The sequence below is a fragment of the Python bivittatus genome, unplaced genomic scaffold (assembly GCF_059951505.1).
Source record: "Python bivittatus isolate LINGU-HERP-01145 unplaced genomic scaffold, Pbiv_v1 ctg000340_np1212, whole genome shotgun sequence".
Taxonomy (NCBI): domain Eukaryota; kingdom Metazoa; phylum Chordata; class Lepidosauria; order Squamata; family Pythonidae; genus Python; species Python bivittatus.
Genome location: NW_028277056.1, coordinates 4,809,756 through 4,881,057, shown reverse-complemented (window position 1 = coordinate 4,881,057; position 71,302 = coordinate 4,809,756). Strand labels below are relative to the sequence as shown.

General features: G+C 44.7%; 1 protein-coding gene across 1 annotated transcript; it reads left to right on the top strand.

Annotated features, from left to right (window-relative positions):
* The first annotated feature begins 23,482 nt into the window (after positions 1 to 23,482).
* LOC103062751 (retinal guanylyl cyclase 2) lies at positions 23,483 to 62,678 on the top strand. The gene is made up of 18 exons (XM_088140886.1): positions 23,483 to 24,092; positions 25,687 to 25,988; positions 28,184 to 28,550; positions 30,000 to 30,084; positions 40,041 to 40,137; positions 41,155 to 41,286; positions 42,572 to 42,652; positions 44,318 to 44,494; positions 46,711 to 46,867; positions 47,562 to 47,711; positions 49,471 to 49,619; positions 50,391 to 50,554; positions 52,010 to 52,202; positions 53,967 to 54,141; positions 56,638 to 56,736; positions 57,479 to 57,573; positions 60,815 to 60,900; positions 62,585 to 62,678. Exons 1-18 carry the CDS (start codon positions 23,483 to 23,485, stop codon positions 62,676 to 62,678), a joined length of 3,213 nt encoding a protein of 1,070 aa, XP_087997012.1.
* Positions 62,679 to 71,302: the final 8,624 nt, after the last annotated feature.

Below are 71,302 nucleotides of genomic sequence, written 5' to 3'. Positions count from 1 at the left end.
TGCACCAGCCCTGGTGAGAGAATCATGTCTTCATTCGTGCTGGAATGGACGGATGTAACTGGATGTACGCCTGGCTGAATGATGCACGTGGCCCACCCATTTTACAGAATCATAGAACTGGAAGGGTCCTCAGAGGTCATCTAGCTCAACCCCCGGCTCAGTGTAGCTCCACTAGAACAATGTTTCTCAACCTCAGCAATTTAAGATGCTGGGATGGGTCTACACTAGCGCTTTTCAAACTTGGCAACTTTAAGATGGGTGGACTTCACCTCCCAGGATTCCCCATGGGGAATCCTGGGAGTTGAAGTCCACCCATCTTAAAGTTGCTGAGGTTGAGGAAGCCTGCTCTAAAACCCTGCAGGGCTCAAAGCATGGGGAGTGAGGAGGTAGCAAGAGTTTCCCCTCCCCTCTTCGTGTGTTGGACCTCATTGTCAACCCCTGAAACGAAATGTGGGGAGATTCAAGAGGGGCAGAGTGAAATGCTTTTTCACACTGTGTCAGCCTTACCAGGGAGACCAGACAGGAAACACAGCCAGATCAACTAATTCTACTTTATTGTAAAGCTAAATGAACAGAAAGTTGCAAGTCCGAAAGTACAAATCTCCCGCTGTCACCTTTACGCCCCGACAACTTAGAGAGGGTCCCTCCAGAAACTCTTGCGGGTCATGTTGGGGAACTTCCCAAATGCGTGCGGTTGGCCAAAAGCTAAATGAGACTTTCTGAGAGTCTGATCCAGCCTTCTGGTGGCCTCGGATCCGTATCTCTGGTCACTGGGTCTGGCAGGAATTCAAAAGCAAATTCAGGCGCGCCTGATGTTTGAGAAGCCCCACGCCTGCTCTGCTGGGGCTGTTTTCATTTCATTTCCTTCACTCATTTCTGGATCCCCGTGGCTGGATAAAGAGGAGATTGTGCCAAAGTGGTCTAGCTGCCTCCTGAATTTTTTACCCAGCAAATCCCCTCCCCCCCGCCACCATCACCCTCTAGTCCTGTTTTTCCAGCTGTGACCTTCTCCACGGTCAAAAAGTTCCCTGCAGGAAGCCGAACACAGCTGGGAGATGCCACGGAGGGAGGCATTTCCGAAGCAAACGGGACATCATCCAAGTTGCCCCCCATACAAGGCCCGGCAATTCTCTGGTGCAGACAGAATGTGACCTGCGGAGGTGGAGGACGCGTCGGCCTCCGTCCATGCCGAGTTCAGATCTTGCAGACAGTGCTGGCTTTGTTTTTCAAGCCGTGTCGGTTGTGCCAACTTGGGGCAACCCTGGAAAGAGGTGCGTCTTAGTCACAAGCACGAATCAGGTCTGCGTGGCCCTTACTGCTGGCATTCGATGCTTTGGGGTCGAAGGTGGGCTGATTGTAAGGCTGGAGCAAAACCCGGACGTGATTCTTTCCCCTTCAAAGCTGTTTCATAAAACAGCGCAATCGCTTTCTAAAAGCCGATGGAACTGGCCGCGCGTTTGCGCTTCGATGCCTCGCGTGGCCTTTGAGGAGCTGGGAGAGACCTCTGCGGTGGCACAAAATGCGCGTCCGTCTCCACCTCCGCACTGCCACACCGCACATCGGATCTCTTTGGCGATGCCTCGTGCCTCGTTGTGGGGAAACGTGACCCTCGATTCCTTAACCGAACCCCAATCGGCTGGTTTCCACCACGTCTTATTGATTGATTTAATTTATTCACGTTTTAAAAACGTCTTGGGTTAAATATGCCAGCTTTGTAATTGTTGTTGTTGTTTAGTCGTTAAGTCGTGTCCGACTCTTCGTGACCCCATGAACCATACTGCGCCAGGCCTTCCTGTCCTTCACTGCCTCCCTGAGTTTGCTCAGTTTCATGCTCATTGCTTCAGTGATGCTATCTAACCATCTCATCCTCTGCCGTCCTCTTCTCCTTTTGCCTTCAATCTTTCCCAGCATCAGGGTCTTCTCCAAAGAGATCTCTCTTCGCATTAGGTGGCCAAAATATCTGAGCTTGAGCTTCATTATCGATCCTTCCAATGAGCAATCAGGCACCCAAGGGACTTTGGGTGGCTTGCAAGGTTAACAACCCCCCCCCACACAGAACTCCCCGGTACCCAAGGACCCTGTTGACCCACTCAGCATCAATAGATGCTCATCTACCCCCTAACCCAGTGTTGTCCAAACTTGGCCACTTTAAGATGAGTGGACTTCAACTCCCAGAATTCCCCAGCCAGCATTCTGGGAGTTGAAGTCCACTCATCTTAAAGTGGCCAAGTTTGGACAACACTGCCCTAACCCAAATGCCTGGAGGAGCATCCAGGTCTTCAGTGCCTTGCAAAAGGCTAACAGGCTGGGGGTCCTCCAGGTCTCTGGGCAGATGCTGTTCCACCGGGCAGAAGCTGCCGCTGAGAAGGAACAACTCTGGGGTCCAACAAGATGGCATAGTTTAATAGAAGGGACCCGGAGCATGCCCACCATCGGGTGGGGTGGGCAGAAATAATAGGAGAACGGTGGTCCCCCGGGCAGCCTGGTCCTATGTCATGGAGGGCTTCACGAGTGATAACCAGCACCTTGAATGTTAAATCATCAGCTGGAGTTTGCAAATGTTCACATGTGAGTTCGTGCAACACTTCAAGCAGAAATCAAATCAATCACATTTTAGCTTTCTGGGTACCCAGCCAATATTGCAAAAATCAGCTGGGGTCTGTGAAGGACTAGAGCAGTGTTTCTCAGTTTCAGAGCCTTTAAGGTGGGTGGACTTCAACTCCCAGAATTCCCCAGTCAGCATGGGGAGCAGCGTTTCTCAATTTCAGAGCCTTTAAGATGGGTGGACTTCCACTCCCAGAAATCCCCCTTGGCTGGCTGGGGAATTCTGGGAATTGAAGTCCACCCATCTTAAAGTTGCTGAGGTTGAGAAACACTGGACTAGGGTCAGTACAGAATTATGCTTTTGTTGGGGGACATCTGTAGGCGAGGGGGTATAAAAAAAACCAAGATGGCAGCTGAAGCCCCACCCCCTTTTTTACGTGCATTTTTCAGGGGTGGGGCTCCAATCACAGGAGACAGCCACCATCTTGACTTTTTGACCCTCCCTGTGGACACCCCTCTTTTCTCAGCAGCATTCATGCCACTCTGTGCCCATGTATATCTTGTTCTGGATATATTTCAATGTTAATCATGATTGTGTTATATTTTTATGCCGATTGTATTCTAATTGTTGTTTTTATGCGATTGTTGTGCACTGCCCAGAGTCGCTTCTTGTGAAACGGGCAGCTGTACGCAAACAAGCAAACAAACAGAGACAGAACTCGGTTACCAAATGGACCCATTTCCCAGGTCTGCGCATTACACGGCCTCGCAAACGAACCAGCCAGGTTCCGTCAGCACGCCGCGCTCAGCCACAAAACCAGACCACGGTGAAAACCAGGCCTCGTGTGCCTGCAGCCCCTGGATAACCAAACGAAGGAAGCGGGTCGCTTTTTTCCTTGAGCTGGATAACCCCGAACTGTATTTTCAAGAGGCAGGAAAACTGATCATAAATAAACTTCGCTAGCTATCCGACACAGGACATTCCAGCGCGAGACTTTTGTAAGGAGAAGATAAGTCAGCTGAATACGTGGAAGGAAAAAGGCTCCTTACAGATTTGGCCTCTGCTGATAAAAAACCTGGGAAGAGGGATTCAGTTGAGCCAGGGTATAAGGGATGATTTTGGGAATAAGGCAGAGCGAGGGTTAGGGTTAGGGTTAGGGAATACAAGAGGTCGCATCACACAGAACCTACTGCGCTTTCAGAAAATTGTGGTAGCTGACCCACAACGCACAGGGCTCTTCTTGAAGCGGCTGTGTGTGTGTGTTGCAAACCATAACACAAAAGAAATAGAGATCCCTTGCAGTGTTTCTCCACCTTGGCGGCTTGAAGATGGGTGGACTTCAACTCCCAGAATTCCCCAGCCAGCCTTGCTGGCTGGGGAATTCTGGGAGTTGAAGTCCACCCATCTTCAAGCCGCCAAGGTGGAGAAACACTGCCTTGATGGAAAATCAGGAAGCCCATTTTTTCCATAATTTTGGCAAGGCTCCGTTGATGAGGCAGGCGGTCATGAGCACAGATGGTTGAAGATGGTTTGGGTTAGGAGAGCCCAGCTAAGGAAAAATGGAATACCTGATTAAATATATATTTTTCTTTTGTGCCTTCAAATCTGCCTTAATTCCTGGTGACTGCCTGGACAAGTCTCTGCAGTTTTCCTGGCAAGATTTTGGAAGTGTTTTTCCCTTAATGATCTCCTGAGGTTTTTGTTTTCGTGTAAGAGTGTTTTTCAAGTGTGTCAACTTTCAGATGCGTGGACTTCAACTCCCAGAATTCCCCAGCCAGCATACTGGCTGGGGAATTCTGGGAGCTGAAGTCCACGCATCTGAAAGTGCCCAAATTTGAAAAACACTGATTTTTTGGATAGTCTGCAGAGCCATCCTTGTTTCTAATCAAATCGGACAGTGAAGCATATACTGTAGATTGGACTCCCAGGCTGAATCAGTTTCAACTGAATATAACAGTTTCAAATCAAATTTAATCGGTTCCAAACCAAATTGCTGAAGTGGGATCCGGTTCACTCCCCCATACCTGCTCAGATTAAAGACAGGGCTGGTCAAGATGCCCTCTGGGGACCCCCTACTCACTTCTTATCTCATTGCCTTCCTTTTCCTCATTGTGGGGCAGGGAAGAAACTTTAAAACAGGGCAACTGAGTCTGGGGTCCTGAAAGAAAGTAAAGTAAAGTAAAGTAAAGTAAAGTAAAGTAAAGTAAAGTAAAGTAAAGTAAAGTAAAGTAAAGTAAAGTAAAGTAAAGTAAAGTATAGTAGTGAAGTGAAGTGAAGTGAAGTGAAGTGAAGTGAAGTGAAGTGAAGTGAAAGAAAAGAGAAAAGAAAAGAAAAGAAAAGAAAAGAAAAGAAAAGAAAAGAAAAGAAAAGAAAAGAAAAGAATCCCTCTGCATTTGCTCCCTTTCAGGGTCCATCTGGGCAGAGGAGCAACCTGAGAGTGCCCGCTGCATCTGTTGAGTTTCTGCCTGCCAGACAAAAACAAAAGCATTGTGCTAGGATCAGAAATGTTTGTGTACTTGAAATTTGAGTGCCCTGCTCCTACCTTCTCCTCAGTCCATACTCTCCTTCTCTCAGCTGAGAAAGGAGAGATAAGCAGCAGTAAACTGAGCACTAAATCAAGTTTCCAAAGCACAATGGAAAGATTTTTTTTCCACCGCTCACCCTCCTTGCTTAATAACACAACAATATATGCTCCTTCCGTATGCCAAGTTTTCTTCGACTTTAAGCTCTCGCCTCAGGACATGCTGAGTCAGGCTGAGCAATCCTTCAGGGGAAAAAAATCAATGGCTCCTGTTTTATTACGGTTCATCACTGCTAAAAGGTATGACTCTTTCATGATACCTGCAATCGCCTAGAGTCCATCCAAACAGAGGCGACAGGTATGTTTCATTAATAAATAATGAATAAATAGAAAAATAAAATCATACAGAGGGTTGCACGGGTGAAGGATGTCTACCTTTGGCAAGGGGAAAAGAGGACAAGATCTTGGATTGAGCGCCAGCTGAATATGAGTCAAGAGGGTGATGCAGCAGCGAAAAAGGCAAATACCAGTTTAGGCAGCATCTATCCAGTATACAGGTAGTCCTCGACTTATGGTATTCATTTAGCAACCGTTCAAAGTTACAACGGCGCTGAAAAAAGTGACTTATGACCGGTTCTCGCACTTATGACTGTTGCAGTGTCTCCATGGCCATGTGACTGTGATTTGGATGTTTGGCAACTGTCGCACATTTATGATGGTTGCAGTGTCCTGAAGTCATTGATCACTATTTGCTACTTTCCCAGCTGGCTTCCAACAAGCAAAGTCAATGGGGAAGCTGGCAGGGAAGGCCACAAGTTGCGGTCACGTGATGTCTCACTTAATGACCATGGCAAAAAAGGTTGTAAAATTGGGTGTGGTCATGTGATGCCTCAGTTAACGACCGCACCGCTTAACAACGAATTTTCTGGTCCCTATTGTGGTTGTAAGTTAAGGACTACCTGTACCTCTAAAATCATGGGGAGTCATAATCCCACTTTATTCTGTGTTGGTCAGAGCCACTTTGAGTCCTGCCCAGGTCTGGGCACTACACAAGTTTGAACACAAAATTCAGAGTAGTGGAAACAGGTTCAGAGAAGAGCAATGAGCATGATCAGGGGATTAGAAACTAACACCTGTGAAGAACGATTGGAGGAGCTGGGTTTGTTTAACTTCTGAGTGGAGACTTCTTTTTAGAGTGCTATTTTATGTTGGAGTACAGAAGAAGGTCAAATCCTGCCCTCCATCCTCCCACAATGCAGGCACAGAATGCTGGCTGGGGAATTCTGGGAGTTGAAGTCTACACATCTTCAGTTGCCACATTTGAAAAACACTGGTCTAGATGTTCTCACAACATGTCTGAATGTAGTTAACCCTGCGCATAACTGGGTCTGTTTGGGCTGAAGATTATTTGAGTGGGTCAGTTAAATCCTTTTTGAGGTTCCCATAACGCACCCACCTCCCCCTTAACCCAGTTAAGCATGTGGTAGAACAAGTCCACTTTGTAATTGCAGGTGAAGCTTTTTTGTCTCAAGGTGTTGTTAGCTGTACCTGTGAATGATCACCCATATGATACAAGGGGTGAAGAAAAAGTAGTAGTCCTTGACTTACGACCACAACTGGTACTGGAACTTCCATTGCTAAGTGATGTGGTCATTAAGTGAGTTGCACCTGATTTTATGACATTTTTTTGCCATGGTCATTAAGTGAATCCAGCTTCCCCCATTTGCTTGTGGGAAGTCCCCTGGGAAGGTTGCAAATGGAAATCATGTGACCCCGGCACGCTGCAACCATTGCAAATATATGCTGGTTGCCAAGTGCCCAAATTTTGATCACATGACTGCGGGGACACTGTGACGGTTGTAAGTGCAAGGACCAGTTGTAACTTACTTTTTTCAGCACTGTTGTAACTTTGAATGGCTGTTAAATGAATGGTCATAAGTCGAAGACTGATTGTAATTCTTTTCAGATCATGAAGTATTTAGACAAAGCAAAAATGGGTTCTTCCCTCCTTCAGTCTAGATACTGGTTGGAAATTCTGGGAACTGCACTCCCAACACTGAGTGAGAGTTGGAATCTAGCTGTGCAGATCCAATGGAGTTGACCAAGGTATGGTCTACCTGTATTATCTAGAAGAGTCTGAGTTTGTGGGTCCCAAGGAAGGAGACACAATATTTAGAGCTCTGTCACCTGTGTATTAGATTCATGTCTGTCCTGGCTGATCAAGCCCCCCCTGGGAGGTGATGTGTGATTCGATCCAGGCAGTGGTTGATTGAGTGATCCCATCATTCAAGGATCCTGCTTGCATTAAGGAGGTGGTGGTCTATCTCAGGAAACTATTCCTGGATCTGATAATATTAGACAAGCCCTTTTGGTAGATGAGTGGCTATATGAATTTGTTAAATAAATAAATAACCAATTAACAATTTTTTTGTCCAGTTTCCAACATCCCTTTGTTGGACTGCAGCTTCAGAGGGCTATGGACGATATGGATTATCTGGAGCCTTTTCAGCCAGGATTCAAGCCTGGGCAACGTATTGAGATGGTATTGACTGCACTTCTAGGTGATCTCAGAAGGGCTTGGGTAGGTGGTGGTGCACCTATCCTGGCCCTCCTTGATCTCACAAAGGCTTTTGATGCCATCAATCATGATATCCTTCTGGACTGGCTTGGCATGGAAGGTAGGATGCTGTAGTGGTTCTGGTTCTTCCTCCAAGTTTTGTTCCAGTTGGTATTGATAGTGGGTGAGAGACTGAGCACTGGGCCCCTAATTTGTGAGGTCCCTCAAAACTCTACTCTCTCCCCACACCTGTTTAACATCTACATGAAACCCCAGGAAAAAATCATCTGCTACCATGGGTTGAGATGTCATCAGTATGCTGACAATATTCAGTTACGTATCTCTGCCCCTGGTCAACCAAGTGATGCCCTCAAGATTCTGTCTTAGTTCTGGAGTTGGTGGAAGTCTGGATTGGGAGGAACAGCTTCAGCTCAGCCCTGGTAAGACCATGTGGCTGTGGGCTTTAGGTCCTCCTGAAGGTGGGATTTCCATTATTAGTTCTGGATGGAAGAGCCCTGCCCTAGGCAGAACTGGTGCAGAATTTGGGGGTCCTCCTTCCACCAGGAAGAGCAGGTGGTAGCTGGGGCCAGGAAAGCCTTTATACAACTTTATGTTGTGTTCCAATATTGGATCTATACCTGGACTGGGAGGCCCTGCCTTAGTCATCTCCTGCTTGGATTACTGCAAAGTGTAGTATAGGGGGCTACCCTTGAAGACCACTTGGAAGCTGCAACTGTTTGAAAGTGGTGGGGCAGGTGGTTAGAGGTGTGGCTTGTACACCAATACTACACTATTACTTTGTGAGTCCCACTGGTTACCAGATGGCTTCTGGGTATAATTCAGGTGCTGGTCATCACCTCTAAAGCCCGTCATGACATGGGGCCATACTATTTGTGGGACCGCTGTCTCATCCCACTAGATCTGACAAAATTGGCCTATTCTGAACCTCTTCCATCAAGCAGTGCCTCTTGATGGGATCCAGAAAGCCTACCTTCTCTTGGTGGAAAAGTTTGACTCCCCCCCCCAAGATTCAGATAGTCCCAACCCCATCGGCCTTCCGTAAAGCTCTTAAGACTCGGCTGGTCCCTTAGCATTGGGCCTGATTGTTGAGTGAACCTATCTCTGGGCAGTAATGTTGCATACTGATTAGCATCTTCAGTTGCCAATTTGTATTGTTATTCTAATATGTGTTGTTTTTTATGCTTGTTTTTAATTGCTGGTATGGCACCCAAAGTTACTGTGAGTTGGGTGCCCATAAGAGTTGAAGAAACAAAGAAACATAAAACTGGAGGGCACCAAATGGGGGGAACCGGCCTTACCTTTCATCTTCCCCTGTTGAGTTTATTGTTGGCAAAAATGAGTAGGTGATCCTACTTTAATCTCTTCTAATAAAGTTCACAATACCTATAGAAGGTGATCCTACCTTAATCTCTTCTAATAAAGTTCACAATACCTATAGAAATCTCTCCAGCTTAATTTCCCCTTCTTACATAAATAGTGTGTACTTTGCTAGACCCACCATTCAGAGTGTTAAGGTTTCATTGAGCTTTGCAATGCCAGAAGCCACAATTGCTCCCCCCACCCCCAGGACCATCATAGAAACTGGCAGAAAAAGCCTACAGACTTTGGAGGGGGGTTGGCAACTGACAGATGGGTTAGAGCAGTGTTGTCCAAACTTGGCCACTTTAAGATGAGTGGACTTCTCATCCACTCATCTTAAAGTGGCCAAGTTTGGACAACACTGGGTTAGAGTGTGTGTCCTGTGCTTTATGAACAAGGCAGTTGACACAGTGACACAAAATAATACCTCTTTAGATTTCCCCTGGAAGGGAATGGAGCTTTATGGTGACTGGTCCCAGCTGAGCTAACAGGGGACCCTCAATCCAGCAAGAATGGGTGGGATGAAAGGCACAGATCTCTATCAAGAAAGAATAAAATTAAGGTTGCACCTCTAGTGAACCCTAATCATTTGCTGTTCTATCATCATTGCAGCTCTTTTTTGTGAAAAAAATACAACATTGCATGCATGAAACATGGACCCCACTCCCAAAAAACCTCAAGGAACTGATGTGATGCCCTCAAGCCCTTGATGACAGATATTTCTGCCAAATGAAGAGAATATCTGTAGCTCAGGGTTGAACTTTGGAGTCCTTGGTGCTCTCTGAGCTTGGTTGTTTCATTGCAGGTGTTTCATTACCCAACTAGGTAACACCATCAGTGCTCTGGTGATGAGGCTGATGCTGGTGATGACCAGTGCTCTGGCACTGATGATGTTATCTAGTCGGATAATGAAACATCTGCAATCAAACAACCAAGCTCAGAGAGCACCAAGGACTCCATGGATATTTCTGCATCAGCCTGAGAAATAGAAATTCCCTCTCATTCCCCTTTGCTGGCTATTCTGATATCTGAAGACTCATATCAATATGGAGAGCTAATTGGATTCGCTCACAGCAGTGCTTTGCTTCATATTCTCTCCAAGAAGTTAGCAGCAGAGAAGATTTTAGGCCACTAAAAGTGACCAGGTAGGTGTAGCATGGGGCATTTATTCCTAGCCTTGTGTTTGTGCCTTTAAGAGGTGCCCAAGATAACATTTCAGTGCCCCTTTTGTTCACAAAACCTGCTGATCGAATTAACAGTTTTCAGAGTTTGCAATAATAACCCTGAAGCACAAACTAACCACGTGGGTTGGATTCCCACAAGCCATGAAGCCACTGAAACACACCAAGGTTAAAACACAGCCAAGTATCTCACGTCTGAGGAATACTTACAACTCATACAATTCATGGATTGTGGAAGGAATCACAAGAATCATCAAGTGTGGTGCTTCTCATCTCAGCATCTTTAAGATGTGTGGACTTCAGGTCCCAGAATTCCCCATGGGAATTCTGGGACTTTAAGTCCACACATCTTAAGGTGGCTGAGACTGAGAAACACTGATCAGGTGCAACCCTCTAACTAGTAAAACCAATGAGGTGGACATCCAACTTCTAAAAACCTACAGAGATTGAGAACCTACAACCGTTGTAAGTAGACTGTCCTACTGTTGTAGGGATCTTATGAACAGAAAGTTTTCCTTATCCTGAAGGGAAATCTAGTCGGCTGCCATTTTTATCTGTTTTTTCTGGTCCTAATTTCTGTGGCCGAGGGAAGAGAAAACAGAGGAAATAAGTTCGCATGTTGGGTGAACGTAGCTGGAATATTTTTTGAGCAAAGTGATCTCAAGCTGTACTTCAAAGAACTGGGTGGAAAAATCACAAAGTTAGGGCGTGGATATATGAGCGAATCTCCTGTCTTTCATTGTGCAGACATATTACCCTTAATTTTGGCTAAATCAATATGAGAAATTAATGGTTGATGCCTCTGAAGGATTTGGAGAGAAAACAGCAGAATGTTGACAACATCTGGGACCAGCAGAGGCAGGACACTCTGTTCACATTTTTTAATGATGCTGAACGGTCAAATTAAATGTGCCTCCAAAATTGATAATAGTGTTATAAGAAACGATAAATGTTCATTTAAAAAAAGGAAAAGAGAGAGAATAATATAATAACCCTCATATTAGCAGCTCAAGCAACAGGAGACCTTTCAAAGAAGTAGCAAAATCAAAATTACATTGTTAAAAAGGCAAACATTAATTTAAAAAATCCTGGCTTTTAAATCATCATCATCATCTTCATCCTTATCCTCATCATCTCTATTCAAAATGGGCCCCGAGTAAAACATTGCAAACTCCATCGGTTTAGATCATTGTTTCTCAACTTTTGCAACTTTAAGACATATGGACTTCAACTCCCAGAATTCCCTAGCCAGTTCTGGCTAGGGAATTCTGGGAGTTGAAGTCCATATGTCTCAAAGTTGGAAAGATTGTGAAACGCTGCTTTAGATGATGGGGAACATCTCAGGAGAGGAGAAATTTGAAGCAAGTGAAGGAAGGACATCTGCTCAACGGTGGTGTCCCAAAAGTCAAGATATAGCCATGTGATTGAAGCTCCACCTTATTTTATATGCACCACCCTAAAAAAGGGGTAGGGTTGATTGCACAGTTGTGAACACCACGTTGACTTTTTTGACACCCCCTGCAGACACCTCAGATAAAATCACTGCTCACCCCCCGTTTTCCCTAGATATGAACGGAATCTGGGCCCTCAGAGAACATCCAGATTCTATCAAGATTCCCTACAGAAGGGATTCCAGCTTGGAAGTGGTTTTCCAAGCCAACATTTCTCCCACAACTTCCCTCCCCGTTAATGTTGTGGCTAATGAGTGGCAAACCGAAGGTCATCTTCCTAAGCTGGTGAGCATTGTCACCTAGACCTGCTGTTTGCCTTGCGGTCCAGACAATTGTCCCCTTCTGATATTTTAAGTCTTTTCAGCTGCAGCTGAACAACAACAGCAGCAAAGCCGTGAGTTACATAAAAGGGGGTGGGGATGGATGGAGCAAGGCTCGTGTTACCCTTATTCAAATTCTGCCTCCCTTTTCTGCTCCTCTTTCCATCCCACAGGGTCTGTTTTAAGATGTTTGCAGCTGGAGTTCCCGGAATCAGCCACTTGACTCATGATTAGGTTGGGTAATGCATAAGGCATCTTAAACCAAAAGAAGATGTGTGCAGACTGTCCTTGGCCACACACCACGGGCACTTCTGGAAAAGTTCCTGAGGCTCTGCCATCCTTGCATGGAGGACCACACAGTTCCTGAATGTGGTCAGGACTGCCACATTCAGAGAAGCAAGTTGCACTCCAATACCCGTTGACTTTCTTTCTTTCTTTCTTTCTTTCTTTCTTTCTTTCTTTCTTTCTTTCTTTCTTTCTTTCTTTCTTCCTTCCTTCCTTCCTTCCTTCCTTCCTTCCTTCCTTCCTTCCTTCCTTCCTTCCTTCCTTCCTATTTCCATTCCTCCTCCTTTCCTCCCTCCCTCCCTCCATCTCCTTCTCCCTCCTTCTTTCTCCCTCCCTCCCTCCCTCCTTCCCTCTCTCTTTCTCTTCTTTCTCTCTCTCTTCTCCTTCCTCCCTCCCTCCCTCCCTTCCCTCCTTTTTTCTTTTTCTTTTTTCTTTTCACCCAAACTTTCTACCTAATCTATATCTCTCCCTCTCTCCCTCCCATCTATTGTTTCTTCCATCTCTCGCTAAAACTCTTTCCCTTCCTTCCTTCCTTCCTTCCTTCCTTCCTTCCTTCCTTCCTTCCTTCCTTCCTTCCTTCCTTCTCCCCCTCCCTCCCTTTCGCGCACACACACACACACACACACCTACTGACTTATTTGTTGCATCATCAGGGCTACCCATGTTATGGGAGGTGTCAAAAAAGTCAAGGCATGGCTGCCAAGAAAGGACCCTCATGTGCCTTCGTAGGGTAGACTCACCCGAAATCGAGTTCCACTGGAGGGAGACTTCATTTACTGCTTCTCTCCACACTGTTTTTTCAGGGCATCAGAACCCAGATGCCCATCCATGCGCTACCAAGCCGATGGGCTAACTTGGCACCCGACCCCTTTCTGTTATGTGTTGGTGGAAAGAAGAGAGCTAGCATTATTGAAACTTTATCGTAGCTGAGAGGCTAAGATGTCCCCTTAGATTTGCTCTTATGCCACTTAGTGAAAGTGCAGACCGCCATCGCTGTGGGCCACAGCTCTGGAAAAGCGCACGATGCCTAAGTGCATTGTAGTTGCGCAAAGAGGGGCGAAGCGCATTTCTCTCTAGCCATTGCCCCCGCACTGGGCATGATTTGGGAGGCCTCCCTTGGGGAACCAGGCCTGGGAAAAGGGAAGGCCACGGGGCTGGATCTTGCGACATTACCCGAAGGCAAACGGGGCCCCTGCCCGCTTCCGCCCCCCTCCGAAAAACACGATGCCTCTTCTCCGAGGCGCGGCTTCCCAAGGATTAGCCAGCTCCCTTCCGGGCCGTGGGATAGGTAAACAAATCCTTTGAGAGGATTCATTTACGCTTGGGCAGTAAAGGAAACCCGTGAGATGCTGGTTTGGATAAGCCACAGGTTGTTTTTTGCAACCTGAGAAAGGGAGATGGGCGTGATGGAGTGGCCATTTTGATCCCAGGGAGAAGCAAAATTGATTCTGAGCCACTGGAGAAGCCTGAAGGCCAGACTTGCCCTCAATCCTTTTTTGGCAAAGGGTTGCATTAAGGCAGTGTTTCTCAACCTTGGCAACTTGACGCTGTATGGACTTCAATTCCCAGAATTCCCCAGCCAGCATGGCTGGCTGGGGAATTCTGGGAGTTGAAGTCCATATAGCATCAAGTTGCCAAGGTTGAGAAACACTGCATGAAGGGGTTGACCTTCAACAGGGAGATCCGAGTTCCAGTTTATCCTCAGCCAGGGAGATCCGAGTTCCAGTTTATCCTCAGCCAGGGAATTCTGGGAGTTGAAGTCCATACGGCGTCAAGTTGCCAAGGCTGAGAAACACTGCATGAAGGGGTTGAACTTCAACAGGGAGATCCGAGTTCCAGTTTATCCTCAGCCAAGGACCCCCCCTGTTCCCAGCAAGGCCGCTGTTGGGGTTCAAACTGGAGGGGGTTACATGCATTGCCTTGAGGTTTTCACCCCCTGCAATAAGTCACAATGATTTCTTTCTCTGGGACCATTGCTCTCCCCAAGAATTCTGCTTTTCTTTGCCGCTGTACCCATGTCACTGAAATAATATCATTTTCCCCACCTTTTTCTCCCAGCAAAGCCCAGCCTTTGAAACATGCCTGTGTGTTTTTCATGTCTGCGTCCTCATCCTTCCCATTCAAGCCAGATCTTGTTTTCCAGAGAAACTAGAAGAGAAACGGGTGATTCTCTTAAGAAGAGATTCCTCTTATCCCCAGCGATGGGATCTTCCCTTATCCCTTACGCAAACAGCAGCTCTCTTCTGGATAATCCTCCCTCTGCTTGGAACGGGCGAAACTAAAAACTTAACAAGCTCCAACTTGTGGTGGTCCAAATGCACCTAGTTTAGCGCTGGTGAAATCCGTCCCTTGGCTAGTTGACAGTTCAAACATGTCCCTGAAAAAGGACTTTAAAAAAAAATCACAAATCAAACATTTCCTACAATTCACCCTGTCACTTTTTCCTCATTCGTTTCTCTCCTGAAAGGCAAGCATAATCCACCCAAAACTTGAATGCATATTTTGCACTGGGAAAACCACCTTTTGGATCCAGGTATGTGCGAATTCAACAGCATATCCCCAAGGTTTTTTTTTTGTTTCGGTGAAGGAAACTACCTGGGAAGAATGGTAGGTTGAAAAAACCCTTTCAGCACAGAGAACAATCCTGCATAGACTTGTTTTTTCCCAATTATAACATGACCTTTCAGTCGTGCCACAGCTACACTCTTTATCTTCCAATATGATGTTCCTTTTCCCCTTTTTCTATTATTTTCCTATAGAAGCACGATTTCTAAAATGCAACCATGGATATTCTGTTTCCTGGAGAGCAATGGTTGGTGGTAAAAAAAAAAAAAAAAAAAGGAACTTATTTCCAGGTCTGATTATTTTAACTTAATAGAATACTTTCCAAAGGATGCTGTTGGAATGAAAAAATGAGCTACGTGCCTTTTGGTCCATATTTGCACGTTCCAAACAAACTCCAACCTCCCTGCTTTGAAGGCACAGAATAAGTGCATTCTTGGCATTTATGGCCTGCAGAGAGGACAAGAATTAGTCCTGATAAACTTGTGCCTTGTCTTTGAACAAGATAGGAGGGCATGATTTAAGCAAAATAAATTACCGAGAGAAACTGGAGCCCGGGACAATGATTTAGCGCTGGGACTGGGTTTTTCTTCTTTTAGCAGTCTTGACTCCTCCTGATCAGTGTTATCAGCTGCTCAGTGGGAACAAGAGCTTGGAGGCTCTCAAAGGACAACAAAGGGCATCATCAATCAACCCAACTTTTGGAAAGGGCACCCAGGATGTCAGGAGATGAACCAATGGCTACTTAAGGCCGGTGTTCTCTTTGAAGTCGGGCAAGGAATCCCTATCTGTGAATTTGCCTTTCCTGAAAGAAGTTACAGCTTCTGCCATCCTACCAGTAACCTCTCCTTCCCTTACGGATTTTATTTCTCTTGCAACGGCAGAGGAATTCAGAAACTTTAATCTTAATTTTCATGAAAAGAACACCCCTCTCAGGCCTGCTAATGTTTTCCTCTCCCTGTATTTTTGCAGACCAAAACTGCAGCTCTGTTGATGAGGGGGGAAGGGGTTTATTTTATTTTTGCTAACAGAAGGCTACAGGTCTACGAGAGCAAAAGGAAGTTTAAGGTCTAGCCAGACAGAGATCTTGAGTCAAGCTGAGACATGCATGTTTTTCCTTTAATGACTTCAGTATCAAGTGATGAAGGACATTTGCAGATGAGGTCAGCACCCTTCCAACACGCCAACTAGGACATTTAAGGATGATTGGAGGGCCATGCTTTTCCATAGCGGCTGATCATGCAACCTTCCCAGAACAGTTGAGGGGTTATCACAGTGTTTCTCAACCTCAGCAACTTTAAGATGTGTGGACTTCAACTCCCAGAATTCCCCAGCCAGCATGGGTGGACTTCAACTCCCAGAATTCCCCAGCCAGCATGGGTGGACTTCAACTCCCAGAATTCCCCAGCCAGCATGCTGGCTGGGGAATTCTGGGAGTTGAAATCCACACAGCTTAAAGTTGCTAAGGCTGAGAAATACTGGACTAGTCCAATGTAAAGTTCTAATTAGCCTGTCCAAAATATGGGATGTGGTAGGGAATGAAGCTGGAAAGTTCAAATAGTTGAGGTGAGCAGAAAAGCTTGTAGAAGCAATATAACTCATTATGATCTGCCTACTGCTCTGAACAGGATCAAGTAGATCATAGAGTCCTAAGGTTGGAAGGGACTTTGGAGGTCTTCTAGTCCAACCCTTGCCCAGGGCAGGAATCTCAGACCATCCCAGACAAACAGATGTCCATCCTTTGACGACCTCCAGCGATGGAGCATCCATGACTTCAGGAGGGAGGCTGTTCCACTGCTTAACAGCTCTCGTGGTCAGGAAATGCCTCTTTATTTCAAGTTTGGAGCTCTCCCCGTAAAGCGTCCACCCTCTGGCAACTACAAATCTCTTTGGTCTTTCGGCACAACTCTCCCCACCGAGCATCCTTGAGATTGTCCACCAAGACCATCCTGGTCTGCATCTTGCTGTGTTTCCTCTGCACTTTTAATTGGTGAAGAGCCGACCCATCCCCAAACTCACTTTCTTTGCCCTTCCCTTGCAGGTCCTCCTCCACTTTAAACTGGATTTCTTCACCTGGCAGAAGGCTAGACTTTGTGGCGCCCGGACCCCTTTCCATTCTAGGAGTGCGTTCACACCACAGACGTGTGTCACTCGATTAACATGATTGCTACATTCCTGCAGTACGTTGAACCATAGACTAAACCAAAGGGTGTGAGTTCATGTGACACACTAAGACACACACACACACACAGAGTCACACACACAAACTAAGCAAAGTCAAAATTCACCAAGCTGTTGCCTTTATTAAATTGAGTTTCTGGGAGATCCACCATGGATTATAACATTCAGTCCTCAATCTCTAGTGACTGAGAGTGACTTGGATGCTCAGCCAAAGAAAATGACGGGGTGTGTGTCTTTGGGCTAGTCACACCCTCTCTGACTGGCCTACCTCACTGGGTTGTTGTGGGGGAAATGGGAGGAGGGAGAACTGTGTCTGCCGCCTTGAGTTCCTGGGGGAAAGGCAGGCTATAAGCATAATAAACAAACAAGCCAATCTCCAGATCTCATTGCTTAATTCTGGACCTTTTTTCAAAATTCAGATTCATCTGGAGAAGTGGCGAGTTCATAAGAAGTTATTTCCTTCTTTCATTTCTAGCCCATCTTTCCACTGAGAGCTCAAGATGGTGTCCGTATCGTTCCCTCCTCCCCCTTTCTCCCACCACAACAACCCTGCGAGGCAGGCCAGGCTCAAAGTCCCCCTGTGCCTGAGGGTCTTTCTGGTGCCAATCAATACTTCCACCGCTACTCCACGCAGGCTGCCGTGACATTTTGGTTGATCTGCATAAAGGTGTCGCCCTGTTGCCAAATGATAGATTCTGGACTTTACAAGAATGACAAGAAGTTGTACAGAAATAAAATACTCAGAATCCCATCGTCAGAAGGGTCCCCCGAGGCCAACAAGACCAGCCTCTGTTTACTGCAGGGATCCAGATGAAGGGATCCCGAGCAGATGGCTCCAAGGTCTCCAGCAAAGGGGATCCCGCTCCGGTCAAACTGCTCTTACACTTGGCTTGACGCTGAATCCCACAACTAGAAAAGGGAAAAATTCTGCAAGTGACTGCTTTTGCATGCAGCTTCAAAACTTCTGGGTAAGTCCCCCCTTTAAGGTAAATTCTCTCGTCTTACCTTGCTCCCACACATCCTTTTCTGTTAACATTGACAAAAACAATTGCTTTGGGCAATTATGGAGCATAAGGTCTTCCTGGGGGAGCCGTAGGAGAAACACGTTCAGTGTATTAAGCCAATTTGAGAGACACTCTGTTTCCCAACGCTAAAGCACAAACTCTCCGTGAAACAATTCCCACTAAAATTACCTTCCTGCTGTGCCCCTTGGCTGATAAGAATTCCCTTTTTTTCTCTGCAAATTAGGCCAAAACTTTACACTGGGGATACAGCGCCTTCTCCTGGCCTCGACCAGAAATAAAGCTGGGTGGAAAAAGGATTCACGATAAAGATTTTTTTTTTTTAAAGCTATGTCTATAAAGATAAAATAATTATGAAGAATACTAACACTGATTTAAAAAAAAGAATTCTACACTTACGAGTTGACTTCTAACAGCCGTTCTCAGGGCAAAGTACCATAAACTAGCACCAAAGGCTTAAGAAATGAGCAAAAGGCATTTTGCATACAGGCACCCTTTGGGAGATGTCGAAAATGGATGTGTGTGCCTGATTTTCAGGCTGTGTTCAGGATTTTGAAAACACATGAAAGCTGAAACCGCAAGTTGTGATTTCCTGGTGGTCTCCTGTCCCTTCCTTACAGCTGGGTAATATCCTGGTGGTCTCCCCTCCAACTCTTCCAACCCTGTTTAGCTTGACAAGATCAGCTGAGGATCCTGAGGGCCCTTTAAAAGCCGCATACCTGTTCTGAAATGTTTGCAAAACCTTCAAGAAATAAATGGCATTTTTTTCACCCAACTGTGGCGGAGAATTAGAGCGGACTATACTCTGGGGCATGGGCTTGGGCTTGGAAGCTAAGTGAGTTGGGCAGGGTTTATCCTTGGATGGGAAGTCCATGCCCACCTGCTCAGCTTGACTCAGTATCTCTACCCATAGCCAGGGGGCAGCACTTAACTGGGCTTGGTGATTTTGAAAACACCCCATCCTCTTGAATTGTATATCAGCTTTTTATAGAAAATTGTTACTTGCTCTTTTAATTGGGGATATTCATATTTTTATTGTTTTTATTGTCTCAGATTTTAGTCGTAAGCTGCCCAGAGTCACCCTCTGGGGGATATGGCCGGCCTATACGTTTAATAATAAATAAAAATAAAAATAAATAAATACGAAGTCAGACTTTGGGGTACTTGGATAGGACACCCCCAGGAAAGTCGCTTAGGCTGGAAAACAACGACCCACCCCAGCGGTAGGGCTGCCAAGAAACCCACAAGGAGGTGAGGGCAAGCTGGGCTCAAGGGAATCTTGATCTTTTTGTACTCAAGAAATTGTCTGTGCTCCTCGGCCAGTTTTAACACGATGCAAAGATCACGAGAACGCCTCGTTCTGCTTCGTGCTCCTGGTGCAAAAGGCTTTCGCGATTTTGGAAATCCTTGGCCCCAGCTGTGGATGACCAAGAACGCAAGCAGGTGCTTTAGGGGGTCCTAAAAACCACATGGCTCATTTGCCAGCTGCTTAGGAGTTTTGCTAATGAGTCCCTGTATAGTGGGTGCCAAGCGCTTAAAAAAAAAACTTTTAAAAATATTTCCCTTGGTTCTGATTTGCCAGTTTCCGTGCTCAGCAGTTTGTTCATCACGGTGGATGATCAAAGCAGAAACAAGCCCTGACTTGCACTCTTGCTCGCAGATAATGCCTTTCACTGGTGTGTTAGTCACCTTTGTCATTTGCAAAGGGACACAGTCCAGCAGAGGGCTAAGTTTTAAAAAAAAGATATTGAAAAGTTCTGAAGGGCACCTTCTCTTTAGCATCTTCTGGTTTCTCCCCTTTCTGTCTAAACCCTGCCTGGAAATTATGGATGGGATTTCAGTTTGTTGAGGCAGAGAGAGTCTACAAAGACAGTGCAGAAGATTCTGACGATCAGGTTTTAAATGGGTGATTTTGAGCGTCAGCATTCAGGGGTGTCTACGAGGTTTGGTAAAGAAGTCAATGGTGCAATTGGAATTTTGCACCTTTCTTAAATCTCAACCCTACGATTAGACTGGTCAGGTGAAAATTGAGGGCAGGGCATGGCTTTTCCTATTTTTATTATTTTTATTTTTATTATTGTGGTGGGCTGCACAGTCAGCCAGAAGTTTAGACTGGATTTGGCATTTTTGTCCACCTACTGAGTCCTTCCCAAGGACCCCGGCAGATGTGGTTGTCTGATGGAAGCTCTTCCAAGTAAAGCTGCCTTTTGATGATGATGATGATGATGATGATGAAGATGATGATGATGATGATGATTTTATCCCACGTTTTTTATATATAGGTCAACTCAAGGTGACGAACATACCTAATCCTTCTGCCTCCTATTTTCCCCACAACGACAACCCTGTGAGGTAGATTGGGCCGAGAGAGAGGGACTAGCCCAAAGACACCCAACCAGTTTGCATGCCTAAGGCAGGATTAGAACTCACAGTCTCCAGGTTTCTAGGCCAACACCTTAACCACTGCATCAGCGTTTCTCAACCTTGACCACTTGAAGATGTGTGGACTTCAACTCCTAGAATTCCCCAGCCAGCAGGGCTGGCTGGGGAATTCTGGGAGTTGAAGTCCACACATCTTCAAGCGGCCAAGGTTGAGAAACACTGGTTTAAGGGAAGGACCTGGAGCATGGGAAAGGTGGTCCCACAAATAACTTGGCCTTGTGCCATGTAGACATTTAAAGGTGATAACCAGCCCCTTGAATTGCACCTGGAAGAAGACCAGGAGCCAGAGCAGAGCAACAGGATTGTAACATGGGTGCCCCAAACTGTGCGAGCTGCCTGACGTTGATGATGGGATGGTGGGTGGATTGCAAGAAAATATACAGAGTGAAGAGGAAAAAACGTTGTAGCTTAGCTGGCAAGGCAAGTGTTGATCTTCTGATCCCAGCGCCAGGATGTTAGGTAGAAGGGAGCTTGGAGATCTCTTTGGGTCCTTCTAGGCTTGTCTGAGTGGCAGGAGATTTTGGGATTCAAGTTGCTGAGGTGTGAATTGGTCACAGCCTTGGCAACTTTAAGATGGGTGGACTTCAACTCCCAGAATTCCCCAGCCAGCTATGACCCTACTCATGTTTTTCTGAATCCAGCCAGACATTGTCACCTGCTGAAGATTGCCTTTAAGAGTTCAAAAGCATTGCTTTAGTGGCTGAAGCATGGCTTCGAAATGTGGAACATCTGAGACCGGACTGGGGCCTCTCAGCTCCTGTGTCCTTTTCAGAAGGGGGATAAAAACTGAAGACCCAGAGGGACGGCACAGCTCTCCTGCATCCCATAATACAACTGCCAAGAAAATGCACGCTCTTCCAATGAAGCGTTAATCCAGGATCTCAAGGGGAAATTCTCCTTGGTGCTGAGCCCTCAATCTGCTTCGTATCTCCAATCGCGGTTGGGGAAAGGGCCAGCTCTTCAGATACAGAGGTGACTTGTAAAATTATTTTTCCAGAATTATTTTCTTTAAGTTATTATTTTTTTAAAAAAAACTGGAGGCACCCATTGAGCTGGTGCTAGGAAGCATTTTCCTCAAACACCATGCTCTTTGCATCGTGGTGATCACTAACATTGGACAATTCTACCCGAGAATTTGGTAAGTGGGTTTTGGCTCCTCTGTCATGTCAGTTGAGACTATCTTCATTTGCTTTCTGCATCAGACTTTGGAAAGAGAGATCCAACTATTTCCCTGTTTTTTAAACACCCAAATCTTTGCAAACTCCCCACTTGACTTGAGAAAACTGCTTGATTTTAAATATTTGAAAATCAAGAGATCCTTCTTTATCTTGATAGCAGGCCAGAGAGATAATGTTAAATTCTAAAGGCTCTGATGTATTTGAGTAAAACTACTTTTCCTTCTTGTTCGGTTCTGCAACTGTCTTCCTCTCCACACATCTCCGTACAAAAATCTCTGGAAGAACAGCAAAGGATCATTCACAATGTTTGATATTTATAACCAGAGAATCAAAGAACGTAAGGGTTGGAGGGGGCCTTGAAGATCAACCAGTCCACCCTCCGGCCTGTGCAGGAATCTACCCTAATCCTGTAATTTGGGCTAGCATCAATATATTCTTATATACCTGCATGGATTTATTTATTTGTTAGATTTATACCTTCCCTTCCCTCCAGGAATTCGTGACTATGTATGTATGATCTCCTCCTCCAAGTCCTACCCCACCACAACAACCCTGTAAGGTAGACTGGGCTGATTGAAAGAGAGTAAGAGAGCGACTGGCCCCAGATGAATCAGTCAGCGTCTGTGGGGGAGGATGGTTTTGAAACTGGGTCCCTCCAATGTAGTCCTACCCCTTCACCCCCCATGTCAACTTTTATTACTTGTTTTATGGTATCCTGTTTTGGAATGGCTTAGTTAACATTGTGTTAAACTAATCAGTCATTTGTTGCCTGTAAATAGCCTTCTCTTCCCAGACAGAAATATGCACTGTAGTTGTCAGCTACGATGGCTTTTCAATGTGCTGTAGATGGTGAAGGTAGTGAGAATATGTAGCTCAGGGTTGGCATCTCAGAAAAGGTTGCAATGTGCTGTAGACCAGTGTTTCTCAGCCTTGGCAACTTTAAGACCTGTGGACTTCAACTCCCAGAATTCCCCAGCCAGCAAGGCTGGCTGGGGAATTCTGGGAGTTGAAGTCCACATATCTTCCAATGGCCAAGGTTGAGAAACACTGCCCTAGATTTTACAGGGGAAGGCTGAAAACAAAGTCTTAATGCCCTTCTCCCTAGAAAGTCTAATTTAAAATAGTTTCATGGAAGACCCTGACAATCTATACAGTCATCAGCCATGGTGGAATAACTTTCCTCAGAGGCAAAATTTTGGGAAGTCATCAGGTCCAAATTTTAAGAAGTGTAAAGTATTCTTAGATCTGAGGATGAAGTTAATTCATAAGAAAATCTTGTTCTGCGTTCATTATACTCCTCAACAAATTTAAAATTTAAAAGGTTTGGATATCAGATTCCTTGTGTTAGCACTGCACTCATATGATTTGGTCATGTCCCTTGTGATTTTTTTTTTTTTTTTTTTAGCTTCAAGTCATTATATGTACTAACATAACATAACTCTGGGGTAAAACAGCAGATAAAGATGCAAATGTGAGGTTGAATTATACCTTAATAATGGGTTGGATTTAATTGGAATAAATGCTTGGTTTTGTCCTAGTCTTACCTCCTCTTGTAGGGGCAGCCTTTGGCAAGCCAGTCAAAGGCCAAGGCTGTTCCTTGGCATGAGAAATGGTGCATGTTAACTTAAGGAAAGGTAAATGTCTCTGCTTAAAACAGACCCACCAAGGCTCATCTTTAAAGCTCTTCTTCCCTTCCCCAGGTTGGTCATCCTTATAGACGGTTGTCTTGGCCTCGTCAGTTGGGACACAATGGCACTTTTCCAGCCGTGCTTAAGCTGTTGCCCCCTTATCTTCTCTTCATATGCCAGATGGTGCTCTTTGATCTTTTTGACCCTTTGCAGGGGTGTCATCTTAGGGATGGTCCTGATCCTTTCCCCAGTCTGTTGCAAGGTCTTTAAGATCGGTCTGGTGGGGCCTTGGTCCTGCAACTCCTTCTTTTCCAACACCTTTCCCCAAGTGGCTGCTCAGTTAGCCATGGAGAGAATCAGGAAAGATCTCTCTATCACTGCTGTCCATCAAATGGATTACGTAGTGTTCGAGGAAGATTGCCAGACTTGGAAAGCAATTGCTAGATTTGCTGGCTCCACCGAGCATCTGTCAGCATTCATAGGACCTCTGAATCCTGGCTACTGTGACACTGCTTCATCGCTAACCAGAGGCTGGAATAAAACCATGTTATCTTGGGTTTGCCTAAATGACGAACTGGATAATCCAATTCACCACCCAACATTTGCAAGAACTTTGCCTTCTTCAGCTACTGTCCTCCTCACCGTGTTGAGATATTTTAGCTGGGCTCAGGTCGGCATCGTCTCTTCCAAAGAAGACCTTTGGGTGGACACAGCCAATAAGCTAGCAAGTGCTCTCAGAAGCCATGGGCTACTTGTGGCTATTGTTGCCTCCACAGGGACGGAAGCAGGAATTGTAGAAGAGACTTGGACAAAGATTCAAGCTGCTGGAAACGTCAAAGGTAAGTGGGGAAGCGTTCTGGATGGAAAGCAAGAGAAATGTGGATTGATCAGGCTCTGTCTACATCTGAACCGCTTGGAAAAACTTAAGCTTAAAACCCATCCATTCTCAAGTGGGCTGGTTTTTCCCATTTTGTGAGGATTTTTAAGGACACAAGCAGTGTTTCTCAACATTGGCAACTTTAAGGCATGTGGACTTCAACTCCCAGAATTCCCCAGCCAGCCTTGCTGGCTGGGGAATTCTGGGAGTTGAAGTCCACATGCCTTAAAGTTGTCAATGTTGAGAAACACTGGTTTTAAGCCTTATCATGGCCCACCAAATAAGTTGTAAACTTCAGTGTTGGTCATTCCTTTGCCATCTAATCAGCAGTTGGGCTCCTGGATGCTCTCAGACCAGAAGAACGTCATGCTGAAGCCCTCTAAGCCAAAAACGTTTGCCCAGTTGAGGAAAGTCAGCTTGTAGAAGGAATTACGGAGCAAAGATCCCATAATTTTCTAACAATTCCATTGCAATTACTGCTGGCTGGGCGGTACTTGGAGGTCTAGGACTGAGTCAGGTTGCTGAACGTGCGAAGGGAAATGGAAAAATGGGGCAGGTTCAGAGGAGGGCTATCAGGACAATAAAGGACAATTTAGAGCTCTCTCCGGAACAAGAAAAGATGGTGGGAAGTAGATTGACAATTCCCTAAGAGGCTCTCGTGCATAAGAGGGGAAGGGTCTCCTTACTGTTGAAACTGAGAGCAGGGCAAAGACTCATAGACTTAAAAGAATGAATGTAGAAGGAGTTTTCTCCATTCAGCAGCACAACAGTCCACTTAGAACTGAGACAGGCTGCCCTTGCTCTACGTTTTCAAATGAGTCTGGATGGCTGCCTGTCTGGCATGTTTTAGTTTTCCATCCGTTCCTGACCTGAGCAGGGGGTTGGATTAGATGGCCTCTAAGGGACCTCCCAACAGACATTCCAGGATTTTTTCTGGAGGCTCAAGATGATCCACTGTATTCCTGGTTGCTGCAGACCAGCCCTCCCCAATGTGGTGTCCTCTAGAGGGGCTGGACTCCTAAAATTCCTTGTCAGGATAGTTATCAGAAGGTAGGACCCAGGCCAGATTACTAGGCAGGGGATTTCAAATCTAAAGATTAGGATTAGGAGAAGACCCGGATGACCTAATTTGTTCAGTACTAGTCCAGAGATGGTTGATTCCCCTTTGTGAGAGGTTCTGAAGAAGAAATCATAGAGTCACTTGTAGAGATCCTGCATTAGTGATTTTCCTGAACTGGCATGGGTTAGATTTGGTTGTGTTTGAGCTTCCTTCTTCCCGTCTTTCCTTCTTCCCTTCCCTCCCTTCTCCATTCCTGTGAATGTGCTAAAAGCTAAGCAGGCAAGATGCTGGAGGACTGCTTGCGTGTCTCTGGCACACTTACGCTTAGTGGAAAAGTGGCAAGAAACTTAGAAGCAAGTTAGAAAGGGAGCAACAAATTAAAATCTCCAACTGACCTTTCAAGTTCAGGTGTGAATTGGACCTTCATGCTGTTTTTCTCCCCCCTCCTCTCCTGTGTAAGTGGAAAGTTTTAACTCCTTGCTTTTCCTTCTTGCAGTCCTGGTTCTCTGCATGCCTTCTGCTCTCATTGGAGGGGAAGATCAAGCTACTTTCCTAAGCAAAGCCCAGGAACTGGGGCTGACCAACGGCAGATACGTCTTTGTGCCCTACGATACTCTGTTCTACAGCCTGCCATACGGGAACCATTCATATTTTCTTCTTGAAAATGATGACACCTTCCGGGAGGCTTATGACGCTGTGCTGACAATTACTTTGCAGTCTGGAGAAAGGACTTTTTACGAAGCCTTCCGGGCAGCCAAGAAAAAGGGTGAAATAACAGTGGATTTGGAACCAGAACAGGTCAGCCTCATCGACCTTGAAGTCTTTCATTCCTGTGGGCTGTACAGCCGTAATATGTTCAGGTCACATCACAGTCCTACCCAGTTTTCAAGCTGGCTGCATTCAGACAATACACTTAACCTAGTTATAGAACTCATTCTTTTTCTGGATTCATGCAAGATCTCAAGGCACACACTCACCTATCTAGATGGATTGGTACCATGGTCCAAGCGACACTCCTTCATGCACACACACTGAAACTAAGCAAGGTTAAATCTAATCGTCAGGCCCGATCCAAGAACAACAGGGAAACAGTTCATTCAAATTCAGTTCTTTTATTGTTTACACCATATAGATAGAATCTTGCCAGACTAAATCTATACTACTCTAACCTAGCGGATATACCCTGGGAGATTCTAGGGAGTGGCTATCCTAAATCAATTCCTGCGCTCCTGCTCTGGACTGTGTTGTCTCTTGTCTCACCCCCTTCCTGGAATGCGCCCCCTCCTTCCTGAGAAACTAATCCATGGTCCTTCTACCATGACTTTTTCGGTAAGCTGATCATTAGGCACATAGTAACTATCATTAAATATGTTGAGGAAGGTCGTTTCTGCTCAGACATGGACTCGCTCTTGGGTTTGGTCAAACTCTGTGGGTCTTTCCCTATTTTGTCTCATGATTATCCAGGTACCATTCCAAGCTACACCTTAAATCATCTTAACTGGTGTTAACGTGGTGTTTCGCCACCATTTTCAAGACCTACCGACTTGGATAGGCAATGCAGTCAGGTCACCATAATGGGTGGGATCAGCCTGATGATACATGGGAATTTACAAGGAGACACACCTTGGTTTTCTCATACAACCAGGTCAAGAGTTTGCACTTTGCCAACGTCGTGGGGTGGTTGCCTGTCGCAAGAGAGGTAGCCTAATCCAATGTAGTCAGCGATGCAAGACCCTGAGATTGAGCAACAAAAAGTTTTTATTGAGTTCCAAGTTTATAAAAAAAAAGAAAGAAAATTTCAAACACATTCACTCACTCGTACTCACCTATATACTAGCCCAGGGCTGAATTGGCCAAGCTCAACCTGGGTTGTTGAAGAAGAGAGCTGCCTAGCATGGTGGAGGGTCCAGATTAGCATTTCTCCATCTTGGCAGTTTGAAGATGTGGGACTTCAACTCCCAGAATTCCGCAGCCAGCATGGCTGGCTGGGGAATTCTGGGAGTTGAAGTCCCACATCTTCAAGCTGCCAAGGTGGAGAAACGCTGGTCCAGATAATGGAGTCTTCTAACCGAGATCTGTACAGCTTGTTCTTTTATAATTTGCCAGTGGCGTCCATCATACATCCCTTTCCAGATCCCTGAATCACACTGACCTGTTAAATTGCTAAGTCAAATGTGATTTTTGCATGACATCTGTATTTCTGGTGGCTGTCCTCCAGTTTCCATTTTGTTCGATCTTGGTGAATTGCTTCCTGATTCCATGCATACGTGCACACCTTTAGCATATACCTCGCTGAAGACCCCATTCTTCCATTCCCAACTGCTGATAAAGTTGTTCTCTTTTCACTTTCCACTTTATCTCTCACTGGGGCCAGGTTGCTTACTAACTCCTAAAGTTTAGGAAGTTAATGTTGCTTTGGCCAAAACACCAACACCTACTGACCGTGCCAGGTTGATGCAAACATACCTTCCCTCCCACCGCTGGTCCCTGGGCACTCTCCCAAAGGACCATCCTGGTTTGCAAAGTCAGAATCTCTGCCTCTTTCACCCCTGGCTTTCCAGCTGAACCTGTCGTATCTTGGGTTCCATGGATCAGCTGTCCAGTGGGCTCCAACAGGTAAAGAGTGCTAAATCTGCCCTGAAAACATGCTTGACAGATCATCTCTTGCTTTAACTGGCAGTGCTTCCACCCTGTGGATTGGCTGTCCAAGGCCCTGGGACAAGTGCCATCTTTCCAAACCCGCCCAATTGCAGAGTCCTGTGATTGGTGAATGGTTTCTTGCCAGCTGGTGATGTCCAGAAAGGAGAGGACACCAAAGGCAGAGGAAATAAGCTTTGTTTAACATGCCCTGCACACTATAAATCTGACCACCATCGTGTGGCACAAATCTAAATATAAGGAAAGGAGGGTTGAGACCAGCAATGAAAAACAGCTATTTTTCTGTCTTTGGCCAATATCTAAAACCTGTTGTCTTGGCTGGTTTTCTTCTGCAGGTCACTCCACTTTTTGGGACAATCTACAATGCCATTTACCTGGTCGCCAAAGCTTTAGCCAAGGTAGCCCAGCCCGAGACTTCTGAACTCTCTGGAGCAACGTTGATTCAACATGTCAGAAATTTCGACTTTGCCGGCTTCAGCCACAGGATACAGGTCGACAGCAAAGGAAGGCCACTGGCCAGATACGTTATTCTGGACACAGATGGCAAGAAAAGTCACCTCTTCCCCACTTACGTGCTGGCTGCATCTTCTGGCGTGATACAGCCCCTGGGGAGGGCAATACATTTCCCTGGAGGGAGGTCACCCCCAGCTGATTCGGCCTGCTGGTTTAACCCAGATGTCCTCTGCAAGAGAGATGACCTATGTTAGTATCACCCTTTGGGGAGAGCCAAAGCTTTCATTTGCACCATTCTCATCCATGCCAAGAACCTTCCCTGGCTTGCTTTTGTGCTTAGGGACCACAACTCCCAATTTCCTTGGGTTCTGGGAATTGTCCCTCCCATACATTTGGAGGGTCCAAAGTTGTCCTCCAAGCTCCTGAAAACAAACCGATGGTTGCAACATCTTGAAAGGGGGTTTCATCCCTACCTGCTGTCCTCTGCTTCATGCAAACTATCACAGCCTGACTGGAAGGGTCAAGGCTGCACAGGGTTTGTTTCCACCTGTTGTGTCTTAAGGTGGGTTTGTGCCCTTCAGAAAACCCCCAGGGAAGGTTCAGAATTTTTCTTAGCAATTGCTCAACAAAAGGTGAGTAGCAGGGAGAGAGAAGAGGTGACAGCTGAGAACCTTCCTGTGGTGGGTTCGGCTTTTCTGCAGGGAATTAAGAACTCAGAAACAGTTGGCTTTGAAGGAGCTTGTGGCAAAAGTCAACATCCCATTAACTTCCAAGAGTTACAGAGGTGCAAGGAAACCAGAAGGCCTTCTGGTGGGGAAATGGTCTTAGGCACCAGGAATACGACTGCCAGTTGAGGAAAGATCAGCCAGACCAAGGAAGAAATGCTTTGGGTGTTTATCTCCCCAAAAACCCCTGTTTTAAATGTCCAGGAGGCATTTAAAAGCACAGTCACAGGATCACAAACAAGATGCACAAGCCTGCTGCTGAGCCAGGCTTTAATTAACCATTTTGATTAAATCACAGTTGGTTGGGCTTGTGCATCAGGTTAAGCTCTGAACCACAGCTTGCACACCACATCTGGGTTCACACTACACACTAAACTATCATCAACACTATAGAACAGGGTTTCTCAGCCTTGGCAGCTTTCAGATGGGTGGACTACAACTCCCAGAATTCTCCAGCCAGCATTGGTAGACTTCAACTCCCAGAATTCTCCAGCCAGCATTGGTAGACTTCAACTCCCAGAATTCTCCAGCCAGCATTGGTGGACTTCAACTCCCAGAATTCTCCAGCCAGCATTGTGCCTAGAACCCTATTGGGAGCCAGTGAAGCTTGCCACATAGTGGTGTTACACGGGCATATCAAGGTATACCCATAACTACCCGCACCACAGCATTCTATATCAATTGTAACTTCCAGACGGTCTTCAAAGGTAGCCCCATGTAGAGTTTCCCTGCCTGGTAGTGCGGGGGGACTTCAAACTACCTTCCTTCAGTAAGAAGTTTGGAGTAGCCTAGGAATTCATGGCTGTCATGAAAACCATGGACCTGACTCAACTGATTGGCTACCCCAAAATGCATGAAGTTAGATGTGTTGTAGGAATCCCTATTTGGATAGCGTTCAAGCTCCTTGCACTCAAATCGATCAACTCTAGTGCAGGACTTCAGCTTCACTGCTTGATCTCTGTTTCTTGCCTAGATCCAGGGCCGCTGATTGTGATTTTACTACTGTTACCTCCCGTCTTCCTGCTCCTCTTCGGCTTGTACCTGGCGTACCTCATCAGGTCAGAATTTTATTATTTTTGTTTAATTCTTTCTGGCTTTTTCTCCCAACCATTGCAAGGAGCAGATCCGTGATCGGAGCTCTTAGCAACAAGATCATTAGAGCATCGGCCCAACATTTTACGCAGAGAAGAGGCTGCCTGTCTGCCAGATTAACGGCCTGCATTCAGTTCCAGCTTCCTGTGGGCAAGTGTTTTTCAAACTTGGCAACTTTAAGATGTGGGGTCCTAGGAGCTGAAGACCACACATCTTAAAGTTGCCAAGTCTGAAAAACACCGCTGTAGGCAGACACAATTCTGTGTCATCCCTGATTCACTCCCGGAATGGAGAAGCTGTGATGGAGATCTGAGTGCTGGCATCTGGGCCAGGATGTCCACGAGGTGCGGTCAAAAAAGTCCAGATGGTTTATTTTGTTTGGTCTCTTTTTCTTTTCTATAATATGTACCAACACTAATAAGTAACAATACAGTGGAGACCAGTCTTAAGCTTAAGATAGAAACCTTTATGGCAGTGTTGTCCAAACTTGGCCACTTTAAGATGAGTGGACTTCAACTCCCAGAATTCCCCAGCCAGCCATGCTGGCTGGGGAATTCTGGGAGTTGAAGTCCACTCATCTTAAAGTGGCCAAGTTTGGACAACACTGCTTTATGGTATAACAAATAGTGTGATGTACTTTGCAGTTGCTTATTAATGCCATGTTGAACTTTGGATGCAAAATTTAAACAATTTTATGGTGATCAACATTGACATTTTAGACAGTTAATATTGATATAAACTTTTTTCTTTTTTTTAAAGGTTTAAGTTATCTAAACATTACAGTATTAATAATCTCTAGTGAAAACTGTATAAATACACTGTACCCAAATAATACAATGTACTGTTTATGTTTTATAAGAATACAATAAAACAATATAAAAAGTCAAGATGGCAGCTACAAGAGCGTGGTTGAAACTCCACCTGTTTGCATTGTGCATAAAAAATGGGCAGAGCTTCCATCGCCCTGCTGTGGCCACCATCTTGACTTTTTTGACCCCACCCTGCAGACACTAACCTCAACAGTAACCAGTGTGAGAAGGCAGGGAGAAGTGAGGGCCTCAAACGAACCATGTTTGCTAGGGGAGAGCGCTGTGCACCATGGGGCAGCCTTGGGGGGGTGGCAGGAGGGAGGATGGGCAGAAGGCACACTCGCACCAGAGTGGAGAGGGGCGGCAGGAGGGAGGAAAGACTGCAGGCAAGAGGCACGTTCGCACCAGAGTGAAGAGAAACGGCAGGGGGCGGCTGTCGGGTCAAGTGGGGATTGGAATGTGTATTGCGCTGATTGGATTCGGAAGTGGAATGTCTGCGGTTTTGCGGTTAATTAGCGGCGCTTCGGGGCGGTAAAAAAGGTGAGATTGTGAGCCAAGCCCTCGTAGGAGGGGAGGACAGATGGGTATAAAAACCTGTCAGACCTTGCTTCGGGGTTCCTCCATTGCTGCGGGAGGGACCCACCTTTGCAAACGTGCCCAATAAAAACTTCTGTCTACTGGATAACCGAACCCGTGTCTGTCGTTTTCTGACAAAATTGGCGAGCCAGCCAGGAGTCCTCGACGTGGACCGGACTGTGGGGAACCGGTGAGTAATCGGCCGTAACACCCCGTTGAGGTGTCTCCCGTTTTCCCCGGAGTCGGGTCCAGGACGGGACTCCAATCGCCAGTCAGACAGAAGTAAAGAGGAAGTCGGCCGACGAGGAGACCTCCGGGAGGTCTGGTGAGTACAGCCTACCCATAATCTCGGGGAGATTAGCGTGGTTACGAGGCGTTGGACGCCGCAAGGGGACAGAAGAGTCCGGGACCTTCTGTAAGGTGGGAAACGTAGTCAGGAAGGATGGGTAAGGCGCAGAGTAAGAGTGTAAGGCCAGGGGCCAGTGGGAAAAATGCAGTAGGGGGAATCCCCACGGATTCTCCATTAGGACAATTGTTGCAACAATGGGAGACACCCTGGTTGTGTCCATTCACCAGGGGTCTGGAAAAACCAACCATGATAACTTTGTGCACTAAAGAATGGCCAAAATATCCACTAGTGGACCCCGAATTCCCCTACCATTGGGATACTCTTGGAATCCCCAGTAATTACTGGGTGACCCAACTAAAAAACTACATTGTGGAGCATAAAATGTTAACACAGGAACCCTATGTGGAAGTCTGGTTCCATGTTCATTGGGAGGGGCCTCGACCCAAGTTAGCCAAAATTTTTGTCCAAAAAGAACAGGAGGATGAGGAGGACCTCTGGCTGACTAGACCTCAATGGGGGCCGCTACCTCCTCCTCCTCCTCCTCTTCCTATCGCTCCCCCTCCGGCGCCCCCACCCTATCCCGGGCTGCGGAAAGAGCTGGACCAGCTGAACCAAGACATTCAGAACTTGCCCTTTAGTCTAAGGTCGGCCAGTGCCTTCCCCGTCCGGGAAGTCCCGAACGGAACGAACGCACAGGGGGTGGCCGTCACCAGTTACGTAACGATTCCCATCAAACCCAGTGAGTTGAGGGAATTAAAAGGACCCTCCCTCGTATGCAAGAGAACGCCCATACCGCCGCCGAACAATTGGAACTTTTTCTCGGCCCGGTGGAATACTCCTGGGGGAACTGAATTACATTTTAGCCCACCTCTATACGCCAGAAGAGAGGGGCCAGATTTGGCGAGCTGCGCTCGGGGCTTGGGAGCAAAGGAATGCAAATGTCCCAAATGCCCTGGCCGCAGATACTAAATTCCCTCTGGCAGACCCAAATTGGGATCCCAATAATGCTGAACATCGGGAGAACATGAGAGGAGTTTCCCCCTGTACGACTAGGGGGGTCATGGTTCCCCAACCGGGACCCACGGGGAACCCTTGGTAAACATCACGGTGGGTCCCACTGGCGAGGAACGGCAGTTCCTCGTGGACACCAGAGCCTCTCGAACATCCCAGGGATTGCGAAATCCCGGGGCGCATCGGTATCGGTGATGGGGGTGGGAGGCTCTCTGGTCAAGGCAGACGTACTGGAGGAAGTGAGACTGGAGTGGAATGGGAAGGAGGTAACTGCAGATGTGTTACTGATCCCACAGGCGAGAGTGAACTTGCTGGGAAGGGATCTCATGGGTAGTCTAGGAGTGGAGTTGTGGAATGTGGAACAGGCAGAAAGGATGTGTTTGTTGCGGGAGGCGGACGTGGAGGTTGTGAACCCTGAGGTATGGGCAGGAGAAGGGGGCGGGGCGGTTTCGCATAGCCCCAATTAGCATCCCCTTGAAACCAGGGGTGACGGGTTTGCGGCAAGCCCAATACCCGCTGTCCCGGGATGGGAGGCGCGGGCTGAAGCAACAACTGAGATGGACGGTGCTGCCCCAGAGGTACACCGAGAGCCCCCTCTTGTTTGGACAGGCATTGGAAGAGAAACTCCAGGGGTTCCGGGCCCCTGGGGGTTCTCGGGTGCTGCAGTATGTGGATGATTTGTTGGTGTCTGGAGAGAAGGAAGTAAAGGTGAGAGAAGACTCAGTGGCTTTATTGAACTGGTTGGCTGAAGAAGGATTGAAGGTGTCAAAAGGGAAGGTCCAATTTGTGGAAAGGGAGGTCAAGTATTTAGGACATGTACTCCGGAAGGGCGAGAAGTTGATTGATCCTTCTCGGATACAGGGGATAATGCAGTTGAAGCCCCTCATACTAAAACGGAGGTGCGGCGGTTTCTGGGTTTAGTAGGATATTGCAGGCTATGGATAGATGAGTACATGAGCAAGGCTCAGTTTCTGTATGAGAAGTTGAAAGGATCATCTGACAGGGTAGAATGGACAGACAGGGACACAGAGAAGTGGGGGGAATTACGAAGGAGCCTGGTGACGGCCCCGGCTCTACCGAACTTGCCCCCCCCCATTCACCTATACGTTACAGCCCATGGGGGAACTGCCATTGGAGTGCTGACTCAGAGACAGGCTGGGAAATATCAACCAGTGGCCTTCCTGAGCAAAGCCCTAGAACCGGTGGTGAGGGGATGGCCGACTTGTGTGCAGGCAGTGGCTGCCGCTGCTGTACTAGTGACAGAAGGGAAAAAACTCACTTTTGGGAGCCCCGTGATTGTCCATTCACCCCATCAGATCTTAAGTGTGCTTAGTCAGCAGGCGGCTGCTTGGATGACAGAAGGGAGGATGTTGAAATATGAGACAGTTCTCCGGATAAGTCCTGATGTGGTGGTAGGAACAGACAGGAATTTGAACCCAGCGGAGTTTCTTGCGGGGGAGTGGAAAGAATGGGAGCCGGCAGAGCACGAGTGCTCCACCCTGTTGCAGCTGCAAACAAAGACCCGGGAGGACCTGCAGGAGGTCCCGCTGGAGGAGGGTGAGGTCTGGTTTGTGGATGGGTCTAGTCGAGTAGAGCAGGGACAAAGGAAGTCAGGATATGCGATAGTGACGGCGGAGGGAGAGACAATAGAGAAGGGGGCACTACCAGCGGACTGGTCGGCTCAGCTGTGTGAAGTGCACGCTTTGAAACGGGCACTAGAGTTAGGAAAGGGAGTGTCCCTCACCGTCTACACAGACTCGCGATACGCCTGGGGAGTAGTGCACACTTTCGGGAAAATTTGGCTGGAACGGGGTTTACTCACAACTGCTGGGAAGGAGGTGAAAGCTCGGCAACTGATAGAGGGGATGATGGAAGCTCTTCAAGAACCCGACAGGATTGCAGTGGTGCATATAATGGGACATCAGAAGGGGACTCGATGGAGGCAAGAGGGAACCGACTTGCTGATCGAGTAGCAAAGGAGGCAGCGGAGGGTGTCCCCATTGCCATCATGATTGCAATCCCCCAGATAGAAGAACCTCCGGCTTGGACGCCGGGGAAGTTGGATGAGGTGCTGCTGGAAAGGGAAGGTTGCAGGGAGGAAGCAGGTCGTTGGGTTACAACTGAGGGGACCCCAGTAGTGAGCCGTGCTGACATGAGGGGGATGGTGGAGAAACTGCACGAAGGGTCTCACGGGGGGTGCAGGCTTTGGTAGACACTGTAAAGCTGTGGGAAGGGCCAACGGGGTGTTGAAGCAACATCTCACCAAACTGGGATTGGAAACAGGGCTACCTTGGACAAAGACACTTCCGGTTGCCCTGCTTCGAATGCGGACAGCCCCTCGCAAGGATGTGGGGGTCTCCCCATTCAAGCTGATGATGGGAAGACCTTTCCTGGCTCCAATGGGAGAGCCTATCCCCGAGCTAAAGGATGCCTTCCTGAGAAAGTATCTCTTGGTACTGTCACAATCTCTCTTGTCTCTAAGAAAACAGGGACTCCTCGCTCAACGGCCCCCCTTGCTGAAAGACCAACACCCCCACAAGCCAGAGGATTGGGTCCTGATAAAGACGTGGAAGGATGAGAAGCTGAAATCATCTTGGGAGGGACCATACCAAGTTCTCCTGACAACTGAATCAGCGGTTCGGACCTGACAGGGGGGTTGGACCCACTACCATCGGGTTAAGCAAGCTCCCGACCCCCGACCATGGACTGCCCAACCGGGAGACAGACTCAAAGTAAAACTTAAAAGGAACTGAACTAAGGCAGGGAGGAGATGACCAACATAAAGGCGTAGAATTGGCACAGACAGCTTTGATCACTGGGGATGATCCCCGTGGGAGGGGGGGGATGTTCTATCATTTTGGGTCTTCTCCCATACCAAGACCCTGGACTAATCAAAGGCAAATGGCTCTAAATCTCTTGGGGATAACCAATGCAACTCAATGTGTATATTTCAACAATACCCAGAACCGTACCCCCATTGCCCTCAAAAGGTCCTGCTTTCACTTGTGGAGGGGTCTATAATATCCCTTACGCCTCAACCCCTCTATACCTACCTAAAGGTTTCTTTTTGTTATGTGGACATGAAGCTTACACCTATGTTCCAGCCTATAGTTCAGGGGCCCTTGTGCCATAGGGCGCCTGACCTCTCTATATGCCCTGCCTCCAATACAAGCGCACCCATCAAAAGAAAAAAGAAAAAGGGAGCTGCCATCTGATTGTGAGAGTGATGTGACACTCTTGTCCGAAACAGAAGCCATGGCTCTGGCCCTCTCCTTAGTAGGGGTTCCTGCACTAAGCGGAAGAACTTACCTGGACCTAAGGAAGGTGGCCTGCCTCCTGGCTAAAAGTGTCAACCTTACATCCTCTCTCATTGCAGCCCTCACTGAAGAAGTCACTGAGATCAGGAGGGTGGTCATTCAAAATCGGATAGCTATAGACTATCTCCTATTAAGGGCAGGACAAGGCTGTGAATCTTTTCAAGGTCTTTGTTGCTTTAACCTAACCAACAATAAGAATTATGTTGAAGCAAAACTAGCCAAGTTGAAGACCTTAGCCTCTCGCATATCCGAGGATCCAGAGGGATGGAATTGGTCGTGGCTCACTAGTTGGTTACCTAACTTTGCTTGGTTAAAACAACTTTTTGTACTAGCCATTGGTTTCATTGCCTTACTGGTCCTAGTATGTTGCTTAATGCAATGTCTCCCTGCTTGTGGGAATTACCTGTCCCAGTGTGTGAAGCCCCGGGTCCGGGACGAGGGAGCAATCCTGTTAGCCAGGTTTGAGGCCCAACAGAGGCGTGAAAAGAAAAAGGGGGGATTGTGAGAAGGCAGGGAGAAGTGAGGGCCTCAAACGAACCATGTTTGCTAGGGGAGAGCGCTGTGCACCATGGGGCAGCCTTGGGGGGGTGGCAGGAGGGAGGATGGGCAGAAGGCACACTCGCACCAGAGTGGAGAGGGGCGGCAGGAGGGAGGAAAGACTGCAGGCAAGAGGCACGTTCGCACCAGAGTGAAGAGAAACGGCAGGGGGCGGCTGTCGGGTCAAGTGGGGATTGGAATGTGTATTGCGCTGATTGGATTCGGAAGTGGAATGTCTGCGGTTTTGCGGTTAATTAGCGGCGCTTCGGGGCGGTAAAAAAGGTGAGATTGTGAGCCAAGCCCTCGTAGGAGGGGGAGGACAGATAGGGGGTATAAAAACCTGTCAGACCTTGCTTCGGGGTTCCTCCATTGCTGCGGGAGGGACCCACCTTTGCAAACGTGCCCAATAAAAACTTCTGTCTACTGGATAACCGAACCCGTGTCTGTCGTTTTCTGACACCAGCTTCACAATGTATGGCCCATCCTCAGCCAAGAATCCATTCCAGATTTTGTACACAGCCCAGCCCGAGCATCATTTACCTCTCAGGAGCCTTTCTGGGTGGCCCAATTAGCTAATGATTGCAGGAAATAAATTGTGCTAAGTAAGGAATCCTTAAAGGGCAATTATTCCAAGCCAGGTGCTTGGACTCCTCTGACAATTTGGGCAGGGAGAGGAAATTCCTGGCTTCCTGCCTCACCACTGGAAAAAAAAAAATAACGCAAAATTATTAATGGGAGCCAAAAAGAGCCCAATGCAGCTGGCCTCTTCCTATTGTTGACTGCATCCCTCAGTTTTCTCTGGAATGGACTCAAGGCATTGTGCAGAAAATGGGCTGACTGAGCAACCCAGTCAAACGTGTGTGGCAACCCTGCCTTGGAGTTGGAAGGAATGTCAGCAAGCCAATCTACCCAGCTCCTATGTTGGTTTTGTTACCCACAAGGCCTTTGGGCCCCAGAACCCTGGGAATTTTGATCTTTGTAGGTGTGGACCAGTGTTTTTCAACCTTGACCACTTTAAGATGTGTGGACTTCAACTCCCAGAATTCCACAGCCAGCATGCTGGTGTAGACACATCCCAACATCTGAGCATCTTCTCCAAGGCCTTCATGGCTGCTCTACCAAGTGCTTTCTTGACTGCTGATTCATTCTGAAGTTTTCTCGTAGTAGTAGACATTTATTAAGTCTTCACCTCTGATGGTTCCTCTGTTTAATCTTACAGTTATTTAGTTATGGTCTACATACATAAGAGCTGCAAATTCCACAACTATGAGGTGGGATAGCAAATGTAGAGATCTAGTGTATGTCTACTCTTGAGTAAGTTTTACGAACAATAGGATATTTGTACCCATGCATCAAAAAGAGATAGAAATGACATACAATCTAAGACATTTTGAGGGTGGCTACCCGAATTCCTTTTAGACAAAGCAGGTTCACCCAAGTTTGGAAGGAAAAAAAGCCCATTCAAATCTCTGAGGATCAATATCTCCCTCTACAATTTCAAGATTGAAAAAAATATTTTGTAACATTTCATTTGCTGTTCATTGGAAGCAATTCTTATTTTCCCAAAGTCAGTCTGAAAACAGTATTATACATCTCCCTTCTTCATCTTGGATTTGTTTTTCCAAATTCCACAGTAAATTTTTCACAAATGGAGGTAGTCCATTTTCTCTCATCAGCTCAAGATAGCTGCATTCCCACCAATGTACGTTGCTTTTTAAAAAAATTTTAAATGTGTGGCTCTAATATGTGCATTACCCTCTTTTAGCTTCTGAAGGGCATTATTTTAGTACACAATTTTATATTCTATATATATATTTTATAGAGATATAGATATGTTTCACATAATGTATAACTATACCTGTAAGAGTGCACTCTATTCTAAAGGGTTAACTTACTTTATAAAGAGCACACCATTCTCCTACCCCATCTCCCTTAAAAGCAATTAACCAGAGGCCTGTAGCCATAAATTAATTCTGTACCAGGCTGGTGTTAGGCCGATGTCCGGAGAGAAAGGTTTGGGATTCCAAAGGATAGATAAGAAGGAAAAAAGTTAAACTTAGATTCAACTTTCAGGGACCACCTCAACCCCTCCTTAGACCATCCCCCAAACCCCATGTATGGATATAGGGGAATGTATCACCTGCATACATTAATGGATGTCTATAAAACTCTGATGTTTGCTTTGTGAGGTGTGATTCCCTCAACATTCCTTTCTAATGGGTGTTGATGGGGGTCACCCAGCTGTGTCTTGATCAATATACATCTGTTATCTTAAAGAAGCCTCGTCTCAAGTCTCTTTATTTGGCTTTATTGAAACTTGGGAAATAAAAGGTGCCATACACTTCAAAAAAGTTTCCCCCCTTTTAAATGGGCTATTCAGCCATTAGTATTAGTTGGGAATATTTTAATTTGATCCATGATGTCAGTTCTCAGGTTAATTTATGAAGAAATAATAGCTAGGTGTTCCAATTTTGGGACTTCTGTCTCTTCTTCGTCCTTCATCCCCTACTCTGTCATGGCCAATGACCCAAGCTTGAATTTTTTCTTGCAGCAGAAGGCTTCCTTGAGGTCCCATCACTTTCCTGACTTTTTTGCACCTGGAACTAAATTGCTGAGTGGGTTTTGGCTGAAAACAACCTCAGCTGAAAGGAGACAAGCTGATTTAACAACACTATTTGTAGCATTCAGAAGATCTTAGGAGATGTTCATTGCATTCGCAGCATGAGGCTTAGCTCTGATTGGGTTGTGCATCTGATCTGATCTGATCTGATCTGATCTGTATTATCTGTTCTGACTTTCCTTTCAGCTTCCACTGGATTGGGCCACCCATGCTGTAGACCAGAACCCCTTCCTTTGCTAAAATCTCTGATCCATGATATCTCTGATGATGTCTAATGAAATCTCTGATCCATGCATGTAAAACCCCAATGAAATGCTTCCGTGATTCCTTATTCTCCGCATTTAAAACAACCACACACTTTCCTGCATTAGAACAGCATCTTGCCCAGCTGGAATTAAGCCATGAAGCTTTTCCAAGGCCAGGAGAAGCAGAACTGCTCAGTCTCCGGTGCTTTTCAACGCATAGAAGCAAAGCTCCTAAAAGCAGTTGGCAACCCTTTTAGACCATCCACTCTGCTATGGCACCCCTAGGGTGCTCTGCGTTCAACAGTTTTTCCCCCCAAAGGTGACCATGGGTGCAGCGGTTCCATGATACGTTGGGTTTTTAAAATGAGAAGTGCTAAACGATTGTTTTCAGTAAGTAAAAATGAAAGCAGTTGGGATTGTGGCCAAAGATCTATGCATGTTTTTGATCCCTTTTTCAGGAACAGTAACCCCAGTCGCCAAGTTGTCAAAGGATCGCAGAAGCTATTACTGACTTTAGATGATCTGACTTTTGTGAACACCAAAATCAGTAGAATGGTAGGTAATATGAGACCGTCTCACATTGACACACTGAAGGGGTGTCTGCACAGGGGTCAAGAAAGTCAAGAGAATGGCCCTGACTGTGCCTTCAAAGCCAGCTGCATCTTTAAAAAGAGGCGGGCCTTCGATCATGGGGTCACCCTTGCCATCCTGGCTTTCTTGACCTCCTCTGCAGGTGCTCCTGTTGCATATGGTGTGGGAATTTAATCTAAAACAAAATTGGAAGCATAAATTTAAGACCTTTGTGCAAGTACATGAAACATTGAGAAATTTCAAAGGATGTTAATAGAATAAATGGCTTTTATGAAGAAAGCAACTTAAGCTAGAAAATCATATTGAGACTGGTTCTAAGTAGTCCTTCAAGTCTGATCTCTCTTCTCCTTCTCCTCCTTCTTTCAAAGGTCGTCATTTCAAGGGAGCAGTTCTCCAAAGTCCTTGATATTTTGTCTTAAGCATCTATTCTCAGCCATGTTTTTTATATTCTGCTACTGCTTTGATGGGGTTTTCCCCTCTGTTACATTCCTTTTCAAGTGATCCCTGGCTGTCCGCAATCATGTACGAGATATTATGATGTCACAAAGTGGTATAACCAATTCGAGTCGTTTGCGTGCTAAGCTTATTACAGACAATAACAAAGATGCTAAATGGATAAAAATTCACCATTATGCGCAGTACTAATGTCATTTTACTTTAAACATTCTTATTCAGTTTTATACAGCTTGTAAATCTCTTTTCTATTTCTTTTTTGACCCTTTATTCATTTTCCTTCTTTTTCTTGGTTGAGATAGATAGGTAGATAGGTAGATAGATATAAAATAACAAATGAAGCCCACTGGGCTGAGAAAAAGCTTTTCTTCCTTAACCCTGTCTATAGTTGATGCTAACCAGTCAGGGACTGTGCTAATAATAAAAGAGCTTCTCAACGTATTTGCAGTGAAAAAATGATGAAAGATGGAAGGTTGGTAAAAGGAATATTTTTCGTTGGTTACTTTTTGGCTGTAATTGCTTTCACAGAGGTTAACTCTCGACAACCTCAGTGAGACCAGGAGCGGCTCAGAAGTACACAGCCTGAGATCTGTGACCCGTTCGTTGTCGGTGAAAAGCACAACTCTTACCTATGAAACCTCTAATGTGGCTGTGTATGAGGTAATGGAACTTTTGATTAAATATGGGCAATGAGTATTTCTGGAGATCCTTCTTCATCTACATGGATAAAGCCCAGACTAGTGCTACAGACAAAAATGGGGGAGTGGTAGCCCAACAAGGTAGACCAGACCAAGGAACCAATCCCATGTAGTCCAGGATTACTTTTATTGTAAAGCTATAGTAACAGAATCTTGCAAGTCTGAATGTGCTTCCCTCTCCCTCCCTTTATCTTTGTGTGACCTAGGGAGGTGCCTGTCTAAGACATTTTTCTCAAGTTACATTCTTGGTCTGGGCTCAGTCCTTGTTTATCTGGCCATTGCCTTGGTAGCAGCTCTTCCTTCTGTCCTTCAAGGCCATTCCCTCTTCCCTTGTCAGCCCTTTGAGGTAGACCAGACTAGGAAACCAAAGTCATGCAGGCTAATATTATTCTTATTGTAAAGCTATAGTAACAGAAACCTGCAAGTCTGAATGTGCTCCTTCCCTTTGTGTGAACTAGGGAGAGACCTGTCTAAGACATTTTTCAAGTTATATTCTTGCTCTGGGCTCAATCCTCGTTTATCTGGCCATTGCCTTGGTAGCAGCTCTTCCTTCTGTCCTTCAAGGCCATTCCCTCTGTTCTCTACAGGGATTGATTTCTATATCCTCCAACCCAACTTATGGGAGAGCTTCACTTTTTAAAAAGAGGCATTCACGCATGCCACCACCAGACCAAGTTGTATCAGTCATAAGGACAAGAAATTATTCTGGATAAACGAAAGGATTCATCTGGACTTACCTGTTCCCATAGTTGCTTTGGGGCTTATCCCTGCAAGTAGGTCATGAATGCAATCACACCCCCTTGCTTGTATTTTCTAGAAAATGGCCATCCTTTATGGCCATCATGACTAGAGGCTACTGCTAATTGTTCCTTCCATGAACTTCTCAAATCCCCTTTTAAAGTTGTTAAATTTGGTGGCTTCTCCTCCACCTTCTGGTGATCCTCTTGAAGCATATAGGAAGGTGTGCCGGTCTGGAAGGTGACAGCCTCAATCCAAAATAGTTTGGCTTCCTTGATGGTACCACTCAGGCCAAATAAGACACCTTTAGAATACAGGTGAACCTTCCTATTTGCTTCAAGGGGATCAAACTCAGGGACTGAAGAATCAGCATTTGTACACTAACAAGGTTAGTCCCCTCCAAGGGGAAAACCTGAAACTTTCAAAAATCAAAAGGTGAATTGTGGAATTACATAAAACCAGGTCGTGATGTGTACTTTGGTTTAAAAACCCTTGCTCTCTTTGGGCAGGGAGACTGGGTATGGCTGAAGAAACTGGAGACTAGAGTGACCGGTGATCGGAGGCACCCTGCTACCTGTGTGCTCACCAAGGTAAGGAGGGAGGGAGAGAGCGATCCCCCCCATGCACACATATTAACCTATATATGTGTCAGGCCTAGCCCAAGGAACTCCAAGAGACCATGCCAATTCAGCCCAGTTATGTTTATTAGCTACAACCTCTAGCAAGAATCTTCCCAGACTGAAACCCCATCTCCCAAAGTCCTCCAGCCACAACAGTGTGAATTCCTCAGGGAGGTGCCAGTCTCATCCTCTTGTTCCTCCCACGCGGTTCTGGCGAGCTAAGAAAATGTTTATCTCCCTGAGCTTGGCCTTCATAATTCCATTCCATCACAATATGTGTGATTCTGCAAATGTCTTCTCCATGCTCCCACCCTGTTGCCCTCTCACATGCTCACCTAGTGAGCTGCCTTTTTGCACCCTAAAAAAACACACACCAGACGCTCAACCCTTCAGAGCAACAGAAGGTCCAGAAATGTTCTGAAACGTTGCCGCAGCAGCTCTGACGGTGCTGCTTTCCTTTGGATTCCTGCCCTGAGCTGGGAGGCTGGAATCGGAGCCCTCAACAGCCCCCTTCAGAGGCACCTGCAGAATCAGAGGCCTTCACCAAAAGGACAAAAGCGGGTTTATGCTGTCGCATCACAAGCACAGCCGCTTTCATAGGTGCCTGTAGCACCCTGATGCACCTTGAAAGGATTTTGGTTTCCATTTTGATGGCCCAGGGCTGCTTTTTCAATTTCCCCCTTGATCCCCCCCGTGGATGCCTCTGGCCCCAACTGTGTGACCCCACTGCCTTTTGACCATTTGAGGCTGGATTTCGCTGGCATTTTCAGTCTATCGAGTCATGATTTCCTATTGATTTAGCCTTCTCCAGGTAGATGGCAGCACCAAAACCTTGACCAATCTCAAAGGCCTAACCAGGGTTAAACTTGGTTAATGCTTGGGTGGGAGATGACTAGGAAATCCCAGGGCTGTAGGTTAGACCAAAATGGTTTAGAAGAAGACAGTGGCATACCACTTCTGTATCATTGACCCTAAAATTACCATAGACGCATTCATGAAGTCACCAAGAGTTACTTTAGGCTGGCCCCCATCAGATTGGTAATCCAGTATCAGCATTCAAAGAAGGCATGGTGACTTTGAGTCCTTTCCTTATGCATTATTGAATTTCTTTCTAGTTTTGAGCCTGCAGTCCCCTAAACGGAAAGGGGAGAGACTGACTGAACATGGAAGGACATCCAATCAACAAATCTCGCATGCATTTTAAATCCTAGGCTCATACATTTGCAAAATAATTCAGCTCCTTGGCCACCACTGCCTATTCTAATATTTAGATGCTCTTCATAGATGGCCAGACTGATACCTCCTACGCCATCTCCCAAACAGAAGAACATAAACATGGAAGAAGATCAGGCCAAGACCCATCTTCTTCCAGCCTTGTTTCTTACGTTGGCCAACCAAATGCCTCCAGGAGGCAGAAATAGATTGGTTTCCCAACCTTCTTCTTCTGCAACTGGTACTTGAAAGCCTCCTGAGACATCTTTAATGTACACCGTGCTCCCTAATTTATCCATTCCTCCTGGAAAGGCATCCCTTAGTGGCCATCCCCCCATCTTGTAGTTCCACAGGTGATGTACATGCTTTCTTATATCTCCTTGTTCTCTTCCTTTTTATGTATCCTTGTGGATTTGTCTCCAGATGAGGGACCTACGCCATGAAAATGTGAACCCGTTCCTAGGTCTTTTATCCGACACGGGTCTTTCTGCAGTTGTGATGGAATTCTGCTCCAGGGGAAGTCTAGAGGACTTGCTGCAAAACATTGACATAAAGTTAGACTGGATGTTTAAATCATCTCTTTTGATGGATTTAATTAAAGTAAGTCTCTTCCTTGTCTCTTACTTTGCTGTCACAAAAGAGGATTGAACGTCTCTTTCATCCAGATGCAAAATTTGGTGCTGTGTGTCCTGCAGATGAGATAGTGTTTCTCAACCTTGGGAACTTTAAGATGTATGGACTTCAACTCCCAGAATTCCCCAGCCAGCCTTGCTGGCTGGGGAATTCTGGGAGTTGAAGTCTACACATCTTAAAGTTCTCAAGGTTGAGAAACACTGAGATAGGTTATCCAGAAGAGAACTAGATGTCGTTCTGAAACCAGAAAAATCCCAGATGAGTATTAAGAGTCCCCTTTGGTGCTACAACTCTCAGGTTAGGATTTTAACCAGAGGTGGGCACCAATGACATTTGAAATTCTCTGCCCAATTTGTGAGTAGAGTTTTGCTAACCATTTCTTCAGGAAAGGCCTTTCCCTTGTTGGTGACTGTAGCATTGCTAGGCAAAATATCCAGTGGGACAAATTTCATCCTAAATCTTACCATCGGATTCAGCGGGAGTGTGGGAAGGCTGCCGAGTGAATTGCACAAAGGAAATCTGGATGTTCACACGTACTCTTTCCCCCCTTTGTACCTAAATAAGAATAAGAACACCTCGCTTTGCATCTAAAGAATTCTCTGCAATTTCCCTTTCCTCTCCTCTGAAGGCAGTTTCAAAAACCATTTCTCTGTGGGTGGGAATTGATAGAAGGAAATTCTGTACCCAGGACTAGTTTTGACTTCTGCTTGCAAACCATTCTGAAAATTTTGCACCAAATTGACATATATAGTTAAAACAAACAATAGTTTGTTTGTTTTAACTATACATATTGACATATATATAGTTTGTAGTTTTAACTTTTTAGTTTCAATTTGAACCTTTTGTCGTTTTTAACTTGTATACATTTTTAAAGATTTTATCGTTTTTTACTTTATATACACCGCCTGGAGTCACTTGTACCGTGAGATGGGCGGCATATATAAATTTGAAAATAAATTACAAAAAATAAAAGAAACAAAACTAAAAATGCAGCGTTCGTTCTTCTCTGTTAGGTTAAGCCAGGAAATCTCAAGAAGCAGGCTTCCTGGGGCAACGGGGAAAGGGGGATTTTTTTTTTAAAAAAAGAAGAATTAGCAGCAGGCATGTTTGATTGGCATCATCCTGCAGGAATTGATGGTTTTTTTGGGTGAGAAGTGAATGCCTTTGCCCCCTCTCTTGCGGCTAAGGTTTTAAAGGGCCATGGCTGGAGAAATATTTGAGACCTGGATCTGAAGGCCAAAAAGTGCTTTGCAGAACATAGGGGCATTTACACAACATTTGTTGCGTGCAACTCCTTAAACGGGTTGTGTCTTTTGCTGAATTTCTGCAGTTTCCCCTTCTGCCATCCAAAAAGGCACGTTTGGTTTGCCTACATACCGTGAAGCTCCTACCTCTTTGAATCCAAAGCTTGATCCGAAGCGATCTGCTGTCTTGTCCTGTCTGCATGATACTTTAACACTGAAGTTCTTTTGTTATTTCTTGGTTCTGAATGATTTGCTTTCCTCTAAAAAGGGAAGTAGTTTACTATTTAAAAATCCTGCTTTACGGTGAAGGCTTTGAGCCTAGAAAAAAATGATCTATAGAAATAAAGCAGTTCCAAGGAGTTAAAGATGCTCAAGTAGCTTACGGATAGCCAACAGTCCTGCTTAAGGCAGCTTTCAGACTTGCAAACGGACCCTGAAATTTTTGGATGTGGCTCCAGTTTCTTTCAGCAGAGGAAACAACGATATATGTAAGAATTCATCATATTAACCAAATTTAATACATCAAATGCAAATTTGACTCCGTTTGAATTTAAATGAAAGGAGTCACAGGAGGTGTCAATGCAATCATGGCCACCATCTTGACTTTCTTGACACTGGATGGTTCTGGGGTCAAATAACATTTAAATATTGTCTTACCCCTGCTAGTTTCTTTGTCCCATGTTTCCTAATTTTGGAGTGTGACCCGCGCCCCAGCCATCCACTCCAGTGAGCATGGCCTCCATAAAAGCGAGTTTGCCTCTTGTCCTAAATGGTCTTCGTGCCTGTTAAGGCTGAAGGAAGATTTGCACCCTGCTGCCAGCTGAGCTAAAACCCAGCGACCATCTTGAGGGGCTGTTTCTGAAGGTTGATTTTGTTCCCCCTTTCATGTTTCTTCTATTTGCCAAGAGGAAAATTTGCCAAGCAATTTTTCTGTTCCAGGGAATGAAATACTTACACAGCCAGAATGTCAGCCACGGGCGCCTCAAATCCCGCAACTGTGTGGTGGACGGACGGTTTGTGCTGAAAATCACCGACTACGGCTACGGCGAGCTCCTGGCAGCCCAGGGCATCCGTCAGGTTGAGACCCCCCCAGAAGGTAAACTGGGGCTCCCTAGCGCTTGGCCTGCCTTCCTCTCATAGAGCATTTCGCTGAATTTCCCATAAGTGGAATTCCGGAGGGATATTTCGCGTTTACTTCATTTTGAGGATACCAGGGAATAGAGAAAGAGGCTGAGAAGAGACAGATCATGGAGGTAGAAGAGACCAGTGAGGTCTTCTAGCCTAACCCCTGCCTGGTGCAGGATCCACTGGAGCATCTCTGATAGAGGAGAACCTGGCCTCTCTTTGAAGACATCAAGGAGGGGAGGGAGAGGGAGGGAGGGAGGGAGGGAGGGAGGAAGGAAGGGGAAGGGGAAGGGGAAGGGGAAGGGGGGAGGGGAAGGGAAGGAATGAGGGAGGACCGAGAGAGAAAGGAAAGGATTTTAATTATCCTCTACCCTCATGTTTTTAATGCCCTTAAATTCAGCCAGAAGAAAAACCATCATAGAAGTTTGAATGAGTGAATGAATGAATAAATTTCAATCCCAGAATGTTTTGCAGAGATGTTGTGGTAATTAAACAAGGATCAAACTGATTCAAATTTGCAGTGCAGTGAGAACTGAACCTATAGTTATAAATCACTATCCAACTTTTTCATCTGCATTGTAGACATAGGCTTAAAAAGGGCAATTATGCCAGAATCTCCCTGCAACCGGTTGCTGACTAACCGGGTCTTTGTTCTGGTTTTCCAGAATTGCTCTGGACCGCTCCTGAATTACTGAGAGACTCCGAGGTGGACCCCAAAGGCACCTTTAAAGGTGATGTGTTTAGTTTTGCCATTATCCTGCAAGAAGTCATTCTTCGGGGGCCCCCCTATTGCATGTTGGAAATACCAGCTGAAGGTGAGCAATCGTGCTATTCAAAGTTTCTGCAGCTCCTAAATGCACCACCGCCTTGCACTTTTCCACTGAACAGAAGCAGGAAACACAAAAATGAGGGTGCTGCATTGTGGACTAAGGATGTATGCAGAAAAAGAAATGGTATATGTCATTGTGAGTTCATTAAGGTGGAGTCTCTTTGAAGGACTTGAAATGCTTCTTCCCAGCTTTCTCACCACCTGGGCTAAGTAGTCCGTCTGGGCTGTGCTCAGATTGGTTTGTCTAGACCTTGAGTCTCAGCTGACTGCTCTATCTATGAGAAACTGGTATTTTGAGCCTCTGGTGTTGTTCCCAATGCCCTTCTGAGCTGTGCTCATGTACTGGCCAACATGGTCCTGTAGCTTGGTGGCTAGGATGCCTGATAGGACTTTCCATGTTGTGGGGAGGCAAGTTATTGGCTGGTAACTGGGTGGTGCTGTTCCCTTGTGGGGGTCTTTCATGATCAGCACTGTCCTTCCTTGGGTTAGCCAGTCGGGGTGGGAGCCTGCTGCTAGCAGCTGGTTCATCTGTGCTGCTAGGTGTTCATGCATTGCTGTTAGTTGCTTTAGCCAGTAGGTGTGGATCATGTCCAGACCAGGTGCTTTCCAGCTCCTCGTGTTCTTGACCGCAGTTGGATGTCTGCTACTGTGATGGTGACTGGTTCCTGTTCTGGGAAATTGCTGTGGTTTGCTTTCAGGTCCTGCAGCCACTTTGCACTGGCGTTATGTGTCTTCTCTTTCTCCCATATGTTCTTCCAGTACTGCTCAGTTTCTGCTGCTGATGGCTCTGCTGTTGCACTGCAGTTGGGAGGACCCCTTGGATGGTTCTTTGGAGAACGGGGCATTTATCTTCTTGGCCTCTGCTTCTCTGGTGTATCTCCTTAGCTTAGTGCTGTGAGCCTTTGTTTAGCAGACTCTAGGGCTTCAGATGAAGTCAGGCCCATGTATTTTTTCAGTAGCCGGGTCTTTTCCTTAATCTCCACACCCTTCTGTAGTTCTTTTTGGCCTTACCTGATCCGCCATCTGGGGAGGCCACGCAGAGCCCTCATGACAATCCCTACTACCACCATAACTCAAAACTCAAACCAATGAATACAGCCATTGTAATCCTGGAGATGCTTGGGTACAAGATCAAGAAGAACAGCAGTACGTACCCGCCCTCCCTGGAAAATGAGGTTGGAGGCTAAGATCAAGGCAACTCAGAGAGAAGTCAGTCAGCTGGTGGAACTGCAGAAGGGTGTGGAGATTAATCAATTATAAGTTGAGTTATCACTCTAAGGACACCCTAAGGCGACCCGTATGGTCAGGTTCATACAACACATTTAAATTGGTTACTGAATTAAATCATTTTATTGATTTGTTTGCTTTCTCATTCTATTGATTTAGAGGTCCAACTCTACAAGACTATGAATTTTCTCAAGTCATTGAAACTTAAACTAACCCAGTGGGCTCATTTTGCACAGCATTCCAAGCCAGGGTCACCTTAACCAAAAATTATACTAATTAAGCATTGCATGTCATGTAAATTCAGATTCTGGATCTTTTACTGACCTGGTGAAGCCTGTTACGTGAACCACTCCAATAACTGTGTTTGCCCAACACCTTTAACCGGTATGCTGAACTAACCCATTTTCTGTGTCCAAGCACCACGGAAAGCTGTAGTGTATGTTCTCTTGGGAAGGGGGAATTATTAGTGAGTGAACATCTGATGAAAGGGCATTCTTTGTGACTTCTCTTTGGCCCAGAGATTATAAGCAAGTTGAAGATTCCCCTGCCTTTGTTTCGTCCAAGTGTTCCTCTGGAAAATACCCCTTTGGAATATATCCAGCTGATGAAGCAGTGCTGGAGTGAAGTGCCAAATCGAAGACCAACGTTTGACAAGGTTTTTGAACAGGTTAGGACTTGTTATGTTTGCCCCATCAGCCAGGTTAGTTGGAATTTCGTGATGTATCTCATAGCTGGAGAGCCCTCCTTTGCCAATTGCCACCTGGAGTGCTAGATCCAGTTCCAGGCACTGAAGTCTAGCAAGGACAATGATGAACAAGTTCAGAGGAAAGCTACCAAGATGGTGAGGGGACGAGAAACAAAGTCCGATCAAGAACAGTGAAAGCTTCTGGATGGGTTTTGCTTGAAGAAGAGAAGACTCAGCCCCTGAGGAGCAATACCATGGGAATCTTCAGCTATCTCAAAGGGTTGCTTATTGTTCTTGGTCACCTTGGAGGGCAGGGGCTGAAGCTATCAGGAGGGAGATGCAGGTTGGGCATTAGGGGGAATTTATTGGTGGTAAGAACTGTCAGCCAGTGGAACAGGCTGAGACATGAAGTTAAGAATTCTCCTTCACTAGAGGTCTTCAGAGAAGTTGGATGGTCATCTGTCAGAGATGGTTCTAGTGCAGTGTTTCTCAACCTTGGGAGCTTTCAGATGTGTGGACTTCAACTCCCAGAATTCCCCAGCCAGCATGGCTGGCTGGGGAATTCTGGGAGTTGAAGTCCACACATCTGAAAGCTCCCAAGGTTGAGAAACGCTGGTCTAGTGGATTCTGCACTGAGAGGGGCAGGACTTGTTTCTGGTCATCTGCAGATTTAACCTATAACAGCTAAATTTTGTCTAGTTGACGGATCAACGTTGCACCCCAAAATCCATCCTTAATTCCTTCCCCCCCCAGTTCAAAACAATCAACAAAGGAAAACGGATGAATATCATTGACTCCATGCTGCGGATGTTAGAAAAGTATTCCAGCAATCTTGAAGAATTAATCAGAGAGAGAACGGAAGAATTGGAGATGGAAAAGCAGAAGACGGAGAAACTGCTGTCTCAGATCCTTCCTTTGTAAGTGCAAAACAATCAGCCTCTCCTGTAGATACTGTGTAGATTCTGGTTTGCAAAATGAATAACTTTACCTTACAGGATGTTTTGTTTCTTCCATTCTCCCCCACCCCACCCCTGCCCACCAAAAATACAGATAAAGACTGAGATATAGAAACAGAGATATGGACTAGTGGAGAAGATTTGTAGCTCAGGGTTGGACGGTTGGATTTGTGGTGTTCTCTGAGCCTGCTTTTCTTCTTGCAGACATTTCATTACCAGGCTAGGTAACATCATCAGTGCAAGGGAGAGTGGGGTTTGCTGGTGGCTAATATATAATAACTTGTCTCATCAGCCTTGAGTGGGGAATTGTTTCTTCCTTGATTGTTCTTTGAATGGGGTGTACAAGCTACTACATCTCAACAGTCAGCGAACATCTGTCCCTGATGCACTGATGATGTTACCTAGCCTGGTAATGAAACATCTGCAAGAAGAAAACAAGAGCAGAGAACACCAAGAACTCCAACAAGCAGAGATGTATTGTACTTATCCTTCTGCAAATTTTGGGCTAGAACGCTGGAGGTAGAATAATTCTGGGCCTCATTCATTAACTTTCAAAACGTGTGTTTGTTTGTTTTTAACCCCATGGACCTCAAATGGCTACTCTCTTCCATTCATTTCATCCTCTTAACGACCCTGTGAGATAGGTTGGGCTGAATTATAAAGACTGTCAGATTTCCAACAGAGGTGAATATGTGTAGCTCAGGGTTGAACTGTGGAGTCCTTGGGGTTCTCTGAGCTTGGTTCTTTTCTTGCAAACGTTTCATTACCCAGCTAGGTAACATCTTCAGTGCTAGAATGGGATGGGGTTTGCTCTCTGTTTATATACTGTGGCATGCCCTGCCAGATTTCCCTCCTCGCAGTCTAAACTAAATACAGTTCATCCAAGAACCAAGAGTCTAGGATTAGATGAATCCCTGATTAATAGTATTTATTAGAAAGAGGATTAATCTTACAACCCAAGAATTCCAGCTAGTACCTTACTTTCAAATAAGCTACCTTTATATAGGTGATTTCTGATGGCAAAACTGTTGTCTGTTTCTTCCTCTTGTTGGTGGTGGTGTTTTTTTGATGTAAAGGGCTGGAAGCTTGCATCTTTGGTGAAGACAGGGCAGTCTGCATCTGTTCACTGATTTGGGAACTACGGGGCTCTTATCAGAAAGTCATTGCAGATAAAAATTGCAGCCCGTGTGCGCATGTGCTAGTGTTCACCATCTTCCAGCCACCCCTGTATTGCCTTAGATCAGTGTTTCTCAACGTTGGCGGTTTTAAGATGTGTGGACTTCAACACCCAGAATTGAATAGGAATTCTGGGAGTTGAAGTCCACACATCTTAAAACCGCCAACGTTGAGAAACACTGCCTCAGATGGTTCTCTTCCTTCTCAAGTGGTCCAGATGACTTCCTAGTGCTGTTTCAGGTCAGTGGCAGAAACGCTGAAAACAGGAGCCTCTGTTGAGCCAGAATATTTTGAAGAGGTCACCATTTACTTCAGTGACATCATTGGCTTCACCACCATGTGCACCCTCTGCGAGCCTATTGAAATTGTGGACCTCCTCAATGACCTCTACACTCTCTTTGATGCCATCATAGGTCACCATGATGTTTACAAGGTATGTCTCAGGTGCTCATGCGTTTGAGTTGGAGCAAAGTTATGCCAAACTCTGCTTCCCCTTGGCCTCCATTCAGGGTCAAGCCTTGAATGCATCCTCTGCAGTTTTCTTGGCAACAAGACAAAAGGAGTTTGTGATGGCCTTCTTCTGGAATGGCTTTTGATTCTTCAGTCTGGCCTGTGGCCTTGGGATTTGCTGGTGTCCCCCCTTCAAGTCCAGGTTGGATCCTGCTTAGGTGCTAGAGATGTGGACAAAACCTTATCGAAAGATGAAGATCCTCTTTACCTCAAAGGGGCAAAAAATTAGCCTATGGTCAACCCGTGGTTGCCAGTGCATATTTTTCCACCCCCAGACTCTCTTCTGATTCCTCCAATTTTCACACTCTTGGGGGTGGATGATGGGTTGCAGTGTGTGTGAAAAGATACCTTCAATCTCATTAACCCCAACACCACCATCACTACCCAAAAAAAATGGAGCAACCATTTGGGCCCCATTAACTCTGGTGACTTCTCTCTGGTTGTTTAACCCAGGTTTTTTAAAACATGGGACCCTACAATTCTGCAAGCATTTGATGCAATTCTGTGAGAGACTAAGAGGGGAAAAAAACAGTTTACTCAAACAAGACAGTTTTCTATCCCTAGAGCTTTGCCCCTTGAGCAGAGGCTCTGGGACTTTTTTTCCTCCCCAGTTAACTGAGTTCTGCAGCCTGAAAAAGTTTGCGAACTCCAGGTTTAATCTTAAATAAGGCTGCCTGTCTTTATCAGTAGAAGGTGCTATAATACTGAAAAAATGAATTTCTATATCACAGCGCTCCCTGCTGAAGAAGGGAAAAATGGCACCTTTGTGTTTTTGGGAAATCTTCCTGCTACCAAAACGGAAGAGAATTAAAATAAGAAAATTAAGTCATAAATACATGATAAAATGATATAACAAAACCCAGAATAAACGTCTAACAAAAGAAAAGTATTTTCACTAATTTCCTAAGAGCAGAGAGATCCTACAGTTTGGGGGAAATCCAATACTGAATTATTTTTCCTTGCTAAGGAATATTCAAACAGAAGAGAGCAGGAAATTGCACTCCTGTTTGGCTGATGGAGGAGAGAGGAGCAAGATCAGCTCTGCTTTGGATGAAAAAAAGTGATCTTTAAAAATCATTGCATCGCTTAAAAAAATTTCATATTAAGCTATATCACTATATTATTGTGGTATAAAATATTATATACTTTGGCGGGAAAAAACCTAGCCTATTATATAATCACCTAGATCCCAAAACCAAAAAGAAAAAAATAACGAACTCTATTGCATACTGCCTAGAAAACAGAAGGAAAAAAAAATAGAAAACGAGAACAACACCAAAAAGACAATTAAACAACTAAAAGACAAAGAAACAAAAGAAACAAGAGAAAACCTTCACATTATCTACAAATGCAGAAATAAAAACGAGGGAAAAGCCAATGACCGAATGTCTAGCTATTCAAATATCGAAATTATATCAGCTTTTCAATTTCATCAAGAAGATTCCCTTTTTAAAAGAGTGGATCAGATCTAGACTGTAAGAGGTCTTCTGTCACCTCCAGCCAGTGTTTCTCAACCTTGGAAGCTTGAAGATGTGTGGACTTCAACTCCCAGAATTCCCCAGCCAGCCATGCTGGCTGGGGAATTCTGGGAGTTGAAGTCCACACATCTTCAAGTTGCCAAGATTGAGAAATACTGCCTCCAGCTTTTATTTTCCCTTAGAAATATAAATACTATCTTGATTTGCAGGTGGAGACCATTGGTGACGCTTACATGGTGGCGTCAGGGCTTCCGAAACGCAACGGCCACAGGCATGCGGCTGAGATAGCCAACATGGCTCTGGATATCCTCAGTTCAGTGGGAGCTTTCAAAGTGAAACACATCCCTAATTTGCCTATTAAGATACGAATGGGGCTGCATTCAGGTATCAAAGTTTATTTCTTCCTGCTCGGTCTGATCTAGTATGTGAGGAGCTTTGATTCTGGTATCAAATGTAGTAAGGCCTTACATTTCACTCACCAGTTTTTTTGTTGCGGCTGCTTGTTTCTGGGAAATGGATGTTGGTGTGCATACCCTGGACACAATTCTTCGCTTCAAGTTCAAATCCTGATTTGACTCCCACACTTATTTTCAAGCGGTGGGTAAGGAATAATGCAAAACGCATTGCGGTGAGATAGGAACCTAAATCCATAGTTGTTTAAAAAAGCTAAATCCACTCTTTTTCAGTCATCATAATTTTATTGGGACCAGTCATCACAAAATAGCATTGAAAATTTTGGATGCTCTAGAACTCTTCATTAGGTGAAATATTAGAAAAAGCAAGTACTGGAGAGAAACACAAAAGGCCCCAGATTGGGCTAAATGTTTCAGGTATGAAATCTGCAGTTCATAATCAGTATCAGATAGAGATCTTCCTCCTTCCTTCCTTCCTTCCTTCCTTCCTTCCTTCCTTCCTTCCTTCCTTCCTTCCTTCCTTCCTTCCTTCCTTCCTTCCTTCCTTCCTTCCTTCCTTCCTTCCTTCCTTCCTTCCTTCCTTCCTTCCTTCCTTCTGCATATTAGCCCTTCCCCATGGCTAAAGCAGAGGGAAGAGGTGAAATTCAGAGAGAAATGTTTGGAGCAGGCTTCATTTCAGTGTTTAGTTGTGTTGTTACTGTCCAGTCATTCAAATCTTCCAGTTCTTTGTGACCTGACGGACATCATTTCTCTGGGACTGCCTGTCCATAACTGCTTCTCTGAGTTCTTCAAAGCTCATATCTGAGACACTTAAAATCTTGCTAACTTTTCTTCTGTCAGCCTCTTTTTTTTTATTGCCTTTCATTTTCCCAGCATCAGAGGCTTTCCATTGCCTCTTGCCTTCGTGCGATGTCCCCAAAATATTTAAGTTTTAGCTTCATTAGTAGTGCCCTCTGTGAGCATTCTGCCTTTACTTCATCAAGGCTTGAACCCTCCTCCTTCTCCTTCTCCTTCTCCTTCTCCTTCTCCTTCTCCTTCTCCTTCTCCTTCTCCTTCTCCTTCTCCTTCTCCTTCTCCTCCTCCTCCTCCTCTTCCTCTTCCTCTTCCTCTTCCTACCCCATATCTGTACATTGAGGAGTGGGGAAGACACATGGCTTTCAATTAGTTTTTAAAGAGCAAGTGCCTTCACTTTGGGATAAGAGAACCCACCAGCAAATAAAATACAGTTTGTCTGTGTGATTTGCTAATCATATTTCCAGGCCCCAGGATGACAGCCTGGGTGGGCTATGGCTTTGCCAAGGTTTGAAGAGTTGGGCTCTTCTTTTCAACAACCAGCCATTTGGACAGTTTCTCACGTTTTCTCCAAACGGTTTGATGTCTGGGTTTGGCCTGGTTTGATACTTGAGAATGGATAACTTGTCATCGTTTAGCTCCTGGACCTTTGATGCTCTGCTGGCATTTTAACCCCAGAGGCCATCCAAGCTGAATTGGTCCATGGGAAAAATAACTGGGTAATCTTGAAGAGTATTTCATCTCACTCGTGTGGAGTGCTCTTGACATATGGGCTATCTGAAAGCATTTTGCAGCCGTCATGCAACAACAGTGAATATTCAGCATTTGACAAGATTTAGTAGCTGACACAAAATGGCGCCTTATTAGACATTCCGTAGATGACATGCATGGAGTGGCCATTACTATTTAGTAACTAATTAAAATGAATGCTTTCTTGAATTTATTCTGGCTGTTGTATCATGAGGAAGTCATTTTGGGTGCCACGTGAAAAGGCAAGATAAAAATCTAACTAATACAAGCGTAAGGAAATCAGTATCCGGTGTGGGTCAAAGCAATTGAGAGAAGCTAATAAGGGAATGTTGAGAAGAATGCAATAGTCTTCATTTCAAGTCTTAATTTAAGGAGGGTGGATTTCAGCTGAATATTAGAAGCATTTTAAGGGGAGGAGGAGTCTGAGAGTGGAATTAAATACCTGAAAAAGAGGGAAATCCCAGAATTCCCCCAGCCCGCAAGGAATTCTGGGAGCTGAAGTCCACACATCTTAAAGCTGCCAAGGTTGAGAAATACTGGACTAGATAACATCCAATATTCGTTTCTAAATTGAAACCCTTTGGATATTAAAGGAATAGTGGTGCTGTGTGTAAGCGGGCAGCCATAGAATTTGACATCATGAATAAACACAAATCAATATTCCTACTCAAATGGGAAATCACTACCGTTCATTTATTCATTTTTAGGATTTATATAGCCACCCATCTCATTCTTGTGACTCTGGGCAGCTCCAATCTCAGCATTCCTTAAAACCAAGAATTCCTAAAAGAAGATTGCAATAAATCTGAAGTCCCTAACACTATAGTCCAACTTAACCCTACGTGACTCTTGGGGAAAACTTTGTTTTGGCTTAGCAAAACCCAGATTCATCCAATGTTTTTCTCCTGGCTGTTTTGTTCTCTAGGCCCGTGTGCTGCAGGAGTGGTGGGTCTCACCATGCCCAGGTACTGTCTGTTTGGAGACACAGTGAACACGGCTTCACGGATAGAGTCCACCGGATTGCGTAAGGGCTTGGGGGTCTGTCAAGACAAGGTTGCTATGGGGCTGCATGCAAAACCCGTGGTCTGAAGAAGGCCTGCCCAGTGGTTGATCCAGTAAAATAACACAGCTTTAGCCTCCCATCCAGCTGGTGTGACTATGTATGGATCAAAGTAAAGGCCTGCAGTTGAAATGGAGACATCAGTTGATAAAAATTCCCAACCAGCCCACAGAGAGATAAACCATCACGATGAGTCTGCTGCCTTCTGGTAAACAGATGTTTTGCAACTAGGCACACCCACCATGGCAGCCATATTTGGTGAACCCATAAGTCTCCCATCGTAGCCATTTCATGAGTGTGCCCCCCACAGTCTCACCACTTCCTGGTGGTATGGGAGCCCTTTCTGGGTTTTTTTGGGGGGGGGGTTGGGAGAGGCTCCTGTACAGCCTTCCTCAACAGAAGGTTGTCCAGATTTCTGGACTAAGCCACCCATCGATTCCAGGGCACATCTGGAGGCCCCAGGTTGGAAAATTCTGCCTTGCTTGCAGATTTAAAGCCATCTATCTATGGCCTTGTGACCTGTTTAACAATGGAAAACAAAAGCAGGATTAATAGGTAGGAAACGTGGCAAACTATTTGCTCGCGTCTCCACGTTGCAGCTAGGAACAAATTCTTTTCTCTCTTGCTTTCGAACGTATGCACAAGAGACATGACAAGGTTTGATATATGCATTTTCTTTCTTGTTAAAAAAACAAAAAACCTTCAGCATTCAGGATTCACATCAGCCAAAATACAATGAAGATACTTCACAATCTTAAAGAAGGTTACAAAATGGATTTCAGGGGGAAGACAGAGCTGAAGGTAAGAACCATAACCCAGCAAGTGGTTTGGGGTGGAGAGAAGTCGTGACATCTCCTGGCTAACTTCATTAGCGTGCCAGAAAGCAGATTTTTTTTTTTTAAGACAACAGCTTGTTGGGCAGCACAAAGAAAGAATATTAAAATGCATTTTATTAGGGGAGATTGTTTGCTGGTATTGGGTACCCTGAGCAAAATTGCAGACAAAAAATATGCCAGTATTTAGAGAAAGACGTACCAAAAGGCACACACACCGTAGGGTGAATTAAGAAAAAAAACAAATGTCAAAGCTTTTGTAAATATTTCATACTTTGAATCAGCCTGGCTCTCTGAATCAATTTCTTTTGCATCTAAATTGATTCTGAGCAATCGAGACATGGTTTGTGCATTTTGAAGATCTGAATCGGTGGAATCTGGTTTTGGGAGTCCAACTGGATTGATTCAGGTCCAATCACTGTTTAAATCACTCTGAACGTTCAACCCAAATACAGCCCAATTTGCTTATCTCTTTCACAAAAATGAGAGACTGAAATGGATAGATTGGCCCATCCTTATTTCCAGGGAAGGTTGAGAAATTCAGCTGGAATGCTGCTATTTAAGTAGTTTTGACAAGACACAGGAAAGCTTTAAGGCTTAAATGGTTTTATACCAAGTTTTCGTTCTGGTCTGCAGTGGAAAAGTAGAAGAGGCAGAGTTTCATGTCAGAGGCATGCTGGTTTGATTTCTGGAGTCTTCAATCAGAAATAGCTGGGAAAATAAATATTTCTAGTCTGGGACTGTTGAAGAACTCCTGGTCTCAGATTGGATAATGTTGAAGGAAGCTGAAAATAATTCAGTGAACTTTTGGACTTTTTACGGGAAACAGAAAAAAAACAAAATTATGATATATGGATTTGATGATCAGTCAAATTAACAGACTATGCAAAACATGTACGTTAAGACGTAGTTTTAGAATAAGAGGTTATTTTATGTTTCATTTATATCTGCTGTATAAGAAGTTGGAAGTCATTCTTTTTGTATTTCTGTTTTTCTTCTCTTTTTCTATTTTCCATCACTTTTGTTTTCTTTCTTTATCTCTAGCTTCCTTTTTTTTTCTTGATCATTAGTTTGTATTGTTATCTTTCTGCTTTTTAAAATTTAATAAAAAAAATAATTCAGTGAAAAGGAAGAAGAGGGCAATGTTTAAAAAGAAAGCCCAAATCCACTTTTTGCAACTCCTTTGCCAAATTGACATTTTGACATAATGCAACAGGAATAGATCAACTTTTGGAGCCGGGGTGGTGAGACCGTGTGGTGGGCACACTCACAAAATGGCTACCATGGGAGACTTCTCTGTTCGCTGTATAGGACTGCTGTGATGTCTAGAAAACATGGAATGGAGTGGTGGGCTTTCAACTAATTCTCAAGTTGCCCCTGATTTCTCTGTATGCTGAGAATATTTTTTTTGAAGCCAGGTGGGAGCATGGAAGGTAGTGATCTCCAAAAATTGTGTTTGGGGTCACAGATCCCACATTGCCCAGCCATGAGCAGCTTCGATTGCACCACTGTGGTCTTCATCTCAGCTTATTTGACCATATCCTGTGGATACCCCTGCAGAAAAATAAATAATAACAAGCGTTTTAAAAATATCCCTTGGACACTCACAACAGAATAAAGAACCCCACCCCAGGTATTCCCCAAAAGATCTCTGGAAACTGATCTCTTGACCAGCTTTTGGAAGGCTAACAAAGTGGGCTAACTAGGACTAGCTTAAGGAAGAAGGCTGTTTCACAGTTTGGGGTGGGCCATCATAGAAATACACTACTTCTGACTCCAAGACCCCTCACTTCATAAGGGGTGGGGGGAACCAGAGCAGATACCTGGATTGGGCGGATTGATTCTGGTTGGAGGAGATGCTCCTCAAACTACCGTGGGGACGGCAATCCATATGGAGCGTAGACCGACACCTTGCATTGCACTCGGAGACCCCTTGGTCACCAGCACCGTCTCTCCTGAAAGATAGTCATGGCTTGACCAACTTCTAAGAGTGATCACTGTTGTTTTTGATAGCCCCCTGGAAACAGACTCATTTTCTGGTCTGTTTGTTTTGTATCTGCTGGGATGAAGCTGCTCCTCCAAACTGCAGATCAGGATGGACAATGAATTGGGGAAGAGATCCAACGTTCTGCTCTCTAATTTGACCAAAAGTGTGCCTCACTCTGGAGCCCTAGGCCCCTCCAGAAAGCCACTCTATGTGCCTGGTTCTGAGGAGCACGGTGCAGTTGTGATGTCTGCTTGTGCAGACTGCCTCTCACAATGTGTCACTCGGATGTCCAAAGATGTGCAAGGGCTGGAGAGGGGCAGTGGCAGAGGCATTCCTGTGAAGGTAAAGCGGTGCATGATGTGCTGGAATGGTGGGGTCTCCTATTTCAAGGGACTAATCCTCTTGACTTGCCCCTGAATTTGTGCATTGGAGGGGACATAACCATTAAAACTCAATAATGGGCTATTCCCTCCCTTCCCACCTTGCAGAAATGAATGAATGAATGAACGAATTTGATTTCTACAATTTATATGGTCACCCATCTCATAGCCAAGACTCTGGGCAGAGTACAAAAGGAAAGTTAACAATAATTATACCTAATTATAAAAAAATACCTAATAATAAATGTCCAAAATTGCAGAAATCCTTTCCCAACTTGACTTTCAGGACAACTGCCCAATGTCGCTGGGAGTCAAGCGGCAGATGACGATGACGACGATGACGATGATGGCAGATGGCAGTTAGATGTTTAGACTGGATTTGGCATTTTTATCCACTTATCAATTATGATCATGATTCTAATTCTTATTATTGAAATTGGCTATGGAATGGAATGGAACCTGTTGAGGAAAAAAACCCTTCACGTTTTCCAGAATTGATCTGGGTGGACCATTGGGGGGGGGGTCAGATCAAACTTTGCTTTGCCAAGCTCTTTCAAGCTGAGTCCGGATTCGGTTGGATAGCAGATATCTGTTTCCCAACTGCATCAATATTCTGATTCTTATTTATTGCCTTATGGTGGTGGTGTTTTTCCCTTTTCTCTTGAGTGATGAGTTCTTTTTTTAAAAATTCTTTTTTTGTGTATTTGTTTGACAATGGGCTGTCTTATAAAACATAACTGATTTTTTTAAAAAAGCTTAAATATTAATAAAATGCGACAATTCTAAAAAAAAAAAAAAAAAACCTAAAACTATTCTGATGGATTTCCGTACCCCTTTTGTAGGGCAAAGGTTTGGAAGACACGTACTGGTTAGTAGGCAAAAAGGGATTCACCAAGGCGCTTCCCCACCCTCCAGAAATAAAACCTGGGTAAGGACGACGATGATGATGATGAAGAAGAAGTATAGCTGGCTGGGGAATTCTGGGAATTGAAGTCCGTACATCTTAAAGCTGCTAAGGTTGAGAAACATTGCACTAAGACCTGAAATCAAGCAACCAAACCAAGTTAACAGAGTTACCATGTCATGCAAATGCATATTTATTACTAGACTTTATTAATCTGTTATGTGAAGATGGTCAATTTTTTATGTCTTAGGGCTGTGAACCATTTTCCCCCCATTTTGATTCTCCGTTCATTTTTTTAAAAAATTTTTTCTCAGAAGATACTAATTAAAATGGCAAGCATGTGGGTAACAGTTTGGTTTATTCTCATTCTTTTCATATTTTCATTGACTTTGATTGTTTTGCTATTTGTTACGGTACAGTCAATAATGACTTGATGACACATAATCAATTAGTCAATGGCGGAGTTAGGCTGCCATGACTTCAATCAACCTTAATGGCTGCCATTCTATTTACCCAGAATGCCCTGTACCTTTTCTCAACCCAGACTATTCCGGGGGGGTGGGGGGAATAGGGACCAGCACAAATGATAACCTTTATTGTTAATTTTTTCCTCCCACAATATTGCAGGGCAACTGCCCAGAACAGCCACAAAATAGAGTTCAGCAGCCACCACTGTAGATCAAGAAGAACTTTCCACCTCCAACTCACCCAAATGTTCATGGAAATATCAGGCAATTCTGTGTAGTTATCTGGGCTCTTTGTTTCAGAGCTGATAAAAATAGAACTAATTTAACCATATTTGATTCATATTCAAACACACTCCTGTTATCTCAGAGTAGAAATCCGAAGGGGGGTAGCATCTTACTGATGTTGTATGGAAATTATGTAGGATTGGCCCTGGTAAGTACTTGCTATGAGACCACCAAGGACTTCAGGGGCTATGTGCTAGAGTGGGAAGGAAGGAAGGAAGGAAGGAAGGAAGGAAGGAAGGAAGGAAGGAAGGAAGGAAGGAAGGAAGGAAGGAAGGGAGGAAGGGTCTCAGAAAGCAGTGACAAATCATTTTCATATTGCTGCCAAGAAAATGATGAGGAAGTGTCATTTGGTCACCAAAAATTGACTCAAAATAGACTTAAGAAAATGTGGACACCTTTGGGCATTTCCACAGGGTCAGCTTTGCTATCTCTCTAACATCCCCAAACCTTCAGCGCTATTACCATAAAGCCCGTGACTGTCTTAAGGAAAGGCCAGAGCTGACCTCTGCCCCATTCACCTGACCAAGGAGAAAGGACAGCCCTCTTGTCCCCATTTTTCTCCATGTTTAATCAGGGCAAGAAAACCACTGAGAAAACATCTAGTTTAGATGGCAAAAGTCTGTTGCCAGTTGTGAAGGCCCTATGGTGCTATGGTGCCTTCACAGTTAAGGTGAAATTCCCATCAGTAGGGAAGGAATACACACACACACCAGCCTTGCAGAGCTCAACCTGTTGAAATTGACTTGCTGAGTTGGAGGAACATTGGCTTGGCTGCCCATCAAGGGTGACTTATCTCACATAGAAGGGTCCTTCATGGCAATAGATCTTTGTAGAGGTTGAAGGAAGATGAGTAGAGGGTCTTCTTACATCCTCCTCACCATGCTCCAATTCTGTGAAGTCCTCATAGGCCTCCTAAACCTGACTTTTGTTCTCTGATTGCTCCTCTTTGTTCACAGACAACCATGGCAAGAAATAGTCACCCGAGAAATTAAGGCTGCTATGAAGGTTTCCAGGAGGAAGTTCATGGGCAAGCAGAGCAGAGAGCTGTAAATGGGTGGAGCACAGAGAGGAACGCCTGTCCACCCTCCAAACCCTTGTTCTTTTCTGAGAAATCAGGCTTAAGCATCTGACCAAAATGAAATATTCACTGAAAACATTTGATTGTGTCATGTTGTTTCTTGAATCACGTCTTGGTGGATCAGTATAGCTTTTATGGATTGAGAAATTGTGGGGAGGCTGGGAAAGGAATGGAAGAGGGAATGGATATAAGCCATCAAGAGATAGAAGGTGAGATCATCGGCAGCTGATCTCATAAATGGCAACCCAGCCCAGATGGGACAAAGCCTGGGAAGAAGCTTTTCAAGTCCCTCAAAAAGAAAAAGTCCTCTTGTAGTTTCCAAGCTTCTGTATTTACCCCAGGACTAGCATGAAAAATATCCTGAAATCTGTATAGTTCTTGCTTCGTTAGTCTTGCCCAGTAGTGTGGGGCTTGATCAATGTTTGCTTCTGGTTTGAAATGGCTTGATGGATCTGGAACACATATCAGGGCAGTTGGCTCAGGGCAATATGCTGACTTTCTGAGACTGGAGAACATGTTGCTCTGGGTGACAACAGGTAACACCCCTTATATACCTGAGGTAGAGTTATGCCTGAGGAGGAAATCTGAGCCTGGTTCAGAAGGGCTGACCCAATGAATGCAAAACAAAGTATAAAACAAGTAAACAAAATTCATGGACCTTCCTTCCTTCCTTCCTTCCTTCCTTCCTTCCTTCCTTCCTTCCTTCCTTCCTTCCTTCCTTCCTTCCTTCCTTCCTTCCCAATTCCACTCTGGGTGATCACAACAATAAAACAGCATACACACAACAAAACACAGAAAGTTCTCCCAAACAAGTACTGTATAAAATAACTACAGAATCATCACAAGATGGAATGTAGCTTTGTGATTCATGTTTCTCCATTTTCCAATATTACGGTTTACTGATTTGGAGGGAGGCAACGTCCATATTTTTAAGCTGAGTTCAGCCAGGTGAGATTTGCTGCTGTGTTTCAAAAACCTGCAATTGCTAATTGGTTCACCACAACCTATGGACTGATCTCTGCTGTGTTAAAACTTCATTTCCATGAGCAAAGAGGGAGAAGCAACACATCACTGAATTCAGTACTTTGCAGAGATACAGTACTGTGCAAAAGTTTTAGGCAGGTGTGAAAAAAATGCTGTAAAGTAAGAATGCTTTCAAAAATATGTACGTGACCAAGAATTTTTCATATTTCTTCCCCAAAGCTTTTTACAGCTAGGAGTATGAGCCATGTTTGAAGAAATGCGTCAGATTTCCCGCAACCTCTTAGACAAAATGAAAAATGATCTTTGGTGTAATTCGATGGGTGTGAAAGGCCATCTGTGCCCAGGTTTTGATGATGCTTTGATGATGGAGCTGAACTTATTTTTGTTGGCTGCTGATTTCAGAGCCCTTCCAGGGCAGAGTCAGATAATGACAGAGTTCGGGAGAGAAAGAGATTTTAGTCTTGAATGTGAAGAAAACTAAGTCTCCATCAACCCTCCACCAGTTTCTGAAATTAAACCCCTTAATTTTAACTGAGTGGTTAAGCAAGAATGGTTCCCATACATACAATATATCAGGCAGCGTGGCCAATAAAACCACTTATAACATGGCTTTAAAGGGGGCCTGAATGCTTATAAATATCACAAATTAGCAAATGTACAAAAAAAGGGGAATCAGAAATCAATAGGTTTTTTTCAATATTATTATTACTTCCTTTTCTCTATCTCTTTTTTCTATTTTTCAGGGATTTAAATTTTGTTAAATTTGCTTCATCTCTTATTTCCTTTTATTAACATATAAACACATATATTTGATTTCAATCAAGCTCACAGCCCTGATGCAGCCAACATGGACACAAGGTTTGCACAAGCCTCCTTTCTTAGTTCCTTTCGGATCTAACTAATTTTACAGCTAAAGAGAGATTTTCTGAGCAGCAGGATAAGAAAATGCCACTTGGTGAGTTGACGTTCTTTCTGGATTACAAAAGGAAAAAAAAATAAAAGATTTAAGAATTTAAAAACTTTTGGCAGAAAGCTTAACAAGGAATGGATATAAGAAAGTTTAAAGTGGATAAAGGGGATAGTTATTTTGAAAGATTATTTTTTGGTGAATGTGCTTTTGAATTAAAAAAGACAAACCAGACCTTTGTGGGAATGTTTTTTGTTTACTATTAAGAGTGCAGACAATTGGTGGATTCTACAAAATGAAAGATAAAGGTAATATGAGCCAGACTGTGATCTGACTGTAACTACGGAGTGTCATTTGAGACAAAAGTATTAAGGGCACAGGAAGACAAAAGTAGAAAAATAAGGGGAAGTTTGCCTTTTCTCTTTCCCTTGCAATGGAGACACTTTCACTTTTGGATTATAATATTACAATGGCAACCACCAGAAAAGTGGCCAAAATAGCAAAGGGGAGCAGAGGATCACTAGAGCAACCTGCAGAGAGAGGAATTACACCAGATTTGCTTCAGAAGATGTTTGAGGAACTGAGCAGGAAGTTAGCTGAACCACTTGATACTAAATTGACTAAATCACTTAATACTCAATTGACAGTTTTTGAAAAAAGAATGGATGAAAGACTTGTACAGGTAGTCCTTGACTTATGACCATTCATTTAGTGATTGTTTGAAGTTATGACAGCACTGAAAAAAGTGATTTACGACCAGTCCTTGCACTTATGACCGCTGCAGCATCCCCACAGTCACATGATCAAAATTCAGGCATGTATTTACGACAGTTGCAGCATCCTGGGGTCACATGATCGCCATTTGCAACCTTCTCAGGGGTCTTCCAAGAAGCAAAGTCAATGGGGGAAGCTGAATTTACATAATGACCACATGATTCACTTAACATCCGTTGCAAAAAATGTAAAATCAGGTGTGGTCACGTGATACCTCGCTTAACAACTGCACTGCTTAACGATGAATTTTCCGGTCCCTATTGTGGTTGTTAAGTGAGGACTACCTGTAAAGATGAAAGAGGAGATGAAAGAAGAAGTTAAGAAGATGGAAAACTCTGTAAAAAAAAGTGTGTGTGGAGTCCTTGGAGTTCTCTGAGCTTGGTTGTTTTCTCGCAAACGTTTTGTTACCCGGCTAGGTAACATCTTCAGTGCTAGAATGGAATGGGATTTGCTCTCTGTTTATATACAGTGGCATGCCCTGCCAGTGTGGGTGTGGGTGTGGGTTTTGTTTTGTTTTATTTTTTCCCTCTGATAGTTCCTTGATTAGGGTATTGTTTTCTGCTAATTGTATGTCTGGTGATAATCTTGGTGTTAATCTCTCCTTATCTGGGTGATGATCGCTGGTGAGGAGATGTTCTGGTCTTTTGTTTTCCTTTCTATTGTCTCTTTTGAATAGTGTGTAGATGTTGAATAGTGTGTAGATCTACGTGCCTGTTGATGGTTGCCTTGCCTGAATACCTGTGATGGAATGGAATTATGAAGGCCAGGCTCAGGGAGATAAGCGTTTTCTTAGTTCACCGCAAGAGCGTGGGAACTTTAAGAGGATGAGGCTGGTACCTCTCTGAGGAATTCATGGTGTTGTGGCTGGCTGGCTTGGGAGCTGGGGTTCAGCCTGGGGAGATTCTTGCTAGAGGTTGTAGCTAATAAACACAGCTGAACTGATTTTGCATTGTCTCTTGGAGTTCCCTGGGCTAAACCTGACAATACCAAGCTTCCAGGAATTCCCTCGCATTTTTGGATTTAGCTTGGTCTAAGATGCTGACAGTTTCCCAGTTGAAACTATTGTTAAGTCTGTCCATGTGTTGTGAGATTAAGGAGTTCTCATCATGTCTTCTGACTGCTAGTTGGTGTTTATGGATGCGCTCTGCTAGCTTTCTGCCTGTCTGTCCTACATAGTGGTTGTTACAGTCCTTACTCTGTATGTTGTAGATGACTCCTATTTTTTCTTTTTGGGCTACTGGGTCTTTTGGTTTGCTTAAGATGTTTTGGAGGGCTTTAGTTGGTTTGTGTGCTATGGAAATGCCATGTTGTTGTAATAGTCTGTTGGTAGTTTCTGAGACGTTTCTGATGTATGGCAGTGTTATCCTTTTCAGAGCTTGTGTTGGTTGTGTTGTCAACCTAGAGTGGCCAGGCACTTCTTGATAAAGTTGTGTGGATATCCATTTTATTGGAAGATAGGTGGTCTGTTTCCTTTTTCTGCTGTTCTGGGTTGCTGCAATGCATTTGTGCTTGCTTGAATAATGTTCTTACACAGCTCCTCTTGTGGGAGGTTGGGTTGTTACTTTGGTAATGGAGTATTTGATTGGTGTGGGTTGTCTTCCGATAGACTTGGGTTTCTAATTTGCTGTTGTTTCCTCTGCTGATGAGGATATCCAGGAAGGGTAGCGTGTTGTTGTTTTCTTCCTCTCTGATGAATTTTATTCCTTTGAAGATGTTGTTGATGGTTTCATGTGTCTTCTCTAGTTGTTCCTTTTTTATTATAACAAAGGTGTCATCTACATACCAGATCTATTGGAATTGAGAGAAAAGGAATTTTGTTCGAGATTTAGAGCAATCCAAGAGGATTCTGGTGAAGATATTAGAGAAACGGTTATTAAAGCTTTATCAAATTTTTGGATTGGAATTTTCTACAGGTGCAGAAATTGATAAAGTATACAGAATAAACACACGATTTGCCAGAATGAGAAATGTTCCAAGGGAAGTTTTGGTATACTTTGTCAGGAAGAAGACAAGGGATCATGTTTTGCAGCAGCATTTTAATATAAGATTGAAGATTGATAATACAGATGTAATTGTTCTTAAATATTAGAATCTTGTATTTTATTTATTTATTTCTTTATTAAATTTGTATGCCACCCATCTTCCCTGGAGGGTATAAGAGAAAAGAATAATATGAAATTTGTATTAGTTGTCAACTGTTTGTAGTGTTGCAATGCATGTACAATCTCAGACAGGCTTCATTCTGTTGTCGGTTGTGGTAGGATATTGTCTTCAATAAATGAATTAGAACTGAGCAATACAACCACCACACCCATTCTTTCCCTTGCTCTCTCCTCCATACCTATCCTTGGCACCCCAATTCTAGGCTTATAGCTCGGATCAGCCTAGGAGAATAAGAAACATGGCTTTCTCTGTGCTCCCCTACAGCTGGTTAAAGAAATGGGGTGAACGTAACCTAATGAAATTCAACCAGGATACCCAAAGTTTTTTATTTGTAAAAATCACATGCCTAAGTTATAGGATGGGGAGGACCTGGCTGAGTACTGGTGGAAAAGTTCACGAAAGATGATTTAATTGCGGAGCCCTTGGTGCTCTCTGAGCTTGGTTGTTTGCTTGCAAACGTTTCATTACCCAATTAGGGAACCTCATCAAATTATAACATCGGATTATTTAATTGATTGCACACTGGATTTGAGCCAGCAGTGTGATCTCCATAGATGGTGATAGTCTGTTAGCAATTACGTTGTTAATTTGAACTGAAAAATGCTGGAGACAAGTGTGCATAAATCAATATTTAATGAAAGACAACATCAAGATTCTCTCCCGCTGTATAAATTTTTCAGCCAATGTTATTTCCCATTTTAAATACCATGAATCCCAGGAAAGATGCATTTAATTTTCCAGTATTCCTTGGGTTGACTTTTTTTGTGTGGTGTGTCTTGGGGAAAATATATCTTTAATTTAATGTTGAGATTCTAGGAATGTCAACCAGCTTTCCATACTGATCTTTGATTCATGCATATTTTAGGGGAACATATTCGATTATGACCTTTTTTGTGTATGCATTTAATAGGTTTAAAAATGTAATGCCTCCTTCGTTGAACGTAATTCCTTGTGATTTCAGAAAAACAACCATGTTTTTTCTTTGGCAACAATACAGAGATAGTTGACCATTGCCTTCTTTTGAGATTTTTTTTGGGGGGGGGTCTTCTGAGTCTAGTCACAAGCTTTGAGATATCTTAGTACCTCTGAGATGTCAAGTACTAACCCAAACCAACCTTGCTTAGCTTTTTGAGATCAACCAAGGTCTTGCCACCTCCCTGAACATCTAAAACAGTGTTTCTCAACCTTGACAATGTGAAGATGCATGGACTCCAACTGAATTGAAGTCCACACATCTTAAAGTTGCCAAGGTTGAGAAACACTGATCTAAAATATAACTTTTTTTGTTGTGGTTAATGGTATTGGGAAATATTTATTCCTAAATGAAGGCATAACCATCTCTTATCAGTAGAGGGCAGGAAGGAACCCACTTTCATGTCTTTGAGTGTGTGTGAACCATCTGTGGTTTGCCAACTGCTGTAAATTGTACTCCTGCCAAACATTTTCTTTCTTAAACTTTCCCCCTCCTGTTCCTCCATCATAGTATCAACTTTCTCGTCACTGTTAGCCACCCTTTCACTAATGTTGCATGCTGAGTAAGAGACGGATCCCTTTTAAAAATCCTACTTAGAAATTCTTTACATTTCTGAGGGGTGAGAATTTTTTCCAAGCTGTAAAACATCTGGTACCGCTGGACAGAAAACTCTCCGTGAAGTCTCAGAGCCTTGCTCATACTCGGCCAACACAAACCCCACTGGGACTTGGTCTTCAGCTCGTTTCCAACAGACATACAAAGGTATTCAATGCACACCCAGAGTACAGCTACAATTTCCCTTCTATTTGGGGAAAAGGAGTAGAACGGGTTCCTATTTTGTTCCACAGTCTAAGTTTTCACTAGTTTGTCAATGCAGAAGCAATTTGCTTTTGCCCCTTGACTGCTTCCAGTCTCTCCTTTGATTGGAAAAGAGGAGCTCACACGATCACATTGTATTCACTATTTCAAGTTTTTTACTCTGGTGGATGGTCACCAGATGGTTATCAAAAACGTGGTTTGAATCAATTCAGGTCTGTCTGCAAGGGCACCACAGCTCCCAGTTCAGTTCTTCCACTGTTTTGGACACCATATTTGGAGCGGGTATCCATAATCATATCATCATCATCATCGCTGTGGATTGTCCCCCTTGGCCTCCCCTAATCTTCATATCAGGCTCCATGTCCTCCATAGATTTCTGTTTCATCCCCCTCTTGTTGTGGTGTATCTCAGTCTTCTGCTGTTCAGAATTCCTCATTATCTCTCAGATTGATAACACCCTGCTCTGTAATAGCAAAAGATTTCCCTGCCAAGAAAATGGTGGCATGGGCCACCATTAGATCACAGTTACACTGGTATGCCCCAGCGAGGTTTACCATCTGGAATTTACTTTGCTACTTAGTTGATTTGGGGCTCAAATGGCTTTCAGGTAAATCTGTGTCCTGCTGGGGAGCAGGAATCAGGGGTGGGGGGGGAGAGGAGGAAAGGAAGGTATTTAAATTTAATTTCAAGCTTTTACGCACTGCTGTTCAGCCAGAGAGGTTCTCCAAGTGGTTTACAGATTCATCAAAACAAAGCTATTATTGTCCTCCAACCTATAATGTTAAACACACGCACGTAGGATGCAAGAATGAGGAGGAGAAACAGCAGAAACAGTAAATGTTAGCTGTTTCCAAATGCTTCTAATGACTCAGCTAGAATGGAAGTGATTTGCTTCTGGTTGTGTTTTAAGGCAGCCCTTGGCTTGGCTGGGTGAAAAACTTGGTGACCTGATCTTGCTCGAAGATGTCCTAACACGGTTGGAAAGTTGATGGTGTTCACAGGATGAGAGCCTGGGGAATGGAGCTCAAGCAGTTTGGCTCTTTCACTCCAACCACTGACCCTGACAGATACCTAGATTGCATCAAGATTAACCTGGAGGTGATGGGTATTGCTTTTTCTTCAAGTCCTAACGACCTCAGCAAAGGAAGAGGAAACCCCCTTATTGTTGGAAGAAGTGGTGACGCTGGATCACTTTTCTCCTCTTCTTATTCCTCGGGCGAGCAGGTTCCCATTCAAATGTCTGCAACCGGGAATAGGACTTAGGAAACACCGCCATCAACCTTGAATAGGCAAAGAGTTTGCTGCTGGAACTCTCTTTTCTATCTCCCCCTCGGAACCTGGCTCATGAGCTAAAAGCAGTTAGGAATTAGCTCATAAAAGCAATTTTGTTGGGAGTTGCTTGAATTTAGCATCGTCTTAACAGAGAAGCATTTCCCCCATATGCTGTAGATTTTCTTGACCACATTGCCAGTCATAAAAAGAACTTCTAAAACATTGCACCTCCTTATTTTCCACTTGGTGCTCAGTGTGGAACTATTGGCTATTCTTTTTATTCTCAAGCGTGTTTTATTCTCATCATGCACCTCTCTTATCACATCCAGCAACAACCTAGAATTCCATCTTCATTCAGAACATTCCGGTTTGAGCCTGCTCATTTTATCACACGCTTCCTCCACAGCACCAAATGTTTCTGACGTCCATTCATTCATTTCTTTATTACCTGTTGAAGAGCAAAACTCAGTTCTCCGCCCTCCCTGCCCAATTTTGCTCATGGTTACCGCTTGTGCCCTTTCAATCTGGAATTCAAGATCCTTTTCTGGCCCTTCCCCAAAGGCATCTGTCCCACGCCCAGACCTTTGCATCTTCCTTCATTAAATGTATCCATGTTTCGTCAAACAAACACATCGTTCACGCTGTTAGATTTACATGTATTTTTTTGCCATGCACGGCTTAACCATCTCTTTGAAACAGCACTT

Bases quoted from the DNA above. Each gene is read 5' to 3' on its own strand.
- LOC103062751 (XM_088140886.1), top strand. From the start codon at position 23,483: ATGGTCCTGATCCTTTCCCCAGTCTGTTGCAAGGTCTTTAAGATCGGT. The intron at 24,093-25,686 runs GTAAGTGGGGAA...TCCTTCTTGCAG, and splicing joins AGCTGCTGGAAACGTCAAAG to TCCTGGTTCTCTGCATGCCT. The intron at 49,620-50,390 runs GTTAGGACTTGT...TTCCCCCCCCAG, and splicing joins TTGACAAGGTTTTTGAACAG to TTCAAAACAATCAACAAAGG.